This window comes from Arachis stenosperma, chromosome 1, assembly GCF_014773155.1.
Source record: "Arachis stenosperma cultivar V10309 chromosome 1, arast.V10309.gnm1.PFL2, whole genome shotgun sequence".
Taxonomy (NCBI): Eukaryota; Viridiplantae; Streptophyta; class Magnoliopsida; order Fabales; family Fabaceae; genus Arachis; species Arachis stenosperma.
In genome coordinates, this window is record NC_080377.1 from 118683105 (window position 1) to 118740161 (window position 57057).

General features: G+C 35.8%; 12 protein-coding genes across 16 annotated transcripts; 7 read left to right on the top strand and 5 right to left on the bottom strand.

Annotated features, from left to right (window-relative positions):
* Nucleotides 1-1927: 1927 nt before the first annotated feature.
* Nucleotides 1928-2860, bottom strand: LOC130932449 (protein FAR1-RELATED SEQUENCE 7-like). Its single transcript, XM_057861777.1, has 2 exons — nt 2509-2860; nt 1928-2328 (listed from the first exon to the last, which is right to left on the bottom strand). Exons 1-2 carry the CDS (start codon nt 2858-2860, stop codon nt 1928-1930), a joined length of 753 nt encoding a protein of 250 aa, XP_057717760.1.
* A 114-nt stretch (nt 2861-2974) lies between these two features.
* On the top strand, nt 2975-4556 carry LOC130932458 (uncharacterized). The gene is made up of 3 exons (XM_057861790.1): nt 2975-2981; nt 3945-4198; nt 4452-4556. The coding sequence occupies exons 1-3, from the start codon at nt 2975-2977 to the stop codon at nt 4554-4556; spliced, it is 366 nt and encodes a 121-aa protein (XP_057717773.1).
* A 2943-nt stretch (nt 4557-7499) lies between these two features.
* Nucleotides 7500-8358, top strand: LOC130937432 (glycine-rich protein DOT1-like). The gene has a single exon (XM_057867079.1). The coding sequence runs from the start codon at nt 7704-7706 to the stop codon at nt 8178-8180; it is 477 nt and encodes a 158-aa protein (XP_057723062.1). The 5' UTR covers nt 7500-7703; the 3' UTR covers nt 8181-8358.
* Nucleotides 8359-10638: 2280 nt separating this feature from the next.
* LOC130960423 (glycine-rich protein DOT1-like) lies at nt 10639-11411 on the top strand. The gene has a single exon (XM_057885816.1). It carries the CDS (start codon nt 10733-10735, stop codon nt 11138-11140), a length of 408 nt encoding a protein of 135 aa, XP_057741799.1. The 5' UTR covers nt 10639-10732; the 3' UTR covers nt 11141-11411.
* Nucleotides 11412-17192: 5781 nt separating this feature from the next.
* Nucleotides 17193-19146, bottom strand: LOC130932465 (protein MAIN-LIKE 1-like). The gene is made up of 5 exons (XM_057861801.1): nt 19075-19146; nt 18225-18493; nt 17853-18134; nt 17546-17633; nt 17193-17453 (listed from the first exon to the last, which is right to left on the bottom strand). The coding sequence occupies exons 1-5, from the start codon at nt 19144-19146 to the stop codon at nt 17193-17195; spliced, it is 972 nt and encodes a 323-aa protein (XP_057717784.1).
* Nucleotides 19147-26293: 7147 nt separating this feature from the next.
* On the top strand, nt 26294-28164 carry LOC130968175 (UDP-glucuronate 4-epimerase 1). The gene has a single exon (XM_057893298.1). The coding sequence runs from the start codon at nt 26507-26509 to the stop codon at nt 27803-27805; it is 1299 nt and encodes a 432-aa protein (XP_057749281.1). The 5' UTR covers nt 26294-26506; the 3' UTR covers nt 27806-28164.
* A 2503-nt stretch (nt 28165-30667) lies between these two features.
* Nucleotides 30668-34937, top strand: LOC130968178 (uncharacterized). 5 transcript variants are annotated; one of them, XR_009081543.1, is made up of 9 exons: nt 30668-30949; nt 31350-31474; nt 31610-31647; nt 31945-32055; nt 32147-32226; nt 32562-32598; nt 33233-33274; nt 33351-33698; nt 34693-34937. XR_009081543.1 is itself a non-coding variant. In XM_057893333.1 (8 exons), the coding sequence occupies exons 1-8, from the start codon at nt 30731-30733 to the stop codon at nt 33419-33421; spliced, it is 723 nt and encodes a 240-aa protein (XP_057749316.1). In that variant the 5' UTR covers nt 30668-30730; the 3' UTR covers nt 33422-33714. The 5 variants fall into 5 exon arrangements, 1 of the variants encoding a protein (XP_057749316.1); XR_009081553.1 differs by lacking the exon at nt 32147-32226 and adding an exon at nt 32259-32366; XR_009081544.1 differs by lacking the exon at nt 32147-32226 and adding an exon at nt 32259-32329.
* Nucleotides 34938-35030: 93 nt separating this feature from the next.
* LOC130968177 (protein FLX-like 4) lies at nt 35031-37382 on the bottom strand. Its single transcript, XM_057893314.1, has 4 exons — nt 37131-37382; nt 36112-36729; nt 35469-35608; nt 35031-35376 (listed from the first exon to the last, which is right to left on the bottom strand). Exons 2-4 carry the CDS (start codon nt 36600-36602, stop codon nt 35159-35161), a joined length of 849 nt encoding a protein of 282 aa, XP_057749297.1. The 5' UTR covers nt 36603-36729; nt 37131-37382; the 3' UTR covers nt 35031-35158.
* Nucleotides 37383-38039: 657 nt separating this feature from the next.
* On the top strand, nt 38040-43476 carry LOC130968701 (uncharacterized). The gene is made up of 15 exons (XM_057894114.1): nt 38040-38187; nt 38294-38327; nt 38460-38648; nt 38790-38926; nt 39000-39149; nt 39351-39452; nt 39877-40041; nt 40221-40331; nt 40962-41059; nt 41297-41420; nt 41568-41657; nt 41909-41953; nt 42199-42519; nt 42659-42884; nt 43126-43476. The coding sequence occupies exons 1-14, from the start codon at nt 38125-38127 to the stop codon at nt 42683-42685; spliced, it is 1656 nt and encodes a 551-aa protein (XP_057750097.1). The 5' UTR covers nt 38040-38124; the 3' UTR covers nt 42686-42884; nt 43126-43476.
* A 67-nt stretch (nt 43477-43543) lies between these two features.
* LOC130968712 (uncharacterized) lies at nt 43544-48580 on the bottom strand. The gene is made up of 15 exons (XM_057894126.1): nt 48255-48580; nt 47619-47900; nt 47425-47510; nt 47174-47268; nt 46931-47053; nt 46664-46733; nt 46318-46404; nt 46163-46228; nt 45961-46053; nt 45635-45691; nt 45411-45539; nt 45224-45314; nt 44822-44910; nt 44303-44496; nt 43544-44082 (listed from the first exon to the last, which is right to left on the bottom strand). The coding sequence occupies exons 2-15, from the start codon at nt 47836-47838 to the stop codon at nt 43977-43979; spliced, it is 1506 nt and encodes a 501-aa protein (XP_057750109.1). The 5' UTR covers nt 47839-47900; nt 48255-48580; the 3' UTR covers nt 43544-43976.
* A 1464-nt stretch (nt 48581-50044) lies between these two features.
* Nucleotides 50045-51733, top strand: LOC130973637 (uncharacterized). The gene is made up of 5 exons (XM_057898261.1): nt 50045-50224; nt 50493-50686; nt 50934-51018; nt 51108-51173; nt 51397-51733. Exons 1-5 carry the CDS (start codon nt 50069-50071, stop codon nt 51487-51489), a joined length of 594 nt encoding a protein of 197 aa, XP_057754244.1. The 5' UTR covers nt 50045-50068; the 3' UTR covers nt 51490-51733.
* Nucleotides 51734-52271: 538 nt separating this feature from the next.
* LOC130956882 (autophagy-related protein 18b) lies at nt 52272-56290 on the bottom strand. Its single transcript, XM_057883844.1, has 11 exons — nt 56048-56290; nt 55887-55960; nt 55727-55800; nt 55529-55638; nt 54891-54982; nt 54570-54682; nt 54166-54285; nt 53934-54079; nt 53482-53595; nt 53249-53314; nt 52272-52696 (listed from the first exon to the last, which is right to left on the bottom strand). Exons 1-11 carry the CDS (start codon nt 56110-56112, stop codon nt 52555-52557), a joined length of 1116 nt encoding a protein of 371 aa, XP_057739827.1. The 5' UTR covers nt 56113-56290; the 3' UTR covers nt 52272-52554.
* Nucleotides 56291-57057: the final 767 nt, after the last annotated feature.

Below are 57057 nucleotides of genomic sequence, written 5' to 3' on the forward strand. Positions count from 1 at the left end.
CAGTCACTTCTATTCCTGATGTGTTGGTCTTATTTTTTAATATCTCTTGAGTTTGAATGATTTCTTCAGTCTAAACATAAATCATAATTTTTAAATAATTATGATACAAAATTTAAAAAAAATAAATAAAGAAACTAGTTAGACAAGCTAGAGTCGAGTAAGACTTTTCTCAAAGTGTTGGCCTCACTTACTCTTAATTTCTCAGTTGCACTTATGGTATTGGATTAAAATAATTTAAATTCAAATTAAGACTTTAATTTTCCTTCTTGAATTATCTAATATAAATCATTAGATATGTGAAATGTTACTTTTTGTCGATTTTTTTTGTCATTTTCTCTAATTTTCGGTGTCTCTGTCAATTTAGATACAGACTTCTTGCTTCCACAACCCTTGAATTTTTTGTAATAGAATAATAAAAATAATATAAGCACTACGAGAATAATATGTTACAAATTTGAATTGAAATGACAATAAAGTTGATAGATGGTATAACATGGACAAGTTCTTACTTTAAAATTATTGTTATTCTGCGTGGGTGTATTTTCTACTAATTTTATATTCTGAGAGAGAGTCTATTTATTGGCATCACATTCTTCAACCTGCTAAAAAAATTTTTAAAAATTTCTAAAAATATAGCATTATTTAATAGTTATGCGAAAGACACTAAAATAATAGGTAAGCATAAAATAACTAATTAAGAAAGGCATTATATTAATACCATTGGTTCATCTTCAGCATTTGAGTATTCGGCAGGTGAGTCTCCCTTGAGGAGTAATGGACATGTCCTAATGAGATGCCTGCTTGACTTACAATGTGAATATCTTCGCCTCTTTTGGCCTTTTGGAACCTTTCTTGGAGCCTCTTTTGACTTCACAACAGCTGGATCACCTATTAGCACTGACATGGGAGAAAGCCTCGCTTGTGCATCACCTTTATTTTGCACATTCGAAATTAGCTTAAGTAACTCACCTGAGATTTTTCTATAGTCGGCTGAATTTTTTGAAGAAATATGACAAAGCTTCCAACAAATTGATGTCATTGCACCGCATCTAAGTGTAGGCACTATATCATCAGCGAAGTCTTGCTCGCCAATTGAGCATATAAAATCACTCTTTGCATCTCTTGTCCATCTTTTCAGGATAAGAGATGTAGGGACGCATTTTGCATTGCGATGCTTCAAGACCCCAAGGATGTGGGAGCACGGTAATCCACGAGTCTCAAATAGCCTGCACTCACACACAAACAGGTCCTTGTCTTTATTGTAAGATACTTTAAATTGTCATTGCTGATTAAAATACTCACTCGTGTTGTACTCAACAATGTCTCCACTATTTGGGTATTCAGTCACATTTAAGGCACCTGCTGCTTCTATCTCATCTTTCACAATTTTTCTAGTATAAAGTTCAGTAGCTTGTTTCTCAAAACTTTCCAAACATGTAGTCAATACAGGAAACTTATAAAAGATTTCAAAGTCAGCAGTAAGATGGTTGTTTCGGTAATGCCTTAGTACTTCACTAAATTTATGCATGAATTTAAAGAAACTGGTTTTACTGTCAACATAATTCTTCAATAATGAATGAATTCTCTCACACTGTGATGTAGTTCTTATGTGGCCAAAGAAGTGCTCCTTCAAATATGCGGTATCCCACTTCATTTTGTCATTATAAATGCCCTGGACCCATTCATTCTCGGCAAGTTCATATTTGGATATGATCTCGCTCCATCTCTCTTCAAATATTTGTACGGTAAACTGTCCATACAATAATACATTAAATTTATCCCAAAAATACTTATTTTTTATATTATGTACCGCATTACGATGGAGATGCCATGCACAAAGGCGGTGTGGTATGCCAGAAAATACTTCTAAGATAGCCTCTCTCATAGCACGGTCTCCGTCTGTCACAACACCTCCGAATAGTTTTTCTTACATGATTTTCAAAAATTTCTTCAGTGCCCATTTGAAAGTTTCGGAACTTTCATCTGAGAGCAGAGCGCATCCAAAGATAGTTGTTTGGCCATGGTGGATGGTCCTTGAAAATATGACTAAGGACTTGTTGTAAACATTTTTCTTGTAAGTGGTGTCAAAAGCGAGTACATCGCCAAAATATTCGTAATCAACAATGCTTTCTCCATCAGCCCACACCAAACTATCCAACCTACCATCCTTTAAGGTGAACTTTCCTAAAAATAATGGGTCACTGTCTGCCTTAGACAACAGATAGGCCAATGCAGCAAATGCATCACCGTCTTTCACTTTGCCACGCCTAGTCTTACTAATGTGGTTATGCAAGTCTTTGCTGGTAAAACCCACTTTATTGTATCCACCTTTTTGGGAAACAATGTAATCCATTATGTGGCAAGTTTTAACACCACATGCTCGCAAGCTATCTGCTTGTGTTTTATCGGCCTCATTAAGCCCATGATTCGCGGCAATAAGATGTCTGTACTTAGGTGGACACAGTGGATGATTGTGTTCACTCTCAAAGACACTGACTTTTCACTTACCCGCTCTATAGTGACTAATGAAACGAATCCTCGCCCTACAGTTGACACGAGTAATTGCCCTACGCTCCCTTTGCCGATTGTCCTTTTTAAGGTGCTTCCAATGTCTTTCTCCTGATTTATTGCAAAGCAATTGTCTTGTATTAATGTTGCCATTAGCATCCACCATCTTTAAGTCTTTTTGTGACACAAATCCATAGCACTGGACATATTTGGCATAAAATTCACAAACTTGAGATTCTGTATCAAACACCAGTCCCCATATATTTTCGATGGTCAAATCAGTTATCAACTTTTCAAAACCATCAATATTAATTATATCTGCCTCTACTTCATCTACAGTTACATCCACCATATCATTACTTTCATCGGAACTGCACTCATACTCAACACTTAAATCCTTCGATTGATCACCATCTTTATATGACTATTTGCCATCATTCTCCATGACTAAACTTAAAATTTTAACATGTTAGGTACTAAATAAATGCTAGGAGAATGAAATAGGTAAAATGAACTGGATTTTTTATGATTAAAATTATTGGTCAATCAAATTCTATGAAACCTAAGAGCTATTAATGCATAAGAATGCTATTTATATGACAACCAAGAGTTACGAAAGAAAGTTCTCAGACTTATTAACTTTCTATGGTCTTTCTTTTAAAAACAAGAATACAATAGATTCAAATAAATATGAAATGACTTATTATCTAAGAGCATAAAGAAGGAAAATTGAGTATGATCCACTATAATTTTCTTTTTATTCTTTTTGCACTTTTTCTAGTGATAAAATTCACTCAATGCACCTATTTTATTTTAACTACCCTATTCTAAGATCACAATTTTAGTCATATGCTTCTTTGGTAACTTACCCAGGGAAAAAGTGTTCTATTTGATAAGGTAAGGATAACAATAATGTTAGATATTAGATAAATCTATATGAGATAATAATAAGTGAAATTTTTGTTCATTATTTATAAAGATTATATAGAATGTGATGAAGGATCCATGACAATGATTTCATAGGATCTTCAAAGTAGTTGAGTAAAGTTGGGATTACAAGTTACATACATATATACAACTAATTAATAAGCAGGAGTTAATATAAGAACTGAGAAGACCAACCGAAGTTAAATGATTTAAGAACAATTATATATTTAGCCCACTCTTGCACGGCAATACTCTTCTATTCTGTTCCGTTCCTCAATAGTGACGCTCTGCAAAGCAAAGGTGAACAGAGCTCATCATTCCATTTTTTTACTCTACTCAGTTATTTCATCTCTGTAATTTCATAGATTTTGCATTTTAGTTTGTTGTTTATTTCACTTATCATAATAATGTTATTGTTCCTATGTTGTTATCACTGACCTGAATGTTCTGTGCTCCATCTATTTGTTGATATGTTCAAATGAATAACAGTTTGGTTACCCTGTGTGCAGGTTATCTGTTTGATATAGAAGGTGGAGAGAACATTCTAGATATCATTAACAATGATTATGATGATGATGATGATGTTGAAATGGTTGATGTTAAAGAAGGAGAGTTGGTGGAACCTGATTCCCGGAATTCTTTGGGACAAAGTGAAGCTGGAGGTACCAATGAACCAAATGAAGACTCTCATAATAAGGACCACATGCTTAGAGCTCAAAAGAAAAGGAATAAGAGAAAGAAGAAAGCTTCAGGGTCCAACAAGGTAATTAATATAAACAGGTTTATCATTTTCTCCAATGTGAAATTTAATATTATCTTCATGGACTCATTTTAACTTTATGACCCAGTACAATTCAGATTGTTTTATGATGTATTTAATCCCAACCTCAATACAGTCCCTGAAACTTAATCAAATTAATGTGTAGATAAGCTTGATTTATTTGTATCTCTATTAACAAATTTTGGTTGCCATCTTGTCCCATGATTGAATTTGTAATGAATTGTGTGCTTTTCAGATTTGTGATAGATGTGCGTCGCCGTTTGAAAGAGAAAAACAATATATGTTATACACTGTTGTAGGTTGCCTTGGGGTTTTTGCACTAAGCGATCTCGTTAGATAGGTAGGTTATGCATTTCATGTCGGTTTAGAAAGTAAGTTTCATTTGTTCATTTTTTTTTTGTCCATAAGAGTGCACCATGTGACTTGATAGTATTCAACTAGAAGTCTAGAAGATATATCTAATTAGAGGGTCTACCAACCCAATTGTTTTTCTGTCATCAAAAGCTAATCAACGATTTATTTCTAATAAAATTAGATGTGCATTAAGACACTATGCAGCATCTGAAAAATGAAACTATTGTGATCTAAATTAAGTTTTTTATTAAAAAAATTGCATTCACAGTTTCAGAAATATATACAGATAAAATAAGAATTCAATAATTTGTCAAAATTAACAACTAATATCAAATCACATAAATCAAACCAAATTACTTTAATTACAAAAATCACACCAATGCTATAATAATTCAAATCACATAAATCATAGGAAAGGAATTATCGGAAGAGAGAGGCTGACAACAGTGATGAAGAATGAGGAAGATGGCAAAGAAGACGGCGAAAAAGACGGAACCAGGAGGAAGGCAACGCTCTCTGAACCAGGAGGAAGGCGACGCTCTCTGGAACGCACAAGATAGCGATGTTCTATGACGCGATAATGACCTCGATTGCGAGACAAGAGAGGAGAGAGGGAGAGATCTTGCGTGCGACGCACAGTGAGACTGATGAGAGAGAGAGAGAGAGAGAGAGAGAGAGAGAGAGAGAGAGAGAGGATAGGGAGAGGAGAGAAGAAGATGAAGAATACTCAAACCTTGAGAGGCGTGAAGGAGAGGGTTTCTGAACCCAGATGAAAAACAATTTTGATTTTTTGTTTTTTTAGTATGTTTTTGTTTTGTTGTTTAAATTATTTGAAACTATCAAATTAGGATTAATTGAATTCTAAAATTTGATTAATTTAAAAGGACATTTTTGTCTAATCAAATAAAGGAAAGATGTTTAAGACTTTTTATAAAATTAAATAAAAAATATTTTTTTATTTTTATTTAATTAAAGGGGTGTATTAGTAAAAGTGGTGATATAATATATATTTAAAAAATTAAATGCTGATGTGAAAAATAAATTCCATGTGGCTATAATAAATTCTACGTAGCTTGTTATCATCGTACCGTAGCAAATACCTTATATTTTTTTATCATTCTATATTTTTTATTCCAAATTTTGTGTTAAAAAAAAGTAAATTAGACTTTTTATTATTTGTTTTATATTATATTCAAATTATCATCAAATAATATAAAACACTAACTAAATTTTGTGTATTTATTTTTTTGTCTTGTTCTTAATATCTTATCTTATTCTGTTTTTAAAATTAAATAAATTTAAAGTTAAATTTATTGATTGAAAAATTAAATTGAGTGAATTTATTATATCCTATTAATTCTAATATTAAAATTCAAAATAAGAAAATTAATGTTGTCTGCCGCCTTATGAACCTACTAATATTTTTTTAAATAGCAATACTACATAGCTAACAAATATTATTATTTTGAATCGATATTTGACTAGTAATAGTTGTATTCATATTTACACAAAAAATATATTTTTTATATCTATATTTATTAAAATTTGTACATATAATTTAATAGAATTTATACTTATATTTATTTAAATTTATATACATAAACTAATAAAATTTATATAATAAAAATAATTTGATATTTTTACTTACTAAATACTCGCCAAAATTACTAAAAATTGTTGATGCTAAAATATCTGTTTTATAGATGAAAAGAACTTTTAATTTTGGACGGAAAACATAAATAAAAGTAATTTTAAAATTCATTAATTATACGCGCATCATATTTGTTGTATTCAGAATCTCAACAAATATTTGTTTACATCTTCTTATAGAAATAACTGTAATGAAAATCTAGTTTATTTTAAATCTAATATATATAATTTAATATATTTTTAATATATATTTTATATACATAACTGACTAATTAAATAGGTGGTGGCTAATTTTTTTTACACAAAACATACTTGAGCCCATATATAAATGAAGATAAGTTGGATAATCATAGAAGTAGATAAATAATGATTATATTATTTTTCTACTGTATATTTTTATTGTATACATTTCACAAAAAGTAGAAGATGCACACAAAAATAATACATATAATATATTTCTAGTAAAAATTTGTGTAAAGAGGACTGTTGTATTAAGATGGAATTCAAAATGCCCAGTATAAAGATATGCATGTAAGTATAAGTTAAAATGCTATATATAAACCAAACTAAATGGAAGCCAGTTTCTTTATAAATCTAGTTAAAGGAGAAATTTGACTAATTAACCTCAAAAAATACATTTTCAGTTCATATATATTACCTGTGTGTTTTCAAATGTTCCATTCTTTCATACTCACTTACTCAGCAGTGTCGTCTGCTAGTAATATCTATCTCCCATTAACACACATTAGAAAAATCCACAATGCAATATGATCACCATATACAGAAGCAAAGCTATAAAGTGGAAATTTGGGCAGCACACTTTAATTTACTTTGTGATGAGTATCAACAAACTAAAGCCTCTATGCATGAGGCATGAGTGAGTTGTCAGCACAAGAGTCAGTGAACAAAAAAAAACTTTAAAATAGCACAATGCAATTAAGAACAAAAATAGTCAACAATAAACATCCCACTATGTGAGTGGCCATCATATGGGGCGGTGTTGGATGCACTTGTCCTCAATCCAGTGATGCTCCAGAGCGGTTCGGCTATGTCAACCACAAGTTTCTCTCCATCAAAATCCACACTACGCCACGCCTAAAACCATTCCTCCACTTTCCGATCCTACCCCTGCATCACTCCACACTACTTTATTTAGATCCCATTTGATAAATTCACCAATACATATATAAATATTAAATTATTGAAATACACAAATATATGCCAATAAAATGTATTCTGGTTTACTTTTATGTTTTCATTGAGACATTTTAAAAATTACAGCCAAATAAAAACACTCCAGAGAGCACTTTAGCAGCTATAAATACTCTAAAAACCTTTGACGTATATGCTTCATCAGGTCAGAGTTGCAAGAGTATTTTAGCCACATATATATATACATCAACTACCCTACATACCCTACCCTCCATACTTTGTTCTTCGTTGTTGTTCTGGCTAGCTAAACAATTATTGGCTTTGATCGAGGATGGGTTTCTCATCATCCGGGTCATGTATTCTACTTGGGCTGCTACTTCTGATGTCAGCAATGGTGTCAGAAAGTAGAGTGGCAAGGAAGGACTTGGGTCTAGACCTTGGTGGGATAGGACTTGGAGTTGGAGCTGGATTAGGCCTTGGCCTTGGAGGTGGTAGTGGCTCTGGAGCTGGAGCTGGAGCTGGATCAGGCTCTGCCTCTGGTTCTAGCTCTTCTTCAAGCTCATCATCTTCTTCTTCTAGCTCAGGTGGTGGTGGTGGAGGAGCGGGCTCTGAAGCAGGTTCTTACGCTGGCTCATATGCAGGATCCAGGGCTGGATCAGGAAGACGAGGAGGCGGCCGTGGCGGAGGCGGAGGTGGAGGAGGAGGAGGAGGAGGCGGCGGCGGCGGCGGTGGTGGTAGAGGTGGTGGGTCTGGCTCAGGCTATGGTGGAGGTTATGGAGGGGGTTATGGCGAGGGTGGTGGTGATTAATTATAAGAGTGATTATTGTGTAATAAATAAATAAATAAATATTGGTATGAACCCTAGATCTGTAGCTATATGAATAAACACGTAGTGTAAATGTGTAATTTGGTGAACTCTCTGTCGTGAAGAGAAATCGTTTGTGTTTCATTTCGTTAGTATTAATTAGTTTCTTGAGTCAAGCAAATATTATGATGCAGTGTAAAGTTGTTGTCATTAATTATATGTTGGTTATTAAATAAGTAACGTGTTTTCCAAAACTATTATTGATCGATAATAATCTAAGCATTAAGGGGTTCATTCTTCCAAGTATTACTACTTTACATTGGTCTTCGGATAACTAACCGTGATAGTAAAGTGTTAGTCCCTTTCGCTTTTTGTTCTGCTGCTGCATGGGCGTGAATATAGTAATAATACAAAGGCCCTAACCAAAAGCTAGCGTGCCTATATTCTTCACTTTGCTATCACAATCAAATTTATCTATTTCATTGCGTGCCTAGAAACAAGAAAGACTACAATCTTTCGTTTTCTCCTTCTAACTCAAGATCAGAATAAAGCCAAGGTCCATGCTGCATGCCTTAGTTCTATTATGGGGACGACTCACATATGGATTACCCAACTTATTTTTCTGAATACGTTATGCCTAATAGGGTAATACCATAATTCACCTTAAATTATTTTAATTCAAATAATTAAAATATGATAATACACTTTAATTCAAATAATTAAAATATGATAATACACCTTAAAAATCGGTTTATTGTATGTGTTATATATGAATTATTTCGGTTCAATTAATATATTTAACTCAAATAAATAGGATACGTATTACTTTATATTAGACATAATCCTCACAAAAAAAAACGTTTTTATCGTTTGTATGTGAGTCATCTCTTTTTATTATACTAAAATATACATTATATATTCTTATGGAAATTTACCCTATTATTAGAGTTTAATTAAGAAGTCAGTTTTTTTAGTTCATATTAATTAATTTTTATCTTAAATTTTTTAATTTTAAACATTAAAATTCTAATCTTAAATTCCAAATCCTCAAAATAAAAAATTAATATATATATATATATATATATATATTAAAAAAAAGTTGAATACTTATTTAATTGGTAAACTCAACAATGATTTCCATTATTTGAGTTATTAATTAGACTAAGAGAATGGTGAAACCAATCTGCCACAAAGCAAATCATCTGAGATAGTAGGTAAATCTCTAGAATGTTCCTCACATAACATGTATCATTGAATATTTATATTTTAAAAAAAAAAAACACATCGTTCATTATTCAGTTTTTCATTTTTCCTACCTGGAATTGTATTAAGTGCCAATCATCATATCCCACTATATACAATGTGCTTGTGATTGTTTAAGAAGGATAAGGCATTATAGTGGCAATCTTTACAATAAATTATTTATATCCAACTTCTGTGCTATATATATTGCCACTTTGAAAAAGGCATGCATTTTGGTCCATAACTTTGTGTTCGCTGAAGTTGGCTTCGATTCATATTTGGTATTCAGGAATTATTTACACATACCGCTCTTATCAAAATATGGATAGCTCTCTCTCCAATTTTTCAACATATATAGAAAAACAAAAACGAAAAAACAATAATTATTAAAAAAAAACTATGTATATCTATTTTGTTTAATATACTAAATTATATATATTTTTTGTAATTATATAAAATATGAAATTGATCTTATACATGTTTTATAATTTATACGACTAAATTCTTAAAATAGTCTTCTCAAATTTATTATTTTTGCTATATTGGTCCTTAGCTAAAATTCAACTTTAAGTATTATATTAGTCTCTGAATCTTTTTTAGCATTGAGTCCAAATGAACTGCTGAATTGATCTGACTTATCACTCTAGATAGAAGACTAAACAATGTTATTTTATTTTGATGCCTAAACAAAACAAAACAAAAAGTCTGAAAAAGAGTTTATATGATATACAAATAGTAAACTATTTTTTTCACTCATATGATATACAAATAGTAAACCATTTTTTTCACTCATTTTCTAAAATGATCTTGTTTTTAACTTGTTTAAGCACAAAAATAAACAAACATCATTTAACCTTATGTCTAGTGTGACAAATCAAAACTAGCTCACCATTTTATTCGTTCACTTAATATAGAAAATGGTCTAAAAACCACTATGAAAATTTAGTCTGTTTTATACTACTTTACACAATAATTGTATTTTCACAATAATAAAGAAACAGTTATGTATATAGACTAAAATATGTATGTACAAATAATAATACAACTATTTTTTCAACTTTGCAAGGCAGAAAGTAGCATGTGTCACAAGTCACACCCACCCCACTTCATATAATGTGTCACAATACGACGCATACGCCTCTTGCTTTCGGTCCTCACCAGCTACGCACATGTAACAATGTATGCCTATAATCTTCTATAAATAGCAACCATCTTAATATAACTCTACATTAAAACTTTTTAAGCCATATAGTTATAACAAGTAATATAGCTTATTAGGCATAATAATTAAGTACCATAGAGTGTTGTATAACATGGCTAATACGAAGGCTTTAGGTCTTGTTGCTTTGCTTCTTGCCGTTAATATTATAGCCTCCGAAAGCAGAGTGGAAAGAAAGGACCTAGGGTTGGACCTTGGTGGCATAGGAGTTGGGATTGGTGCAGGCATAGGAATTGGCCTTGGTGGTGGAGGTGGTGCAGGTTCGGGTGCCGGTGCAGGATCTGGTTCTGGCTCGGGATCTAGCTCGAGCTCAGGTTCTGCTTCTTCTTCAGGATCGGGCTCGGGATCTGGCTCCGGAGCTGGCTCTGAAGCTGGCTCCTATGCAGGATCCCGAGCTGGATCTAGGGCCGGGTCAGGTTCCTCCGGAGCAGGTTCGGAAGCAGGTTCATATGCAGGGTCCCATGCTGGCTCACGATCATATGGTGGTGGTAACGGAAAGTAAATATAATTAATCATGAACGATTTAACTATATACATGTTGTGATTTGCAAACAAATAATTAAAAATAATTAGGTGTTTCATGTAATAAACTTATGCATGTACCCAGCCATCATATCGTGTTTTTATTTCGTTGTAATGTTTGCGTGTGTATCATCAAGTGTTGTGGGAGTCATGGATCTTCCTAACTCCTTAATTAAGTATGTTTCGTTATTAAATGTATGTAAGATCATTGAAATATTCGATAATGCATGCTAGGATGAGGCTTCTTGATTGCTTGGTTAGTTATGCTAATCCTTTCCTGTAAAGATGTTAAAACGTTTTTTTTGTAAAGACACTTATATATCTTATTATTATTGGATATATTAATGAATAGATTATTTTTGAATTTCTTAACAAACTAGAATAAAACTAATTTTTATAACAATAAGTCAATAACAATAAACCCAATTGTTATCAGATCCGTTAAACTAACCAATTTTCATAATCCACAAGATCATGGATTTTCTTTTAAACAAAAATCTTGGATATATTTGATTTTTTTTATCAAAAAATTTAAACATGATTCAATTTAGATCGTGTAATTGGTCGAATCAAATCGGATATAATAATTATAGTGCGGACAATTAGATTTATTATTGTTGTTATAATAAACTGATTTGTTATAGTTTATTAAAAAATAAATTATTAATCAATTTAATAAAAATATCCAATAATATCATGACACATGTAAACGTCTTTAAAAAAAAATAAAAGACATTTTTAGTGTTTTTATCGAAGTATTCTCCTATACTAGTACTACCTTGTAAGCTTCAAGTTTATTATTTTCTATCATGACGTTAATATTTTTTATAAAAATACTATTTATACACTTAAATTAATTATTATATATTTTTGTATAAATATATATGTAGTTTAATTTATTTTTAATACTTATTTCAATATGTATTTTACTTGCTGGTTGATTTTGTGTACCCTAACATAATTGTATTTTTTATAACTACTACTTTCGCTTTCAGAAATATGCAGCTTTAGGTAACACTTAAAAGTTTGAGCTCACTTTTTAATATTGAATGAGTTCTAAAAATAAAATTTATTTGTCTTCAACTTGAATCTTGATCAATGAAATTTAATATCATAGAACCACAAAGTTCAAATTCAACTCAATTCACTCTCAATTTTAGCTTAAAAATGTAAAAGAGTTCTTACTACTTTTAAAGACCACTTACCGAAAATAATTATAAATTGGAAAAATATGAGGAGCCAATAAAATATTTGTACAATGTGTACAATGGAAGTTTAGAGAATATTAAAGATATAACCATTAGTGTTACTTTTTTCACCAGCTGAAACTTTTAGGATGAGTGGTATTATGACATGGTATTAGAGCTTTAGATCCGAAAGGTCAAGAATTCGATCCTTGATGAACCCGAAAATCAGTTTTAAGTTCTTAGAAAGATATTTATTATCCCTAATACTTGGATGGTTATTCTAGATAGTATGGGTTAAAAGAATACCAATTTAGTAGACTAGCTTCTTAGCAAAGAACTTCGTGAATTAAATAAAAGTAAATATTTTTGGTTGCTTAGTGAAACATTCACAAATACTGCGTTTCAACTGGTATTTTTCATTATCTTGCTTGCTTGAAATATTTTATTTTATTTCACAAAGGGCAAAAAACCAGTATAAGCCAATGCCATCTCAAATTGACGTATATAAGCCAAACTAAAAATCGTTTCAATAATGTGCAGGATCTTGTATATATATAATTCAAACCGATATGGTTCGAACTGCAAATGAGAGTAATTTGAACCGGGGCAGTTCGAATTACAACCTAAATTTTTTTCATAAATCGAACCAGGTCGGTTTGAACCTTGAGTGCACATAATTCGAACCAGGGAGGTTCGAATTATAGAGAGAGAGTGTGGCCTTAGTAATTCGAACCGAGCTGGTTCGAATTACACAAACCTTAGTTCGAACCGGGCCGGTTCGAATTAGTGGGAAAGAGACCTCTATATAACCGTTCTAAACGTGAGTTGGTCTCATTAGATGGAGTATAATGGCTAGTGAGGAGAGTTTTGTTGTTCTGGTTCACCACAGAGGATCCATTAAGAGGAAAACTCGTTCCGGAGTGAAGTTCACAAATAAGGATCCTCTCTGTGTTGTCGTGAATCCAACGACAAGGTATGATGACCTTGTTAGATCAGTGCTGATGAAACTTGGCCTGGAAGGTGTGAAGCGGGTTAAGAAGTTTTTCTATCGCATTCCAGTCACGATCCTGCACGATACAGTGAAGTATGATTGTCTCACGATTGGTAGTGATGAGGACCTGCAAGTTATGTTTCTTTGTCGGAGGCAGTTTTCGGAGGTGAGGACACCAGAATTGCTGGCAAAGCTGGTTGATGTAGTATCCAGCTCAGGGAGTTCGAACCAGAATACCACCGATGTAGCCACGGCAGCTGGTTCCAGTTTCAGGGCTGCCGTGGCTTCTTCCTCCGTCCCAGTGTACGAGCCAGCGGTCCAACTTGTCGCCTCCCCATCTTTTGCTGTTGATCTGAATGACGACGTAGGCGACGAGGTAGGATCCTTTGATATTCTGCCGAACGCCTTACAGGGCGTTCCACCGGTTGGCGTCGGAGACGAAGTCTTAGGTGATGCAGAGGAGGACGACGTCGAGCCGGATACGATTGAGGATGACAGCGGCGACGAGGTTGGAGCGAATGGGCCTGCATTGGCGGGCGGTGGTTCTAGCTCTGGCACACAGCAGTATCCGCCACATTTTTCCTCGTTGGACCTGGACGCCATGAGACATGAGGGGGTTTTAGGGCATGCTGTTGGATTCGGAGCTAGAGATGCGGAAGGGATTGCTGGTCTGACAGAGTTCCAGGTTGGTCAGCAATTCCAGGATAAAGATGAGGCCCTGTTAAGCGTGAAGACTTACAGCATCCGGCGAGGGCTACAGTACAAGGTGGTGGAGTCCGATCACCGCCGGTATGTGGGCAAGTGTTCCGAGTTTGGGAATGGGTGCACATGGTTGATTCGACTGAGTCTTCGGAAGCGCAAGGGCATTTGGGAGGTCAAATGGTACAATGGACCTCACACTTGCCTGGCCACATCCATCTCGAGTGACCACAGGAGTTTGGATTATCATGTGATTTCGGCGTTCATTATGCCAATGGTTAGGTCTGACGCATCCGTGAGCATAAAGGTGCTCCTGAACGCCACGGCAGCGCACTTTGGTTTTAGGCCGACTTACCGGAGGGTTTGGATGGCAAAGCAGAAGGCTATTGCCCTCATCTACGGTGACTGGGATGAGTCAAACAACGACATACCTAGGTGGGTGTTGGGTGTCCAGCTGACGATGCCTGGTAGTGTTGCGGTCCTTAAGACGAGCCCGGTTCGAGTTAGAGGACAGGTGGACGAGTCTCAAGCGTACTTCCACAGACTTTTCTGGACTTTCCCGTCGTGCATCGAGGCATTCTGTCATTGCAAGCCGCTAGTCAGCATTGACGGCACACATCTGTATGGGAAGTATGGGGAAACGTTGCTCATCGCGATTGCACAGGACGGGAACTCCAACATTCTACCTGTCGCATTCGCACTAGTAGAGGGTGAGAATGCGGAGTCCTGGACATTCTTTCTCTCGCACCTTCGACAGCACGTGACCCCGCAGCCCGGTCTGCTGGTTATATCGAACAGGCACAACGGCATCAAGGCTGCGCTTGAGGCCCCTGACGACGGTTGGTTACCGCCATCTGCGTACCGTGCATTCCGCATACGACACGTATCGGCTAATTTTGCCCTTACCTTCAAGGGCAAAGACGCTAGGAGGCTTCTAGTGAATGCGGCGTATGCGAAGACCGAGGTTGAATTTGATTACTGGTTTGATATTCTGCGATCTGAGGATCCGGCGATGTGTGAGTGGGCGAACCGGATTGATTACTCCTTGTGGACTCAGCATCGTGATGAGGGGCGGAGATTCGGTCACATGACGACGAACATCTCCGAGTGTGTGAACTCAATCCTCAAGGGGGTCAGAAATCTCCCTGTAGCATCCCTGGTGAAGGCAACATATGGTAGGCTTGCGGAACTCTTTGTTCGCAAGGGGAGAGAGGCTAAGGCCCAGATGGGAACCGAACAACAATTCAGTCAGCATTTGGTGAAGTGTATTGAGGCCAACTTGAAGACGGTCAGGTGCTTCACGGTGACGCTGTATGACCGGGATAACTCCGAGTTCACCGTAGCAGAGACCACTCCGACTGGTTCTTTCTCCTTGGGTACTTACAGAGTATCACTTGCCTCTCGGACATGTGACTGCAGGTACTTCCAGGCTCTTCATTTCCCGTGTCAGCACGCACTTGCATGCTGTGCCTACTCACGGGTCACCTGGACCTCTTACGTTCATAGCGTCTATCAGATTAGCTCGGTGTTCAGTGTGTATCGGATGGGATTCACACCTCCGATCCCGGAGGGCTTCTGGCCACCTTACGACGGGCCCACGGTGATTCCGGACCCTGACAAGAGGCGTCCGAGAGAGGGTCGTCCTAGATCTACTAGGATACGGACGAATATGGACGAGGCAGATCCCAATCGGCCAAAGAGGTGCGGCCTATGTCGCCAACCCGAACACACACGACGTAGTTGCCCACAGGTTGGAGGATCGTCTCAAATAGGGCGCCATCAGTGCACATGTTGTTAGTGTTAGTTTTATTTACATTTAAGTTTTCCTGTTAGATGCGATGTTTGAGCACGTATGTAACTAGTTGATCTTTATACATTGTACTTTGATTGTTGCGAGTAGTAATGAATATGTTTTCTTTCATAATGAGTACTGCTACATGTTCCGTAGATGCAAAATTTAATAAGTAAAAATAAACACTAAATTGTTTCATGATTGAATGATTCTAAATAGTCAATGTCCCACAACACAAATAACAAATAACATAGAAAAATAGACTATAACATAACAAGAAAAGTACATATCACTATCATACATGATTGAACGTTAGGGAACATAATACATGAAACGTGAATCATCTAAACAGATGCGAGCCAGTACCACAGCGACGGGCTACCCGTGCCCTCTGACCTCGGCGTATAAACGGCTCCTCATCCTCGATGTCATCCCCATCCTCCTGTGGGGCAGGCTGTGCAGGTGGCGCAACATGCAGGGGTGCCGCCGACGGCCCTGCGACAGACTCTGATGCAGCGGTGAAGGTGGATGGAGGGGTACCTCCGAGACAGAACTGGTGACCAGCGGATGAGGATGGATGCTCATTCAGATCAACATCTAACGGGGCCTGTGTGCCTGAGGTCTGACCACCACTGCGGGGAGTCACGTCCCCCTACATGATGACGGTGATCTCCTCTAGGAAGCGTGGACTCCCGAAGTCCCCAACAAGCGTGTCTGACCCAATAAAGTCTGACCACTGTGATTCCGAGATGCGCCAAGGTGTACCCCCCTGCTCAGGCTGGTCATCGGCTGGCACACCAACGAAGTAATGTCCAAGAGGGCCCGATCCAAGTCCAGCGTCACCTGTGTCAGCCCCGTCACCCATCCCTATACCATACCACTCACCTGCATGACCGCCATCGTGTGTGCTAGTACCAGCAGCTGCAGCAGCCCCTGAACCACCCCCGCCAACGTGCCCATGCTGATCGTCGCCGTCGTCCCCATGGTCAGCACGCCCCCTCGCCCTACCTCTCTGGACTCGTCGTCTGCCTCTAGCGGGACCGGCGTCATAATCATCGTGCACAGCATGATCAGGCCACCTCCACTCACGCTGGCTCCGCCGTGTCCCCACACCCATCCTCCTCTCAACCCTACGCCTGTCCGGCACGTCCTCAGGACGATCCATGTCAGGAACTCACCCCGGACCCCGCTGTGAGGCCTCAACTGGAATCGGAGCTGCTCTCGGATCCCCCAACTACGTCTCCGGAGACAAGAACCTTTTCCCATGCTGACTCCACCAATCAAGGAACGCATGGGATGGTCCGGGGTCGGCAACAACGTCGAACCTCAGCACACACTCCTGACGAGAGTCCCAGTGGAGATGTCACTTCTGCAAAGTAGACGGGAACCATCGATCGCCGCCTCTCCCGTCCTTCGACATCAGAAAGTCGATGTTCAGGGCGGGATGCGGAGGGGGCTGCACCCCTCCAAACTGCGGAAGAACACGATCTATCTGATGCCACTCTATGACAGCAAAGTAGATCAGCGCGGTCACAGAGCGCCACAACGCCATATGTCGAGGCTCCAAAACCTCTGGATGCACAACCTGAAGTACGTCGGGGCCACTGTACGGCATCCATATAAACTGCAAAAGGAACTCACCCTTGTCAGGGCAACTGTAGGACACAACTAGAAAAGTTTGATTATAAAAGGACACTTGTTAACTAGCATACTCACCTCCCTGTCCTGTAACCGGTCTATCCTGAGCCTCCACATCTGCACTCTAGGACCCTTCTCGCTCCCGGAAGGGTTGTAACCTGACCATCTGCACCATACACATGTGTTATATCTACTGAAATATGTGTTCAGATTATGCAATAAAATATTAATGAATACGCAGTTATGTATGTCAAATTGAAATAGAGAAGGCCTAGTATAGTACCTCGAGGCCAACGGCCAGCTCAACGTCTCATATCCTGCAGGCCTAAACCGAGGAAAGCGCTAAAAGATCCAAGACTGAAGTAGCTGAAGTAGGCCCGCTAACTTGACGACATGTCTGTTCGCCACTCGGCACATGCACCGGTACAACCAAGCCAGTGCTGCAGAACCCCAGCTGTAGGTACCCAGCTCCTCCAGCCTCGCTACGTACGGAAGCCATCTGATGTGAATCCGGTTCCCGGACTTGTCCGCAAACATCTGCGTGCCCAACAACATCATGATGTACGCATGGGCATATCGGCGCACAGTGTCATCATCTGCATCCTCAGGGCACTCACCGAAAGTCTCCTGAAACCAGCTGCAGTTCACTGCGTACTTCTGAACCTGACTGGGAGGAGGTATAACTCCGAGCAACTCTTAGAACCAGACCCAGGCTGGACGGCCACCCTCGATGTATATATAGAACTCTGACAAGCACCCGTTCACGTAACGGCCGTCCACTGGCAAACCCAGCTGGTATGCCACGTCCTGGAGTGTGATCGTGCACTCTCCGAACGGCATATGGAACGTGTGCGTCTCGGGACGCCATCGCTCCACGAATGCACTGACAAGGGCCTCGTCTAGCCGGAACCATCGGTTGTTCAGCCTTGCAAGATGGTATAGACCTGCCATCTGCAAGTACGGAACGTATCTGTCATCAAGTCGCATGCCCTGCTGCCGCCGCATGCTTCTAATGCATCGCTGGGGCTGCGCACAAAATGAACCGCATAGTTAGAACCAGCTTAAAAACCAACCACAACCGTAAGCAGCACGATAAATCATCAACAAACCATTCTGCTAAATAAAACCGCATAACATTACATGAAAGATAAGCAACTGGAAAACAAACCCATAGACCGCACAACTAAACCGCTAACATAAACCAGCTTAACGAGATCCACTAATAAGAAACAGCTTAACTAAACCGGTTTACATAAAAGAGCTAGCGTAAAACAACTACCATCAAACAAGTCAAACAAATCACCAATATAAAACCACTAACGAAAACCACCTACCCTAAACCACTAACATAAACCACCAACATAAACCACTAACAGAAACCACTAACTTAAACCACTAACATAAACCACTACCCTAAACCACAAACCTAAACCACTAGCATAAACCACTAACTCAAACCGCTAACTTAAACCACTAACATAAACCACCAGCATAATCCCCTCACATAAACCACCTACATAAACCACTAACATAAACCACCATCTAACCCACATGCAAAACCACTAAGGCACAAATACCGCTAGAATAAAAAATATTTCCGTACTAACCTCCTCGTTGATGACCCCGGCTATATGAGCGACTCCGTCCAAGCGATATAACCGTGCCGGATTGTCCCCCATTAGCAGAGTATTCCGTTCAGGTCTTTCTCGGAGAGAATCTGGATCGTTTTCTCTGAGATTTTGTGGGGTAGGGGGAGGAATAATAGTTCGAATGAGGGTGATTCGAACTCCTTATATAGCCGAATCACCCCTAATTCGAACCACCTTGGTTCGATTTATGAAGGAGCACGCCAAGGGTAATTCGAACCAACTTGGTTCGAATTACATGCGTTGCACACTTGGCTATAGTTCGAACTTGCCTAGTTCGAATTACATGGGGTTGGAGTTCGAACCACCTTGGTTCGAATTACATTCAAAGTTTCTCTCCCCTAATTCGAACCTCCCTGGTTCGATTTACTTGTGTTTGTAGTTCGAACCATCCTGCTTCAAATTACATAAAAATAGCGTCTGGCTTATTGCTGAAACGATTTTCAATTTAACGTATTTACGTTACAAACTTCTTGATGTGGCTTATTAGGATTTTTTACCCTTTCACAAAGGTAGGAGTTTTTATAATGGGCCAAAAATGCTTAACAATTGCAATAGTAACAGTACTACATGCCGCTGGGACAATTCCCATTGAAACTCAATGTGGGTCGGCCCACTTCAGCCCAAGTCGTGTTTCTTTCAAAACATTTTTACACTACTTTTCTTTTCTTTTTATATAAAAAAAAAACAGCAAAACTAATAATTTAATTTTAATGTACTGTAAATTATATTCAAAAAATTATTTTTTAAATGATTATTTAAAAAAATAAATATAATTGTAGGATTATATATAATATTTTACACTTTTAGTGTATTAAAATTAAACTCCAAAACTAATATGACTCGCTATTATTATAGCTAGTTTCTAATGATACATTTTCAGCAATCAGCACTTGTGTTTAAACTCAGAATCTTCTGGATTTGATTCGAAGCGAAATGTAATTAAATAAACGAGGGGAAAGAAAACATCATAAAGAAAAAACAGCTTATCATCCATCATATGCTGTCATCCATCATGAGGATAAAAATATAGTGATTTGCTGAATAATTAAGGAAGCTTTGTCTAATTCACAAGCAACAATATAAATACTAGTCACTGCTAATAATATATCCAAGGGAATAAACACAATTTGTTTTTGTCGAATATTATAATGTTACCCAACAAACGCTCCCATTGAATCGATCTTCTTATTATGAGTTTTAAGTTGCCCCACGGACATAATTAATTAGAGAAATCTTAATTTTTGTTTCAACTTGGATTTCATTTTTTAACTGTAAATTCAAGAGAGAGAGATGGAACATGTTCTTGATCCGCCAGCTAACATAGAACCATCAACATCACCGCCTTTTTTGGCATATGGCGGATGGAGGAGATAGTCAAGCATCAACTTAGTGTATGTAAATTAATTTTTAATTTTAGATATATGTATCCAATTATAGAGTAAACCAAGTTTATATATTTGTGTAATTTGGAATTGATGCAAAAGATTGTTTTGCTGATATGATATTAAATATTTTAGAGTATGTAATGTGATCATATATATATATACAACTCACCATTCTAAATTAAAGGAAGTTACGGCAGAGCTCTTGCTTGTGAATGAGGTAAGCTCCCAGAATGCTTGGTCCTAAATCTATAATCCTTATAAAACTATGTATTCATCCTTAAAAACACAGTTCTAATTTGATCTTTAATTTTTCTTTTGGTTTGGCCCATCAAAGACCTTAATTGGGTCAAAAACTTTCTTTTTTAAGATAATAGGTTATATTTCATTAATTATTGAAAAATAAAATGTAAAGATGTCCAAAAGCAGGATAGCATAATAAAAGGTGGGGATTTCCCAAAAATACTATATTGAAATTATTCATCCAACGGTGCGTGGTCGAAAAATGAAGAAAAATTTTAAAGAAGAAAGAATGATAAATCAAATTGAATAAAACTAAGTGTTTGCCTCATGGAGAAGACGACCTAAACTGGGAGTTCTTTGGATTTCACGGAGCAACTTGACAGAGCTTGCTAGAATGGCAGACGGCATTGAAGTAGAACTTTCAAAAATCAACTGGTTGCGAGATTTCTAACAGTTCCAGCAAATGATGGCAAGCGATTGAGGATTACGGTTAGCATTCTTCAACGGGTTAAGTATCTTTGTTGATGTAGTCCACCATGTCCAAAAGTCGTTAGGACTCTGAGGGGGAAGTCAATCACGAAGATAACTTTGAGACCATACATCTTTAATTCTAGAGCAATCCATCAAATAATGAGTGACTGTTTCAGTAACTGTTTCTGTTGCTTCATGACAGCATGGGCATATTGGTGATATAGATGGGATGCAGCAATGAATCTGAGCAAGCACCGGAAGCCGGCCATGGAGAACTTTCCAGATAAATAGTTTAATTTTGTGAGGCAAGTTCAACTTCCATAGATCAATTCACGGCTTTTTCTACTGCATATAATTAGGGCAAAGCTCCAGAGGCGTATGGTAAAATAAATAGCCAATTCTGTAACCTGAAATTGTATCATATTGCTTGGATTTGTTCAAATCATATTACAATTTGTCCCTACTCTACTGAATTTTAACTGACAAAATCCTATTTGCAATGTCTTTGGGAAATAATTATTGAATGAGATTCTGATTCCAATTCCTATTTTCAGTAATTAGATCTTTAACTCTTTAACTCTTGGAACCAACTCAGAAATAGTCTGTCTATTTGGCATGTCATAAATCATTAAAGGATACGGAGGAGGCAGCTAAGGATCCTCAAAGGTTCGGATATTCTCTCCAGTACCCGCAATCCAATTAAGACATTTTTCAACAATCCTTCGCCTTCCAGTATGCTCCTTCATCCCCAAGAATGTAAGACTCCAACTTCTACCGTTATAGCATTACCATTGCTAAAGTATTTACCTCTTAGGATTTTGGATAATAGGGAAGTATGTTGCGTTACGAGTCGCCAAAACTGTTTGTCTAAAAGCACTAGATTTTGGATTCTGAGATCTTTAAATCCAAGGCCTCCTTCTCTTTGTGGGCGAGTCATAGTGTCCCAGCTAATCCAAGCCATCCGCCTTTCAGAACTTTTTTGTCCCCACCAGAACTGAGAAAGTAGAGAGTGAATTTCCAAAATTAAACCATCAGGCAACTTGAAGCAAGACAGTGTATAAATAGGAATAGCTTATCCCACTGCCTTAAGCAATACATGTCTACCACCTGACGATAGAAGATTGCGCTTCCACCCTTGGATTCTTTTCCGAACCTTCTCTTTGATCATACTAAAAGAAGCCTTTTTCGATTTAGAGACTACAGAAGGCAAACCAAGGTATTTGTCCTGAGCCCCAATATGATTAATATTCATAGAGTTAGCCAGTAGTATACGAGTAGTGGAGGAAGTGTTGTGGGTAAAGAATACAGCAGATTTATTAAGATTTACCCTTTGACCACTGATGCTTTCATAAGAATTTAATAAATATAGGATGTTTAAACATGCTTCAGGATTAGCCTTACAAAATAAGATGGAATCATCAGCAAAGAGGAGGTGGTTGACCTTGGGACATCGCCTATATATCTGATGACCCTGAATTAGTCTGTTTTGTTCTACCTTGTGTAGCAAGAAGGAGAGACTTTCTGCACACAAAAAAAAGAAAAAAATAGGGAGATAGAGGATCTCCTTGTCGAATACCTCTATTTGGTTTGATGAAACCATAAGGTTGTCCTTCCACAGTAATAGAATAAGAAACAGTTGTCACTAATTCTCAAATCTACATGATCCACCGAGAGTCAAAACTAAACTTCTCCAATATAAACCAAAGAAAGTGCCATTCCACCCTGTCATATGCCTTACTCATATATAATTTTAGCGTCATTTTATTTTCGAGTCCCCTTTTTTGTTCTTCAAGTAATACATACACTCGTGAGCAATTAGGATATTATTATAGATTAATTTGCCTTTAATAAAAGCACTCTGCGTATGGCTAATTAATCTATTCATCATACCTTGAAGTCTATGTACAAATACTTTAGAGATAATCTTGTAAAAGATTGAGGATAGGTTTATTGGTCTTACTTGAGTCATATCTTTAGCATCAGAAATCTTAGGAATAAGACAGATATGAGTGTAGTTAAAACTCTTCAAAATTCTGCCCTCTGAAAAGAAGCTCTTAACTGCTCGAAACACATCACCACTGAGTATGTTCCAAAAGCTTTGAAAAAATTTTGCTGTCATACCATAATCTCCTGGAGCACTTTGATGATGAATGTTAAATGTTGCACGTTTCACTTCCTCCATAGTCACTGGTTTTTGAAGCCTACGATTCATATGAGATGTAACCTTAGGTTCAAAATCAGTAAACAGAGGTTCGGAGTTCTCATGACAAGTGGAGGAAAAGATGTTCTTAAAATAAGATTTAACAACAGAAGCAATACCAGCATTTGAAGTAGCCACTTCACCATCATTGCCAGTTAGTTGCCAAATTTTATTCCTTCGGGTTCGATTTCTAAATTTCTGATGGAAGAAAGTTGTATTCTGATAGTCGGATTTGAGCCATTTAACTCTAGACTTATCTTTCCAATAAGATTCCTCATTTCGCAATGCTTTTTCAAGTTTGTCCTCTATTTCTGAAATGATGTCGCCTTCGTGAATTCCTGCTAAACGAAGTTCCTCTAATTTAGACTATAGTAAATCAATCTTCACTTTCGAATTAGATCTGTGTTCTTGCTGCCATCTGACAATCTTATGCCGACAACGCTTTATTTTTTGAGTTAGGATATACATGGCTGAACTATCAATTTGTTCGTGCCAAACCTATCTAACAATCTGCCTTATTTCATCATTGGAACACCATCTTTCTTGGAATTTGAATCGTCATTTAGATCTCTCAGTTCTCGGATTAGAGTCTAAGAGAAGAAGGGAGTGATCCCACCCTAATTTTGACAGTCTAAGAATCGTTGCATTGGGATAGAGTTGCTGCCAATCAACTCCTACTAGGAATCGGTCCAGTCTTTCTTGTATCAACTCATCACCACTCTGTCTATTCGACCAAGTGAATGATCTTCCGACCATACCAATATCAATCAGGAAATTATCATCAATAAAATTGTTAAAGGTTTCAATAGAAGAAGAAGATTTAGCACCCCCACCTGCTTTCTCCAATTGATTAGAAAAGGCATTAAAATCACCTATTAACACAACCTTACCATCGAACTGTTGGGTGACTGAAGTTAATTCAGCAAATTGAGCCATTCTATGTTAATCATTTGAATTGAGATAAACATCTACAACACCACAGAGATCATTAGAACCAACTGTCAGAACTGATGCCGCAATGAAAAATCTACCATGCTGTAAAATCTGAACAGTGTAACCATTTCTCTATGTCATTATCAAACTCCCTGACAATCCATCTGGATCCACAATAAACTATTTTTTGAAACCACAAGATCTTAGTTTTCCTTCAACTTGTTAAGATTGATTTTTTGTTTCACAGATAAAACCAACTGCGGGAGAATAAAATTTACAAATTCCTTTAAGATTGTGGATTGTCAGGAGTAATTGATCAGAAACTTGAATGAGAAAGTTTAGATAATTTTGATTTGACTTTCTAATAAGAAATTAAACAAAAAAAGTAAATTACCTAATATACTTGTTCACTGTTTATTAACTTTAGTTTTTGAAAACAAACAATACTTAATATGAATTTTTTTTATAGAACTGTTTATTAACCTTAGCTTGAGCTTCTTCACATGGACTAAATTCTAAAAAAATTAAAAGAAAAAATAATTCCTATAAGTTTATTTATGTATTTATTTATTCAATTTGTCTATTGCTCTGCAGATTCCTAGTAAGGTCATCACTTCTCTCCTGCACATGCTTTGGCATGAGTCAAGCCATGGATTATTGTGTATAATAATCATTATAGTAATAATCATATTAAATCACTAGTTAGACAGACTTCCTACTCAATTTAAGGTCAGCATATATATATATATATATATATATATATATATATATATATATATATATATATATAGAATAAAATTTACATAAAATTGTCTTCTTCTTTTCTTTTTACGTTTATTTTCTTTTTATTTCTAAACTCTAAATCCTCTCCATAATAAAATGAAAAATTAAACTTAAAACAAACAAACTTTCAACTGAACTTAGACTTTATGCAAAAAAGAAACGATAATAAACTAAAATTAACTATCTTGTTTCCTTAACCGCGTTTAGACTGAATTTGAAGAGTGAATATAGCATTTCTTCTTATATAGCAAGTAGCTAAACGAGGGTTTCCTAGTATTTAGGTCAAGGAAATATAGTTGCCACTATTAGTTATTCACAATACTAAAATTACTTGTTCCAGTTAATACACGGTTTTTCTCATCTCCTTCCCACCCGAAAAGAGGGGCAAAAGGCAGTGGTTTAGTCGTTACTAGTAGTAGTACATAGATGTGTCATGTGTACTACTTAAAAATCCTGGTATTAATGCAGTCATGCAGAGATGAGTTTGTTTAATATAAAAATATAATTATTTGAAAAAGAAAAAGTTACCGGGAAATGTCATTTATACAACATATCCGGTGAACTCAGCAGTCACACCAGAAATTAAAAAAGGGATCAAATTCGCATTATTTAGTATTTATTTGGTCGTCGTTATTTTGATAATTTTTTTAATAATTTTTTTTATTTTTTAATATGTTTTATAAATTTTTAATAATAAAAATAAAAATAATAAAAAAATAAAAAATATCTTTTTTAAAAAACTGTAATTTATATCTTCTTTTAAAAGATATTTAAAAAAAATATTTTTCATATAATAAATAAACAAAAATATATTTTTATATTATTATATTCCAACATATTTGATAAATAATTTTTTTTTATATTACTTAAACATAAAATTATTTTTATTTTTTTATAATATCTTAAAAAAAAGATAATTCAAACAAATCTTTTTTTAAAAATTTATCGAAACATATCCTTTTATAATAATAATAATAATAATAATAATAATAATAATAATGTGTGCAAGTCCATAATGGTTCAGTGAATGGTTGTGTTGTGTGTGGCTCGTCCACCCACCCTTTCCATTGTTTAACGCGTTCACGCGTATACTTGTCGCTTGTATGTGGGTGGCCACTATATATAACCACCTCCTTCCCGATTGGTCCTAAATCTTAATAGCAGGTGCAAAGAAAAGAAAAGAAAAGAAAAATTTGCATCCCACCCATTTTTTTCTTCCTCTCTTTCTATCTATCACTTGTCCCCTTTCCGTCCCTCATCCATCACCATTCACCAACCAACCACTTTCTCAAAACACCAAACAAGCGAAAAGCATTTTCATTCCCCTCATTTTTTCTCAACAAGAAACAAAAGAAAGAAAGAAAGAAAGAAAGAGAGAATGCCGTCATTGGAGGAGGAGCTGTTCCCGTCGACCCCAGGGAAGTTCAAGGGGGATAGAGCGCACAACATGAACCGCCAGGTCTACCGTTGCTTTGCCTCCACAAGCACCATGTTTCTCTGGGCTTTGTTCCTCATCGCCCTCACCGCATCCTACCTCAGCTTCCAGGGCTTCGTCGACTCCGGCAGCCGCTACCTCTCCGCCTCCTGGGGCGGCATCAACTGGGAGAAGCAGCTCCGCTCCTCCGCCCAGATCCAACGCCACGGCGGCTTCTCCGTCCTCGTCACCGGCGCCGCCGGCTTCGTAGGCTCTCACGTCTCCATAGCCCTCAAGCGCCGAGGCGACGGCGTCGTTGGCCTCGACAACTTCAACGACTATTACGACCCTTCCTTGAAACGCGCACGCAAGTCCCTCCTCGAAACACATGGCGTCTTCATCGTCGAAGGTGACGTCAACGACGCCAAGCTCCTCGCCAAGCTCTTCGATGTCGTCGCTTTCAGCCACGTCATGCACCTCGCCGCCCAAGCCGGCGTCAGGTACGCCATGGTGAACCCTCATTCCTACGTCCACAGCAACATCGCCGGCCTCGTCACGCTCCTCGAGGCTTGCAAGAACGCTGACCCTCAGCCCGCCATCGTTTGGGCCTCGTCAAGCTCCGTCTACGGGCTCAACGACAAGGTCCCATTCTCCGAAGCTGATCGGACCGACCAGCCCGCCAGCCTCTACGCCGCGACAAAGAAAGCCGGCGAGGAGATCACGCACAGTTACAATCACATATACGGGCTTTCCATCACGGGCTTGAGGTTTTTCACTGTCTATGGGCCCTGGGGGAGGCCCGACATGGCTTACTTCTCTTTCACCAGGAATATTCTCCAGGGGAAGTCAATTACGGTTTATCGGGGCAAAAATCGGGTCGATTTGGCCCGTGATTTTACCTACATTGATGATATAGTGAAGGGATGTCTCGGGTCACTGGATACCGCGGGCAAGAGTACCGGGTCGGGTGGGAAGAAGCGAGGGCCCGCTCCTTATCGGATCTTTAATTTGGGTAACACTTCGCCCGTGACCGTTCCAACTTTGGTGAGTATATTGGAGCGTCACTTGAAGGTTAAGGCCAAGAGGAATATTGTGGATATGCCTGGAAACGGCGACGTTCCGTTCACTCACGCCAATATTAGTTCGGCCCGGAGGGAATTCGGGTACAAACCCACCACCGATTTGCAAACCGGGTTGAAGAAGTTCGTTAAGTGGTACCTCTCTTACTACGGCTACAATCACGGCAAGCCTGTAAATTATTAAATTTTTTGTTTCCTTTTTATTTGGGAACGGCTATTTTTCTTCCTTTTTAGTCTGCTAGATTTTTTTTTTTTTGGAAAAATTACACACATGGGAAGAAAAGAAACGAAAGGACCTGGTCAAGAACGAATGAAGGGAAAGGAAACTAGAAAGAGAAAGAATTTCTTGAAAAAGGAAAAAAAAAAAAAAAAAGAAAGAAGAGCAGAACACATTCTTTGCTTGAGAGGCCAGCTAAAACAGCTGTTCCTTAGCTGATTTCTTTTCCCTTTATTTTTTTGTATTAATTGTTGTTTTTCCTTTTTTTTTTCTTTTACATTTTCTTTTCTCCTTTTGTAAAGAAAGAAAGTTTAAGTTTGTTTTTATCTTACCCGATTTATTTATTTTTTGAAATTTATCGTTCTCCTTCCGTAGTTGATTAGTAGCTTAATATTATAGTTGAATACGATACAAATAGTTGCACCGTAATTTTCGTTTGTTCATCAATCACGCGGCATTGTGGATGATCTGATCTTACTCCATTGAGCACATGCAATTTTTTTTTCTGTATTGTATAAGTTTACGTATATTTTATTTTCTTTTGACAAAAGGGACAGCATGATAAAGATGGTTAGATTTGAGGTGAGGGAAAATGATAAAAGGGTGGAGACAGCTAGGATGATGGTGACAAGTAGTGGTGTTTAGATGGGATCCGCATAAGTAGTGGAAGCTAGAGAACGATAGTAGTAGCCGTTGGATTTTGGGGATTTGGCTAGTAGATTTCTTCACTCTCCAGCTGTAAAGTGCTGCCCAGTAGACTAATGCACTGCACTGTGGGTTCAGCTAAAAATACACAAACTCATGTATACCTGTTCAACTTGCCGACAGTACTATTGGAGATACTATAAAATAGGTAGGGATAATGGCGTATTTAGATCTATGTTGAAATTTCATACATATGTTTGGGCTTTTTTGGTGGGTCCTTTGGCATTCTTGGTGTTCTGTGATGTGAAGTGAATGTGACCCTTCTTTTTTCCTTCTATAATGATTTATTTAGTATAATAATTGGAACTATGGAATCCAATAGCGTGTGTACAGGTTATGAATGTGCTTTTTTAAATAGGATCCCCAAAGGGTGGAGGGGTTAGTGATTTATTAGCGCATTAATCATGGTAGCTTAGTGTTGCGGATGTTATTATGCATTGGCTAAAATCGGCATGGCTCAAGCAATCAATAGAGAGAGCTATAAGAGAGATTTTAATTCAGCTGTTTAGATGAATATTTGTACACTATATATATGATTTGATGGGAATACACTTTGTATATACGATTATTAGTATTATTAATTAAATATTATCTAAAATATTAAGGATAAAATTAAAAACATACAGGAATAATTTTAATATTAGAAATAAAATCGAATAAATTAAAAACATTAAAGATATAATTGAATAAAATTAAGAGAAATGTTAGGACCGGCAAGTTTTATGATTTGTAGCTATCAATTAGTCATTATTATATTTTTAATGGTGTAAAATTACATCTAATGGTATAGGATTACTTACTCTTTTCTTGGTGGTTAAATACTGGCTAAATTTTAATAAAAATGCTGGCTTCTTAGATTTTCTCTAAAATTAAATATCAAGAATATTTTTGAAAAAAATTATAAAATATTAAATACAAAAAAATAAATTTCATTTTTAAATTTTTAAAGATATTTGTATATTTTTGAATATTTAATAAAATTTTATATATTAATACGTATGTATTTTTTATTTATTAAAAGTTATTTTTGAAAAATTAAAATTTTATCAATCTTGATTGATATTCCATCCACCGACATGATTTATGGTATGGGCCGAATTAACATGTCAGGTTGTGTTTTGTGTTAAGAATTCTTAGTCTCTAGGTCACTTTCATGTTACTTGCAAAACAAAATTTTGAGGAGTTGAAATTAAAGAACGGGGTTTTATTAGAGATATTTAGAGCATTAATATGTTTTAATTTTGTGGTAGTGATAGTTGTGATGGGCGTCTCTGAGTACAATATTCTATAAGGACGCATTTCATGAGCGGGGGAGGTAAACTAAAATTCTCAACTAAAAAGATCTTGGTTTGAGTTTTTAGAAAGACAGTGGAGTATCTCCTTCTTTTAATGGTTTTTGAGAATTTTTAAACTGACTCGCAAAAATTAAGAAGATTAATCACTTTTTATGTATTTACCTGTTATATAGGATTGAAAAGGTCAGAGTATAGAGCCAATGTTAAACCTTGTTGAACTTTGTGTAAGATCGCTGCTTGGAATTCCTTCATTTAGGCCTTGGATTAATGAGTTAATAAATTGAAATTATGCTATTATTTGGATTTTTTTTTGTAGAATAAGAAAATAAATATTTAATTAGGATTAAATTTAACAAAAATATTATCAATACACAAAAAATCAGTTATTAAATTAATCATATTATATTTGTATATGAATATAATATATATGCGTTATTTAACTATCTTCGATATATATTTTATAATTTAAATTTTATACAAATTTTATACAAATAATTGATTTAATATTCAATTTATATATATATATATATATAAATTAAAATATTAAAATTTATGTATATTAAATTATAAATTCAATAATAATTGAAATTAGGTTTTTTTAATTTATTGATTTTTTTTTATTTATTAATTTTTATTTTATTTTTATCTTTCATAAATTAATATTTTATATATATTTAATTTTATATTCATAATTTACAATTTTAATATAACAACAGTCAATAAAATTTTATTTTATTTTATTTTAATTTTTTACAATTTTATTATTTTTGCACACTTTTTACGTGCTGTCTCCGGTTTATTAAAAGTTGTGGCCAAATACCTAATCATTTTGAGTTCAGACAGTTCCAAGAGAGACTAACTGAATCCAAACGAATTTCCCTCTGCATTTTGCATGATTTCTCTTTCTACTACGAAGCTGAAATTCAAACCCCTTACAGCTTTCGCACTCACTTTCGCTAGGGTTTATCGCATGGCCGCTGCACCTCCATCCTCCCCTCCGTCAAATGCCGCCGCCACTATTCCTCCTCTACCTCCTTCTTCGGCGGTTCGCGACGGACCTCCTTCCGCTTCTTCTGCAATCGATTTCCTCTCCATATGTCACCGCCTCAAGGTACTTATTTCCGCTGCCCTAGTTTGTAAGATGTGGTTCCTAGTTTATTTGAAACGAGGCATGATTTATTCGGAATTCGGGCAAAAGCTGAATCTTAAGACCAGATTATCTTAATTTTATTTAAGCTAACTAGAGATACTATGTATGTACAGGAGGACAGGAGTACATCAATCTAACGAACTAATATCTCTAATTAGCTTAAATAAATCACATTAGGTGTAATAGATTATGCTGTTCCATTGTGTTTGTATATCTGGAAGATAGCCTTAGGTTCAAATTCCGAATGTCATATAATATGCGAGTCAAATGGAGATTTCAATTACAGTTGTGATATTTTGCTCAATTGCTTTTGATTTGGAGTTCATTCATTTGTTTGGATTCTGTGTCTGATCTGAAATAGACAACAAAAAGGACGGGATGGGTTCGAAGAAATGTTGAGAATCCAGAATCTATTGCTGATCATATGCATCGAATGGGTTTGATGGCTCTCATTGCATCAGATGCCCCCGGTGTAGACAGAAACAAGTTAATACACCTTTCATTCCCTTGGTTACATATTATATATGTTTCTGGCTTTATGGTCGTTATTGTGCAGCTGATGATTTAATTACATAACAAGAGGGTAGGTTTTCAGCAACTTGTTTTTCTGTTAATTTTCAGGTGCGTGAAAATGGCCATTGTTCATGACATTGCAGAAGGTATGCTGATTTGCAGTTTGCCTTGTGCTGGTTGTTTTTGTCTAAAAATAATAAGGAATCTTTTTGGCTTTCACATGCTTCATCTTGTGGCTAAGAAATGCCGAGTTTAGCTGAAAAGTAATATATTTAAGGTAAAATCAATTGAAACATTGCTGAGAACAGGGGTCAACAAGGGCAAGTTAAAGATGAAAATAAGTATATAACTATCTAAGTGGTTCTTCTTCTTATGCTTTATTCTGAGACCTTTAGTAAGTTCTTTTTAGTAAGAATTTCTTACTTTGGTACTTTGTTTAATAGCTATTGTTGGGGATATATGCCCTGAGGATGGAATTTCAAAGGAAGAAAAGAGTCGGCGGGAACAAGATGCACTGGACTGTATGTGTAATGTTCTTGGAGGAGGATCTAGAGGTACACATTTTCATTCTGTTATTGAGCTTGATAATGAGCAGTTAAAGAAAACTTACATCCCTTGATTTTTAATTCAATTGTCACACTGAAGCAAAGGAAGTAGCTGATTTGTGGATGGAGTATGAAGCAAATTCTTCTCCAGAAGCAAAATTTGTTAAGGACCTTGACAAGGTTTGTGGCTCTTTCTGCTATTCTTCTTTCAGGGAGTCACACCCACCTATTGGGTCAATGCTTGCTTGTGGTTGTTATTATGGTCTTTGATTCACTACAATCGGTACCCGTTGGCTGATTTTGATTACTAACCTCCCCAAGTATGAACTATCCTTTGGGCTTTTAAAGATGTTTTCTATTCCATTGCAACTTTTATGAGTGGGTTGTATGAGTTGTATTTGTGTCATTGCAGATTTAAACAAGATAAGAAGTAGCAAATTATCATCAATATTCTGTCAGGCAGCAATGGTGATTATTCTTTAACCTTTTCCTTCTATGGTTCTTGTTCAATGCAGGTGGAGATGATACTTCAAGCTTTGGAATATGAAAATGGTGAGATAATTCATTAATTCTATTTTTCTCAATAGTTTTAGGCCTTGTTGAATCCTTTGAATTTTATCCTGATGTTAAAACTTTAATTCTGCATGATGTTGAATTTTGGGCATGTTAAATGTTTCACACCATGATCCTCCACGATTGAATGGTTTTCATAATTAAGACAATTTTGTTGGACTGGATGAGGTTGTAAGCTTTGTAATCTTCGGCGACTTGACAAATGAGCCTTAACATTATAGTTAGCTAGGAGTACTTACTATTGAAGAACTTGTTACCATAGGGTGCCATTAGTGATTAACTCAGTACCATAATAAGGATTATGGTAGATTTGAATTTAATTATTTTCCTGTTTCAGCTCACATATTAGAACATTTCTATGAATAGTAATGTACAAGTCTCAGAGCGACAGATCCATGCAGGATACATCCTACTAAATATTATAAAATTTGGTCAATAGAATGTCTCTGATTGTTTTACTCTCCATTTTAGGAGGCATGCATATTTAAAAGTATCATACTAATACATTGAAATGAGTGGGTATTGTGATGTTTTTGGACTAACTAGCATGTAATAAGCCATATGGTTAAAAATCTTTCAGTTTTGAACTTTGTTCTCTCATGGCTTTTTACAGAGCAGGGGAAGGATTTGGATGAATTTTTCCAGTCAACTGCTGGTATGACTTTCCTCCTCATCCGCTGTTTCCTATTCATACTTATTAGTGTTCCCTGATTGTGGTGAATATTTTACAGGGAAGTTCCAAACTGAAACAGGCAAAGCTTGGGCGTCCGAGATCGTGTCAAGAAGAAGGAAGAATAACTAAATGCTCGGATCAATCTGATTGAGTGTGTAGTAATAGCAGCATCGCTTTTACCAAGAAAAAGAAAAGGATTCAATGGTAGCTGTGCAATGAGACCAGCGTATGCTATTTCCCATCCATGTCCCGGATAGCGGGCAAGCTAAGCCATTATCCTGCCCATGGCGCACAGTACTCATAACCTACCAAACGCTGTATGTGAACTTGTGAAGCCCCCAATGTTTAGAGTTATCAACTTTATTGAAACAGAGAAATTATCATTACACGTCCAGCTGAATTAATGGTATGATTTTGGTTGATCTGCGAATTCTTACCCTTTTTTTCCCTTCATATTATTAGCATAGTTTAATTAGGGAACAAAATTTTTCTAGGTAACTAATCTATATAGTTAAAGTGAATAAAAAAAAGGTATAGACTTTATGGGCCAACATGAAGCCCAATTATAAGAAACTCATGATCTAGATTCTAGAGTACCAACCAAAAAAAATAAAATAAAATAAAATAAATGAGTACCACTATATGTAGTTCAGTTTCTTTTTTAACAAATTAAATATTTATATTTCTAAAATTTTTAAATTGATGAATATTGTGTTCGGGGTTTAGAAATTAATTTGAACACTCTTTGTCCATGCCACTTTATAAATCACATGCAACATACCTATATAAATCCAATGGTAAATAGACTTTCAATTTCTTACTTTAGCAAGCTTTTCAATTTGAAAAATATTTTCTCTATAATTTAGAATGTCTTATTAATGAAAGCTTGATGAAACAATAATGAAAAAGAAATCAAGGATGAAGGTGATTTTGGTTTGTAATTTGAAAAAGAAAAGATTAATTCTTAAATTTTAGGATTAAAATAATTCCCATGTACAACTTAAAAGGAATAATGAACCTGATTTTGTCAAGATTGTTTACCATGTATTTTTCTTTATTTATCCTTTTTTTTTATAGGTTAGTGATAATATTGGAGGATTGAACTTAGCAGTGATTCAAATCTAAAAGAAGTGAAATGATTTAACAACGAAAGCAATTGTATGTAAATTTTAACCGATGGAAAAAAAAAATTCATGCTTTAAGGTTTAACATTCCTTAAAGGAGTACACTATATTAAATTTAGTTAATAACTGCTTGTTGAAAATAATACTTTAGAAATCGATAAAAGCATGCACATGGTTAATAATAAACTACCATAAATCCATGTATCTTTCAACAAATTTTCATAAGATCATTCAAAAATATTTTTCTGTTACTTATCCCAATTCAATTTTTGATAGGTGAATGATTATCTCCAAGGATTGAAGTTAAGAGCAATGATATTTTAAACGGGAGTGGATCATCTCCAGTGAAAAAAATTAGATGGTATCCAGTGTTTAATCTAACCATTCATTACTTTTTCTCTCTTATTTATTTCTGGTCCCATTTATAGAATCAAAAGTAGAAAATCACAGTGTATCTTGTCAAGTGTTAAAAACACTGGAGAGAATCCATTTCCCATTTTAAACCCAGTGTGGTTGTTTATGAACATACAAAACAACCAAAAACAATAACAGCAGTAACATACAAGCAAGATGATTCATTACATAGGCCACTCTTGCAAACACATTCTACAATGTTTGAGAAAAATATTTTTACCTTCTTCAAAATCTATACAATTTAAGTCCCTGCTCGAATTTACGGAGGAGATGGCGTGATCCATAATGAATTTTGCATAAAAGAACGTTACAAACAATTAACTAAACTTCATCTCCGAGCAACTGAGGGATCATAGGATCCTGTCCATACAGCACCACCCCCGCCACAACCAGCACTACTGCCCGCTGCTATGCCATTGCTATCTCCATATGGTACAACGTTTTCTCCTACTTGAGCAAACGCCATCTGACCATGACCTCTCCCATAAGCATCAAGAAAGGGACCAGTACTGTCTACAGGCGTAGCGGCTCCAAACTGGTTTGGAGCTGTTTAAATGGTAAGAGTGCATCAGATAAAATATTTGTATAGAAAGGCCACATAAAAGTAAAGCACTGACATACAAAAGCCAAAGAGTTACCTTTTACTCTTTTCTCAACGTTCAAAATCTCAGCTCGTAACATTTCAACTTCTTTGGCCATTGATATTAGATTGTTCTCCTTGGCTTTCATTTCCTCCACTAGCTCTATGTTTTTGTTCTTTTCATACTCGAATGTGGCACTATTAACACATTTACAGAATCAACAATAAGAGAAAAGATAAATAACGAAGAACAACGAGAAAGTATGCAACATGACGGGAAAGAATTATTTCAAATATTAAGCATGTATTATTTGATAGATATTATAAAACCACTTTTCAAACATTTAACGTTTTATATGATTCTTGAATCCAATGGCAATAACACATGTAGTATATCTTATCAATAAGAGAATCAACCAGTATATCACTCTCAATACACACTTTTAACATTGATATTATTGCTTAACTTTTCAACTCTTCACGTATTTGAGTGGGAAGAGACAAAAAAAAAAATGCCCCCACCCACTAAGTGTGGTCAATTACATCGACCAAATGACATCCAAGTATTCTGTCAAAAACTAAGTTTTAGGAAAGCCTTTTCAATCACATTGTTACAATGAATTGAGTAATCAAGCATCAATTCCGATCTACATGCATATGAAAACAGGCATGCAACAGAGTCAACAAACTTCAAGACTCACCGTAATCTTTGGTGCTCTTGCACTAAACTGTCCAGTTCAGCCTGCAAATCTGGAGTACTCTGAACATCACTACAAGCCTTCTTCAGTTCCTCAGTGGCTCGTTGAATTCGGGCACTCAATTCCTGCCTGGAAGTTGCCAAGCTCTGTGCATTAATATGGGCCTGCTGCAGTTCCTTCTTTATGCTGTCACCTGCTCTAATATCTACCTCCATTTTAGCAATCTTATCCAGTAAAACTCTGATCTGTATGTCACTTTCCGTCTGGATGCTTCTAATGTGTGACTTCACCTTTTGCACATCCTGAGTAGCAGCCACAAGTGCCTCCCTTAAGGCCACATGAGTATTTGCCAATTTCCGGTTATCCCCAATGAGTCGCTCTATTTCTACTTCCTGAGCTGCAATTTTATTCTCCAACAATTGAGGAGAAGGCAGGGACTCCAAAGAACGACCGGCAGCAGAACTCAAACCAGGAAATGTACCGTGCCCCATCATCCCCAAAACCTAAATCGCACGCCCCTCTAACACGCAGGCGGATTTTTTCCCCTAGCAGCCATTCATCAGACACATCACAAACTTCTTGTTGAGCAAGTAAACATCAATACAAAAACCTCCAAGATACCTACAATCAAATGCACGGCTCCAATTAACACAGATGCAAAAAGTCATGATCCTTATTAACAACAAAACTGTCAAAGTCAGAAATGAATTCCACAAATGAGAACTTCCGAAAATGTTAGAGCAAGCATTACATCAAAAGGTATAATGGATATCGCTCAACAAGTGGCAAAGTGCAAGTGATAGAGTATGTTATTGAGGCTAAGCATTTAGAAGTTAAAAATCACATGTTTCAAATAGTTTGCATCATACTGAAAGGTTCATGGTGAGGTAGGAGTATGACCTCGATTAATAGAAGAAACATATCAGAATTAAATAAAGTGGAGCTTAATTTCACATAATAATAATAATAAATAATAATTAGCAACCAAAATTGAATGCGAAAATCAAAGACAAAAACCGAACCGATGATAGGAGGAACTTAGGGGGCGGAAGAGACAAGTCTGTATGAAGCCATATAAAACAATTGGCGGAACAGTAACGGCAAACGGGGAATCTTCTCAGGTCTCGTTCATTCACACGGCAAACGGCGACGGCGACCGACCACCACAACAAGCGAAAAAAAAAAAAGTCTGCCCAATTTACAGAATTTCATACAATAGGGTTTTCGTTTTGCAAAGACCAATGTAGTATTGTTATTAATTAAATGCTCTTCAACTTTTCCCTTTTTCGTATGCAAATACTCTTTTCTTTCTCTATTTAACCAATTAAAGTGGATAAAATCTTGATTAAAATAATTGAGAAAAAGCTACCTTTGTATTAATTTTTTTTACTCTAAAGATTACCTTTTATGTATATTATATTAAAAATGAATATTTCAATTTAGTTTTTCAAGGCAAGTAAAGAGCAAATATTTCCTAAACTCTTTAGGGAATTTAATAAATTAATATCTAATACAAGATATTGTATATAGAAATTAGGTTTTTTTTTTAATAAAAATAGAGTTAAAATATTCCTAGAAATATTATGTTTTAAAACATTAAAATATATATTTTAGTGTTATTCGTTTTAAAAAAATATAAAAATACAAATAAATTATAATTCAAAAGGTATAATTTTTCTATATGTAAAACTTCGAATATCCTTTCTCTCATATAAAGAAAGGGAACATAAAAATATTTAGTTTCGCTGCACGTTTTCCCTTTTTTCTTTCATATTATTCGTATAGTTTAATTCAATACAGGGAACAAAATTTTATAGTTAACTAATCTATATGGTTAAAGTGAATAGGGAAAAAAAAAAAGAAAGTGATTATCACAGAGGGTACCGAGTACGTTTATAGTTTATACTTGATAGGATTCACATTGCCGCCGTTGAAACTTGGGAGGGCGCGTAAAAGGAAGGGCACTTCTCTCTCTTCTACGGACATTGGCGGTTTTCTACTCACTCACCTCCCCCAATGGCCTCTCTTCGCTTTCGTCTCCGAAATCTCCTTCTATTCCCTTCCTCTATACACCACCACGTACTAATCTCTCTCTCTCTCTCTCTCTCTACCATTATTACTATTTATTTCTCATACTAACACTCTAACACTACTCTTTTTTTTCTATTTCCTTCTTTCATCCTAGACTACGCTGCTTTCATCTTCTCTACACCACCAAGGTCCTCTTCTTTACTCTCATTCTTGTTTTTCCATTTCACTTCATTTCCATATTGTTCTATGTTTCTTCTCTGCCAAAACTCGCGTTTCATCAAAACACCGAGCTGAGATCGAGCCTTACGTATATGCTATAGGGATTTGCGGAAGCTCTCGAAGCTATGGCGTTGTTGATTCGCCCAAACAGTGTCATTCGGACTCGAAACACGATGAGTTGCTTCCCGATGTGGAGATTGCAGCGCTCCGCCGCGAATTCGAATCTGCCAAACAGAGCTTTCAAAGGATTCCCGATGCCCTCAAAGAAATGCCCAAAATGAATCCTAAAGGTCAGTTCATTGCTTGCTTCCACGTGTGGTTTGGTTGTGAATATTGATCTTTTGTTTCTGTCTTTATATTATCTTATATCTTTATACTCTGTGTAATGGCTCATATTGAGTTGAACTGTTATTTTGTTTGAATTGGATTAGGCATATACGTGAATAAGAGCTTGAGATTGGACAAATTGCAAGTTTATGGTTTTGACTACGATTACACATTGGCACATTACTCATCTGCCTTGCAGACTTTGATATATGACTTGGCCAAGGAGTACATGGTGAATGAGGTTAGCTCCAACCCAATTCACTTGTGCTATTTGTTTTTCTGTTGGTTTTTAATCATGTGGTTACTTCTTTCAGCTTAGGTATCCTGAGATTTGCATGGAATTCAAGTATGATCCAAGTTTCCCCATTCGAGGCTTATACTATGATAAGTCTAAAGGGTGCCTAATGAAGCTGGATTTCTTCGGGTCAATTGAGCCAGATGGATGTTATTTTGGTCGACGCAGGGTATTTGCTGCTCATTCTTATGTTTTGTTAGGCACATGTATGCATCGTATTAGCTGCTTTTGCTATTTAATTACTTAAAACCTTCTCATGAATTGCTGTTGCTAGTTTTCTTTGACATATCTTGTCCATTATAGCCAAAGTAAAATATTACCAGCAAAATATTTTCTTTACATAGATTTCTTTCCTTCCAATAATTTACAGCTAAGCCGAAGGGAAATTCGTGATGTATATGGAACACGACATATTGGTCGCGATCAAGCTCGATCACTTGTTGGTTTGATGGATTTCTTCTGCTTCAGTGAGGTTAGTTCCCTCTCATTCTGTCCTCCAGTAATTATTATGAAGTATATGACTAGAGGAGCTTTAGTATAGTCAGGTATTGGACCTTTGACCTAGTGAATGGCTGAATGGTTCTTGTAATTCTCATGTGTCATAGATGATTATCATTTCTCTGAATATGCATATTTCAACAGTATATAGGCAAATATTTACTTAGAGGAGGAATATGCTCAATTTTTAATGGAACTTCTCTTAACGTGAATTGCAGTTGTAAGGGCCAACTCAATAGGACTATAGTAGTTGATCCACCCAAATCTCTAAATTCAGTTGAAAGAACTCCATTACTGATTCTCTCTGCCTTTCCTGCAGCAGTCTGCTGTCTAATGCAGACACTTCCCACCATCAAACCTTAGGTTGAGATCTGATTGTTTATAATGTCACTTTGTAGGCATGCCTCCTTGCAGATATAGTGCAATACTTTGTTGATGCCAAGCTAGAATTTGATGCTTCCTACATATATGAAGACGTGATTCGGGCAATTGATCATGTCCACCGGAGTGGCCGGGTTCACAGAGGAATTCTCTCTGATCCACATAGATACTTGGTTAAAAATGTATGTTCAAGCCGTTTTTCACATTTATGTTAACTAACGTCCAAGAATGTTTCCAATAACCACCCTAAGTGGTCTACAATACGATTTTGTGGTCTAGTATTTTTTCTTCTTATTTATTTATTTTTCCCCATGTTGTTTAGATTTTGTAACTGTTATTCATTTGTGTGTGAGTAACTCAGGGGACGATGTTGAGTTTTCTTAAGATGCTAAGGGAGAAGGGCAAGAAGCTTTTCTTGTTGACTAATTCTCCTTATTACTTTGTGGATGGAGGAATGCGTTTTATGTTACAGGTATTTTCTTAGGAAGTCATAGTCTACATCAGATAATGAAAGAGTCTAAAGTGAAGATGCAACCACACATAGTTTCATTTTACACCTTATTTCTGATGCAACAGCTATTTCATTATAGTTGGTTGTGAAGATAAATATGTTACTTCAGTAAATTCTAGAGAACAGGGAAGCTATGCTCTTCTTTATTTACTGAGCCTATAATAATGCACATATGCTTTAGATGGATCTTGTATTCTTATATTTTTCTCATATTTGCTGTTATTTCTTTCAACTCTTCATCAGGGGAAAAAGATTGAGTAAGCGTCTATGTTTATAGTTGGTTTTGATGACCATGTACAGAAGTTCTCTACTTGTCCCAAACGTAGCCATTGACTACGGCCTGGTTTATCTATATGACTTAGATCCAATTATTCTTTTCAATGAGAAGATATTCATTGAAATGCTTGAAAATAAATTTATAAGTGGGAGGGACTTTACTATGTTGGAGACTTGGAGTGATCTGTAGGGCACATGTTGCTCAGATGGTTATCGGTCTCTCTTTGTTTAATAAATTTTTTATTTGCAGTTCCTTAGTTGTGTGTATTCACTTCTTGTATTTGTCCATAATTTTTTTTTTTGAACGTTGATTAGGATTCTATGGATTGTAGAGACTCCTGGATGGAACTGTTTGATGTTGTGATTGCTAAGGCTAATAAACCACAGTTTTATACATCTGATCATCCATTCCGGTCTGTATCCATTTGAGTATAATTTTTGTCCTTTGCTGTACTGTTCTTGGTTTTTATTTTATAACTTAAAGCTTCTTTATTGAGGAGAAATGTATTTGGTTCTTCAAGTATTTTTCTCATCCCATCATGAAGATCATTTTCTTTCTTCAGTTTCTTTTCACATCTCTTTGACACTTGAAGTCATATATTCTTGAATTCTTTCTACAGCTCCTGATTGTTGTTGGCAATTCTGTGCAGTTGTTATGACATGGAGAAGGACAAATTAACTTTTACCAAAGTTGAGAAATTTCTTCCAAACAAAATATATTATCATGGATGCCTCAAATCCTTTCTCCAAATAACCAAGTGGAAGGGCCCAGAGGTATAATTCATTTGATGTTTGATATGCCGTGCTGTGTAGTAATTTTTATTTACTAGCCTTTTTGTTCACAATCAGATTTTATAGAATAAATATGAAGATTTTTTTACATTTAGCTTCTAGAAAGCCAAAATTCATATTTTACCATAGGTGATATATTTTGGAGATCATCTATTTAGCGATCTGAGAGGTCCCTCAAAGGCAGGTTGGCGCACAGCTGCTATCATCCATGAACTGGAGGTATATCTGCTATGTAATTCATTTTTCATGTAGATATTTTAATATCCTGTCATTATTTTCAGAACCCCTGCAAGTTACAGTTACCAAAAAGTTTAGTATAATTAAGTTTGACAATTACCATTTTTGTATAGTGACTCTATTCCTGAAGAATATTTTTTGAGTTTATATATTTCTTCTTGAGGTATTGATGCATGGCATAGTAAACATAAGAAGAATGGACATTTATATGGGGTGTTTCATTAATAATGCAGAATGAAATACGAATACAGAATGGAGATAATTACCGTTGGGAACAGGTATTTTTCAGACTTGGTTACTATTGAGTATTGACTTTATTTCTTGTGTTTCATTCTTTTTAGGATATATGACCAAGAAAAGGTAGAAATGAATAGTCTTGTCTCTTATGGTTATGACAGAAAGGTCCATAATTCGAAACATGGATATGATTCAGAAGAGAGTGCTATATAAGTTGACAATGTGAGTTTAATTGCTTTTCTTCATCTAAATCTTGAATCTCCCAACATTTTATGCTTCTATGCAGGCCAAGTTTCATATAATACAAGAATTACTAGGTAAATTGCATGCAACTGCGGCTAATAGTATGAGAACCTCGTCTTGCAATTTACTTCTGGAAGAACTTAATGGGGAAAGGCAAAAAGCACGCAATATGATGAAGACGATGTTTAATAAGTCTTTTGGAGCAACATTCCTGACTAGTACAGGTCAGGAATCTGCTTTTGCTTATAACATTCATCAGTATGCAGATGTTTATACCAGTAAGCCGGAGAATTTTCTTCTCCATTCAACTGAAGCTTGGCTTCATGTTCCATATGATGTCAAGATTATGCCTCATCACGTGAAGGTAATCCAATTTTTCTCCCTAAACTTCATTATTTCACTGGACAATTAACATCATCATGCTCTTTTTTACATGAAGAATATTCTTGCTTCCTCATACATTTTCTTACAATAACTCGTTGCTTGTCCTTTCCTCTACTCAGATTCCATCAAGTTTGTTTAATACCTGATGAACTAGTCCTCAGAATCATTCAAACTGAGTGGCATTCCGTGGTTCTACTATTGCCGGTGTAATGGCGGCGGCAATTGAACTAGGTGTTCCATTATGGAGGTGCAAACAGGAGATACTTGTTGCAGCAGTCACTTCCATTCAGTTTAATTCTTTTGTTCTTGATTTCCCCAATATCTGGGCGTTTCTAACAAACTCGGGTATGCTGTTTTTAATGGAAAATAAATCAGTAAAATTGCTCCGTTTATAGAAAAGCGTTTTATTTCTAAAGGCTGTCAGGGTTTCATCTTAGCATGAAAAAAAAAAAAACAACTAATGATAAGGTTCCTGCATTAGTTGTTTATGATTGATGAAAATTCATATCAGCACTTCATTGTTTAGATGGATTGGATGTTCCATCATTAACATGTCATTCATTTTTTCTATGATCGCAACTCGTAGATGGCAACTGCTGTCGATCCACAGGAACTTGCAATCAATAATCATTAACCAGAAGTGCTACCAAGTCCTAGTACGAGGTCAAACATGACGATTTCACTGGTGGATTATAGCATGGGTTAACTTATGAGGGGTCTTTTGTCGTCTAGTAACTAAATCCTTGCATATTCTGACATGGTTAGGGCTTTGGGTCGGCTAATGTTTATTTATATACTCACTGAGTCTGAAATGTTGCTGCAAATTGCAACATATATTAGTCGTCAAAAATGCGGATATGTTCAACTCTTAATCTGGCAAATCTCTTGTAAATTTTCATAAATAAAAACTTAACATCTAAGAAAAAAGGTTATGAAGTTGTATCCTCATTACAGGAACTAGGAAACATGCGAAAACAATTCGTGCAACAAATGCATTCCTTATTACAGGAACTAGGAAAAATGCTTCGGGACTCAAAATAGTTAAGGCAAAAATGATCATCGGTCTTCTAACAAGGCTACAGCCTTCGGCTCCGCAATGAGTGTCGAGAATAATAAACAGTACGACATAATAAAAATCGATGGCTGAATTAACTGGTAGAGAACTGTTGAATTGTATAAGGAATTATTTGAAATTTTATAATGAACCATTCAATTGCACATTTATTTTTTGAGCAATGCTTGTAACTCTTATGCTAACTAAAACACCCCTGGCTGTGCAGGTACTAAACTAAACGGCCTGCTGATGGGTGCTTCCTTTTTTTAAAAAAATTTTGTTGTGTCGGAACCAATACTCATCATTTTATCCCGTTTGCACTCAACATATGATACAACAATTTTAAAGGAACTGAACTTCCGGAGGTTTTGAATCCTCTTTCATCAAGCTTCAACGGCATCCTGATCCATTCTTCCTTGGTCGACTTTCTTTTCAGCCAACATGGCAGCATGCTGTTCCAAGTATTCCCTGCTGTTAATCTCTGTCAATCTGCATCAAATTTATGTCATTATCAGGCATTGAAACAAATACAGTGGTAGTTCTTGGTGGGAGTTTTATTTTTGATGTTCCATTTCCTTCCTTCTTTTTATTTTCTTGGCTGTTCCTGATGTCAAAAGTGTTTTAGATGAGAGCTTTCAACTAGCACTACTTGAGACAGGAATAGTAGATCATATTGCTTGCTTGAGTTTCTTTCAGAGTTGTATCATACCTACTAATAGTACGGTCTTTGGCAAATCCGAGTTCATTGTCTACACAAAGGTCGGAGACATCACTTTTCTGTGATCTTGAAGCGGTCCTGGGTGCCATTTGTTTAGCCTCTGATATTGTTACTATTTTTTCAAAAAGCTCTTGAGGGCTTCCTTCAGCTGTACACAATAGCCTCGCTTTGTTCTCATATGTAACCTGTAAATCCCAACAAAACAAAGCATAATTCTTGTTCTACTCTGCCATGCAAGAGAATGAATTATAGAAGTTAATACAAATGCATATGATTAGCTACCACCCCATGACTCAACAAGGTGGCATAAGCTTCAAATTCTTAAAAATTCTTCAACATTTTAAGAACGAACCAGGAATTTGTACATCAGAGGAAACAGGGCAAGTGGCTGCTATATAGCTAGCTGTTATGACTCTTGTATTGAGCAGAACATACAATTAAATGCAAAACGTTGATAAAATTTAACAATCACTCACAAAAGGCAAAGTTTTAACATGAAACAACACTTACATCAATTAATGTGACAAATCTATGTGCAGCAGATTTATTTTGAAGCCCGAAAATTGGGATGCCTTCCAGTGCTAATGTGTGAAAGTTCTCTGTGTAAACAAAACAAGACATTCTGTATAAGATTGATTGATGGGTTTAATATATGGTGGCAATTCTGCAAAAGTATGAAGGATAAGAAGTATTCAAAGTGGTAAGAAAAACTCTCACAATGGAAGAAAATGAATGTATTTCCCAAAAAAAGAAAAGAAATTTTTATTCGATTTCTACCAAATTCAAAACTGAAATCATTTTTTTCAACCATATTTGGAATTCCTAATAAACAACAGAACCAAATCCAAGGTCTTTTGGTGGGACATGAAAGATATATGCATGAGAAAATCCACTTGAGCAGATATTGCTTACTGAATAATCCCAAATAGTCTGCAGCAGCAAGAGGCCTGTCACAAAGTTCCTCAAAAGTAAAATAGGCACATCCATTAGCTCCCAATGGAACCTGATGAAAAAGTTAAAACAGAGTAAGATTGATAATAGTAGTAAGCATGTTCTGTGTATATGTGTGTATCTCTGCAGTATAGAATTTAGCACATACTTTCAGTTTCCTTCCCATCACTACTTCCACTTCTTTGGGAGTAGCTGTTCCTTCTCCGACTAACTGCTGAAACTTTTGCTTAAGAAAGGCAGATGAATCTGTGCCAATGAAGTAGAATCCTTCTTCACCCTGCAGTCAAATAGACAAAAAATCAAATTAAAATAAATCTAATGACTTGAGATCAATACCAGATAAATCTACATAAAAGAGTTTGGGACTCATACTGAAGTCATTTTGCGGTAGTCAATTGATGAACCGATCTCATGTATTACACATCTTTCCTGCATCAGTATATGTATATTAGAAAAAAATTACTGATGCTCAGATGTGCACTTAATTCTTTACTTCTGGAAAAACAGACAGTCATTCCTCAATTTAACTGTTGCTCCAACCACAATTGAATTTGGTTCATGCTAGCATTGACGTGGTTTAAATTCTAAAACATTGATTTCATTGAGTCTAATGTTTCAGGCTAATATGCAACATGGTGAAAGCTTAAGAGAAGCCAATATGACATTTATCTCAACTGAGGAAACATTTAGAAGCACACCTTCAATGTCGCAATGAATGGCAAAAAGAGATCCCTCTGCAATCCTCCCTCATATAGATTATCTGGTGCACGATTCGAAGTGGCTACTAGAATCTATAATTGTATCCAAGCATGTCAGAAATTTGAAATTTTGAGAAAATATATAGGCAACAACTGCATAAATGATATTATAGAGAGGCAGTTACATGGTAATATTACTTACAATGCCTTTGCTAAACAAATGTTTAAACAAGCGATTTAGTATCAATGCATCAGCAACATCTGTTACCTTTTCAGAAAAACAAACAATCTCAAGTCATTGAAGCACAATATGCAGATCAGTTGCCATGGAAATAAATATTAGATTGACAAATTTACCATAAATTCATCAAGACATAACAAAATGGCTTCCTCAGAAATTTCCCCTGCAACAACCTCAAGTGGATCTGATAAACCCTTATGCTTCTACAAGGATAAACAATAAGAAATATAAGAAAAGCTACCTTCATGCATATAAAGATAACATCATTCCAGTAACAGACAACAGAATCAATGAATGCTCAAAGAATCGATCTCTTCTGTGCCTCTTTAAGATTCTTACCCAAAAATCATACATAATATTGGCACTTCCCTTACAGAAAGTAAAGATTTCTCATCGACAAGAACCGCACAAGAAATATAATTCAGTTATAGCTTCCACAATTAGCAGGCACAGTAAACTTACTTGTAATAGGCCATGTACTTTTAACATGAAGTCATGAAAATGGATCCTCTTTTTCCTCCAATTAGAGGGCCTGAAGAATTCTTAAAAAACAGTCAAGAGATCAGATGACAAGGTTGATCCTCATAAAAGCACACATCAATAAAATCTTCTTAAAATGCTTTAATCTTCCTATAGTTAGACTTGAAGAATATGAGATTTCAATGTAGCTTTTTTTAAAGAATAAAAAAAAAAAGGAGCCAATGGAGAAGGAATTAATGTCAAACTCACAATTGATCAAAGAAAAGGTCCATCAGCATAGTTTTACCAGTACCCACTCCTCCATACAGATACAGACCCTTTACTGGTGAATGAGAAGGATGTGACAGCAAACGAGACCACAACCAGCCACTCCTGCAGACATAATCATTCTTTAGAACTCAGAACATGATGCGAAGGTAGGGAGTAAAAACTGCAAATTTGAACAGACATGGTAAACAAACAAATAAATACTAGTAAAATAGAAAAGTATACCTTACAGGTTTTTCCACATTGCGATCCAATTGGCATTCATCCGCAGACTGAACAAGCTCGTCATAAAGTCTCTGAAGTTCCGTCAAGGTTACTACCTGCCCAAAGATCTAAACTCATTAAACATGCTTTAAACAAAGGATAACAAGATTATGTGAGAAAACCACTAATAAAATTCTATCTAATAGCATTTAACCATTAAACAAAATTTCCTAAGGAAATTTAGGAATTAAGATGATGAGCTATATTTATACCTGGCATCTATCACCATCTACTAGCTCGCCGCTACAGATTCTTCGTTCATACTCCACAAGAGGCCCTGCTCTATTTGTTTCTGCAGCTGAAAACAACAACTTCCAATACAAATCAATAAAAGCATAGAGGATTTTCAAGCTCTAACCAATACAGCACAGAGAAAAAAAATCAAGATCAAAAAGGAAAGGCGAACCTCCATTGGTGAGTTTTGCAGCGTGAACTGAGATAGCTCTTGTGGATGCGGTGAATGAATGTTTCTTGAACAAGTTGGTTTGAGCAGGATTAAGAACTCTGTGACATGAGCTATGAATATGAGAGGTCTTTTGCAATTGATGTGGTGTTTCTGCAACTACATCACCGATCCAAATTACCGCCGGTCGCAACCGGCGAAGAGAACGAGCCAAGCTTGTCATCTTCTTCAACCACTCTCAACTCCAATTGAGAACAGCAACCCTCAGAAAGAAGCAAAGAATTCCTGAAAATTACACATTTTAACTAATTACAAATTAGTGATCATTTTATCTCGAATCATAACGATTTCCCATACGCATAGAAGCGAAAGTTTTCATCTTCTTTGAGAGAGGGGGAAAATAAAAGAAAAAGAAGCTTGATTTATAATTTGACTGTCACTAAAAGATTACATATGAATAAAATAAAAGTCGAATTGGAAGAATATTCAGCAGAGTACAAAACTGATTTGGATCAAATAATTGTAAACGCATGCATGAATCATAAAAGTAATTCGGATTTTAGCAATGAATAAACGGCATTTCCAACATGACGCGAAATGAAGCGTAAAAAAAATAGGAATAAGAAGAAGCGAGCGTGCCTGAAGGAAGAAGAAGAAGAAGTAGAGTGCGAAACACGCGAAAAGAGAGAAAGAGAAAGGGGATATGAATATTGATATTGATAGTGAGACTGATACGAGAGGCTCCTTCCCTCGATGGCTGTGATCTGAGCCTTATCAACCTGCTTTGTTTTTCTTCGTTATTATTATTTTAGTGTTTGACTCAAAAATTCAGAGAAGAGATGGTGTTGCTGATTTGGGTATTTGCTACTTGCTACCTCACAGGGTTGCAGCAAAACATGCTTCAATTCTCAACCAACTCAGGTTATGGAGCATGGACCCTCTTTTCTTTAAGCTCCGGTCTTTGTCGTTCCTTTTTTTTGGTTCTATCTATCTATCCACTCCAAGGAATATATTTCCCTCGTTTTATTTATTTATTTATTTATGTTTGTATAATTTTTCTTTTCATGTCTTATTCTTTATCATGTAATTGTTTTTAGGAAAAGACTAGGGCAAGCAATTTTGTGTTTTTTAGTCAGTACTTAATTATTAAAATAAAAGTGAGTAATCTTCTATTATTAGATATAATTTTACATCATTAAAAATATTATTAATGACCAATTAATAGTTACAAAATACCAAAATTACTTACCTAGCATTCCTCTTGTTTTTATTCTGCGCTGGCCCCACTAATCCATGATCCCATTCCACTTTTGTGTTGGGTCTGGGTATATATATCAATGTGTGCATTTTTACTAACCATAGTGTTTTACCATACATTGAAGATTGTTGATGGAATTCATTGTCTAAGCTTTTAAATGCTTATATTCCGTTACTTTTAATTTTGTTTACTTAATGGTATTTCTAAATAATACAACTTGTTTGCCATCTCTTTCTAAAATATACTTTATTCGTACAATAATAGAGCCCATCACTTTTATTTAAAAAGAAATAGTTATAAATTCATGGAGGTATCTCTTCCACGTGGGCCAATGAACTGGTATTTGGCATCAAGAAATTAAGGAAATTAATATTTTTATTTTTTACCTTGACTTTACATATATTGAAAAATATTGCTCGAGTAAAGTTGTTATTTCGAAAGGATTAGAAATCGGGAATTCAATTAATCACAGCAAACATTGAAGACACGTTTTTATATCTTTCAAGTTTCATTTATTTATTTAAAGTGAAAAGTGTGTAGCAGAATGAATTTTGCTTTACCTATGAAGAGTACAAGAGCAGTACTAGAATTATTCAATTTGTTTACGAATATCCAAGTTTTAAGCTCGTGATTTTATTCCCCCACAAACCTGCATTTCATGCGGTGAACAGTAATCTTCACTGATTAATTAATAAAAGTTGTAAACTCCAATCGCTTGTACTTTGTAGTAGGTAATAGGGTTTGGAATCCAAGAATCCAAGATAATATTCCTACAACTTGTACACGTAATCAAAACTAAACAAATGCACGAATCCTCCATGGTGCAAGGATTTAGATTTTTCTGTTTGCACTATTATGCTTGGAACCTTTCAATCGCTTTCGTTAATGTAATGTTACGTGGATCCAAATTTAATCTAATCCAATCTAATCCCCACCACCACCCTTGTCCCTTACTGGAAGCGCCAAAAAACACTGTTTTTTGGTCAGGAACAAAAAACGTGCTTCACTTGAACTCATTCTCACACACGAAATATCTTCTTAACTTTTTAAGTACTGTAAGCCTATTGGGCTACTAACTTTCAATTTTTTAGCCCAGTTTAACAGAAATGGGCCTAAACTAGGCCCAATACTGAAGCTTCGTCGCTCTACCAACCAAACAGTACAAGCTTTGACAAAAAAAAAGGAGCTTAAGCAGATGCAGAAGTGCACCACACACATCACCTTGGTAGCGGAAACTGATTCGAAAGAGATCGGAGAGAAGAGAGAAATGGCGAATCAAGGCGCTAAGAAACGCAAGGAAGAGAACGCTCGTCACATGGCTAGGCTTCGCCAAGTCATCATAGCCTGCAACGTACGCTATCTTGTTCTTTAACACTCTCTTCAATTCTGATTTTGGATTTTCTATGCTAGGGTTCCTTTCTCGGTCGATTTTGTTTCTTTCTTTGCATGCCTCTGCAGAACTTGGCTTTTTTGTTTGTATAGATTTTAATTGTATAGAATCTAATGGCTAATTGATGAAATTTAGAGTAAGGGGTTTAGATTAGTGATATGAACTCAAATGAGTTATTTTTCCTTAGTATGTTGATTATTGATGGGGTAATTAATCAATTAATTAACAGGTAATCTATGTATTAGTGAGGATGTTGTTCTTCCATTCCACATTCACCTGGACGCACTGGATTGGACTAATTGTGACATCTCTGGCATATTTTATACCATATAAACAACTTGCTAAGATGGCGACGCCAAGTTATGATGACGATGGTGAACTTTTAGATGGTGGTTTTGATATGACTACTGGTGGAGTTTGTGGGTATGTCTTTGTCTTTGGTATCATGCTCTGAAATATTAATTTGTTTGGGATTGGCACTGGTAAAAACCTTGTCAATTTGTTGTTCTCATCGTTATGTGAAAGTTATCACTTGTCACACCCTCCCCTTCTTTGGATTTCCATTCAATGGGCCACATTTTCATAATGGTGGTTGCCTTTTCTGAACATTTTATGCTATCTCTAAGTTTATGTATGGTATCTATTCTTAACTGTAGCTCATCTTTTGCAGCTATTTACATGATGTTATCTACATAACATGCTTTGTGCAAGTTATGTCTATCATCTCTGGAAAATTTTGGTACACATATCTTGTGGTAAGATCCATTTTCAGGCATTGATAAGAGGATACAGCATACTTAAGATTGGAGTCAGTGACAGTTGCTCATCTCTTGACACTATGCAGATACCAGCTTTTGGAGCATACCAATCTTTTGGCTTCATTAAAGGGTTTTTGCCAGGACGTTCAGAGGTATTTTCACGTTCTTAATTTGTTTTGGATCCAAACTTCTTTGTTCCTTCCGAGTATTCTTCTAGTCTAGAATAATGCAACTATCGTTGCAAAAACCAGGATTCCCCGCTTAGTTTTGAGTAGGTGGAAGTGGAGCCATTCTTCTATTTTGGTTCATTTTTCACTTTTAGACCACGAAAAGGACCAGTCTCATTTCTATATTGTATTGCATTTTGTGAATCAGGAACCATATGAAGATGAAAAGACCCGCAAGAAGAGGGAAAAGATGGAGAAGAAAGCATCCAGGCCTAAGTTCGTCAAGACAAGAACTAGATAGGTTTTTGTATTGTTTGAGTGTACACCTAGTTAGGTAACAACAGAAATATTCAAAACTGATGCGATCGCTCTGTAATTTCCAGTTATTATGAGAACTAGTTGTATTTTAGTCGAGTTTTACACTTTTACTTTCGTGTAAAATAAAACAATCTCTAATTTGTAAGTGCTCCTTTTTTTTTTCCTTCTAAACGCGATTGTTGGGACGCGATTGTTGGGTCATCAATACACTGTACACCTTTTTAAGAGAAAGTATAGGGAGCTAATAGCCTAAGCATACAATGTGTACAATAGAGGTTTAGGAAGTATTAGAGATATGACCAATAGTGTTACATTGTCTCGTCAGGTTACGCTTTTGGGATGAGTGGGTTCATGACATGGTATTAGAGTTTTAGATCCGAAAGGTCAAGCGTTCGATTCTTGGTGAATTCCAAAATCAACTTAAGCTTTTAGGATGAGTGATTTTATGACATGAGATGTTTATTATCCCTAGTATCTGGATGATTATTCTAGATAATATGGATAATGTTCATTTTATTTAGACCAAAAATTTAGTCCATTGTACACATTGTACGCTTAGGCCATTGACTCTCTAACACTACCTTTTGTTTAATCATCACTTGAAATCTTATGACTGACTGAATTGAATTCCAATTCCTTTCACATGATTTAACAAAAAAGATTCAAATCTTTACATTAGAGCTTTAGACCAAAGGCTAACAACATTAATCACGGGATGTAACCAAACAACTATACTTAGATTGAATGGAGGCACTGACGCCATATTTCGCTAATTGAGGCCAGTAAAATTCTTTATTATAAATAATTCTATACTGCATAAATACAACATATCATCAGCTGCGACCGAGTTGTATCTCAGAAAAATGAGAATATACATTTTTGGGGAGGAAAAATAGAACAAATTTACAATGTTAATTCCTCCATATATGTTATATCACGGTCATGTCAACAAATGTAGACTGTTTCCTTGGATAGAAAAAGAGCGGCAAGGGTAGTTCAAGTTATTTTTCTAACTGTATGATGCTAACATGCATCCACTATTTGCCACTCATGAAATGACAGTCTTGTCTAGAGTCACTGTCAAAAGATTGAATTCACGTCCCAGAGACCAAGTTAGATCATTGTGGGCATCAACGCTTAAGTTGTATTCCTTGAACTGACCGTTATAAGTTATTACAGACATAATGGCCCTGGAAAATTGGAGATGTCAATAGTTCAGCAAGCATATAGGTACCATGAATTAATTGAAACTTGGGAAAGGCAGAAATTGTTAACAATTGGATTCCACATTTAGTTCAATGAACAATTAGTTTGAAGTGACTATACTATATAGCTACTTAAATAGTTCTAAGCCTTGATTTTCATCTAACTGACCATAGTTTGTCTTATTATATATAAGGAATTTGTTAAGAACTACCTACAGAATCTCAGACCATTATAGTATTAGTCCTACATGACCAAAAAAAGACTATTAAGTCCTATCAAAAGTTGTACAAAAAGCATTACAATAAACCTCGTGCAACGGAACAGCAGCTTATAGATTTGAGAGGTTTATCAAGCTAAGAATTATAAGCAATCAGATTAAAAACTACAAGACATTTGCAGGATCTCTGTTTAAGATGAAGGTCAAAACTCAGTCTTAGAGCACATGTCAAAAGCAAACAATAAATACCAGGGGAGACAGGGACATCAAATAAAAAAGATATTGCCAGGTCGACCTGAACAACTAACAAGGCACTCACCTACAAGCTAAAAGTTCAGATGTTGAGGAGTCAGTGACATTATCAACCTTGCGAATTACCGCATAACTGTATGAGAAACAGCAGATTTCACAGAGCTGAAATGTTAGAATGTTTGAAAATTTGAAGCTCTTCGGGAAATTAAGGATAATATGAAATATTGCCAATGTTAATATAGGCCAATTTAAAGTTTTATTGAGTAATGAACCTAGTTGCTTAGCCTCAAAATACTTCACCTTTTGATCCCAGCAGGAACAACATTATGAAGTACATGATGAAAAGCAGGATCGAGCACATCGCTTACAGCATCAGGAATAATTGATCCAAGAATACTACTCGATCTCTTGAGTCTGCAAAAATATACAGAAACTTAAGTGTAATACAGAGAAGGTTGGACACATCTGATCATCGCCAAGAAAATCTCAGATGATTGTTTGGGAATATCAAGAGTTCAAAGACATTATGCTGAAGCTTTCAGTGTTTGGCTTCTCTTATTCTTTTGGCGTGTCCACATTAGTATGACCAAGCGTTCAATTTAAAAAAAGCTTAGCCTAATCTTTAGTGTTTTGAAGCAACCCAAGCCTTGGTGATATGTTGGCTTGTTAACATTAATAATATGTATTACAATAGAAAGTAACAACTAACAACAAGTGAAGAATAATTGTATATTTTAAACTATAATTCTCACCTTGGTTGTGAAGCATGTGCAAGAGTAAAAACATGAACAGAACCAGAAGAACTCGAGGCTGCAAGAATATCCGGAAGCTGCTTTGACGGCCCAAATGACAAAGAATAAATAGTCGATGGATAAGACCCCCTTCGAAAGCTATATGACTGCTAAGAGATATTAGATTCTACACATTAAGTAACCAAATTCATATTGGAAGTGGTTTCAAATAGCACAAAATTTTATTGTTCACCTTTGTTGCATCTGAAACCAAATGAACTCTGATTATGGTTCCTTGCTCGGAAGCTGTGGCTATATACATTCCATTTGACGAAAGAACCATTGCAACCAGTGGTGAACGATGAGCCTCAATCTGTATTTTAGGTTCAACAATAATGCACATCACAATAAGTAAAATATATAAACATGCATATCAATTTATATCTAGTACTAACTACTATGAAAAAAATACAAACAAAAAAAAAAGAGGCAGTTATGCCCTTGAAAGGAAAACAGCATGGCCATGTGTTAAGAAAATTAAGATCATTTACTGGGATGAACTTAAAAATCAAACCCACTGACAAATATTATAGTAACAAAGCCATTTTGTTTTATTATTATACAGCACAATTAAGAAAGCCAAGTTTATGCCATAACCTCACAGTGTAAGTGACGATCCATGACATTATACAACAATGCAGATCCTTTGGTGGTGCTAGCAGGAAGAGCCAAATAGCAAGCATCCAAAGAAGTGGAAAATGCGCATATCCCTGTGAAGAAAGTTTTTCCAGAAAAGTTTATGGATAATACAGGATATTAAAATGCGCAGGTCCTACGTTGTCATTTTCAGTGCTGACAATGATATATATGCAAGAACACAATTTATGAAAATCATACATGCAACCACTGCAAAAGTAGTGCTTAGCACAAACTCTCCTGATTGAATGGAATCTCATCAAGTATTAATTCCAGCCTCACCTTTAATGTTTGGCACTGTGTCAATAGTCTCCAAGATTGTGAGGCTATTTAATTCATATATATAAGCTTTGTCTTGTAAAATGACAACGAGTCTGCGTTGGAAAGAAACAGAGAGATGGGATTATTCTTAGCGACGAATGAATTATGCTGATTGGGTCATCTAGATTCCAGTCTGAAAGTATAATCAATCAGGAAATAATTGTGGGCTAGAATGAATAGTACTCTTACCATTCCAATTATCTAGTATAGTAAATTAAAATAATTGAAAAAAGTGGAATCATTTTATTGATTATTGGATTTGTAGTTCATACATATACACAACCCAAAGAGTAGGAGTGCAACTATTAAGTATACACAAGAAACAAAAGCAGTGTGATGGTGAATATCGAGGAAACAACACGATGCTGTAATCAAATATTCATAAAAAGAGATCAGAGTTCAAGCAACAACTTCAGTAGTACTCAACTTCATTGAAAACCATCGCAACGATCTTTGATGAGCACTTGATGCCCAAGAATTCTCCCATAACATTTTAGCAAGAGTAAATCATGAATTCATACACAAAACAAAACAAAATAAAGCAAAACAAAACAATACAGAATAAAATAGGAAAAAGGTAGGAAAGTAGAGACTTTTACCTTTGTCTATTCATGCGAACAGCAAGTATTGAAGTTAGAAAGTTCAATTCCCTAAGAGCAGCAGAAGTGGTTGTATTAAATAAACAGAGACGGCGTGGGGACAGAGATGGCTGCATCACTCGGACCAATGCAGACAATCAGATCACAGAGAAAGCTAAATTAAAACCCTCACACAAAACAACGAAGAAAAGCAACTACCTTATCACCAGCTCCAACAATAGCAAGAAGACTTGAGCTGAACAACATCTCAACAATAACAAAACCTCCAACAACTACGAGATCGAAAAATAATCATAAATATTTAAGAAGATAGCAGGGCATGTAAAAATTGAAATATTCATGGAGTTTGGAGCTATACATCTTTGGTAGCAGAGCCTTCCTGAATTGGTATCAAATATTCTGAATCCATCTCTGGTGCCAATTGCGAAGCAACTGCAGCAAAGAATGTTGAAATTAGCGAGAGGGAGAGTTGAGTTGAGAACGAAAGGGATTGAATTGGAAGAAAGAAAGAGTACGTACGTGTGGTCCTGGTTGAAAGAAGCGCAGAGGATAGGGCACGAAGATGAAGATGACTGGTTCGCCATTCGAATTCGGATTTGGAAGCTCCCTTCCTCAATGATTGGGAATACGATTACGATTACGATTCTGATTACGATTTTTTGGACTCTGCAATTCTAAGCTCCTTACGATTCTCATATCTTTCCTTCTGTGACTGCAATGGCGTCCACTTCCACCACACCACCTTTCAAAAAACTAAAATATTCTTAGTTTATTTTATTTTAAATGAATGAAATCACCTCTTTAATTTTAAAACTAATCTTTTGGTATTAATTTTAAAAGGACTAAAATATCTTTTAGGTTTAAGGATGTTTAATTGGATTAGAAATTAAAATTTGAATTTGATTATGAAAAGGCTAAAATTTTTCACATAGTTTATTTGAAGAGAGTAGAAGACTAATTTACCATTATTTTTAAAAATACAAAAATACTCTTGTTATTTATATTTAAAGTTTTAAAATATCTTTTAATCATTAGTTTTAAAATGACTAAATTATTTTTATAGGATTAATTAAGATTAGAGTAAAGTAATAATTATATCCCTGAAATAAAAAAAAAAGTATTAATTTGATCTTTTAAGATAACAAACTATAAATACGTTATGTTCTTCTATCAATTTACAATGCTTATGTGGCACGGGACATGCGTACTACTTTACATAATGAAATATATGGACAACTCTATTTCGTTTCACACTATCTATTGATAGAAAAATATAGATGTCCACCATTTGTTATTGTGGAGGACTTAATTGATACTTTTTTTTCTTCAAAGATTAATTAGTCCGAAATCAAAATCTTTGAAAATATAATGGTCACTTTACTCTTAACATTATTTGATGGTAAAAACTCAAGTGCAGTCAATTTTAGATAAAGTTGATCATTAAGAACTGTTAGATAAAAATTTAGTCAAATCATTCAAATTATTTAGTGACTCTTAACTATTAATTTCACATAAAGTTAACTGCACCT

What these genes read in the sequence shown, in the direction of transcription:
- LOC130932449 (XM_057861777.1), bottom strand. Translation starts at nt 2,860, where the DNA reads ATGGTGGATGTAACTGTAGATGAAGTAGAGGCAGATATAATTAATATT. An exon ending in CATTAGTCACTATAGAGCGG is followed by an intron (nt 2,329 to 2,508) that starts GTAAGTGAAAAG and finishes TTTCCCAAAAAG; the next exon opens with GTGGATACAATAAAGTGGGT.
- LOC130932458 (XM_057861790.1), top strand. An exon ending in AAGCTTCAGGGTCCAACAAG is followed by an intron (nt 4,199 to 4,451) that starts GTAATTAATATA and finishes TGTGCTTTTCAG; the next exon opens with ATTTGTGATAGATGTGCGTC.
- LOC130937432 (XM_057867079.1), top strand. Translation starts at nt 7,704, where the DNA reads ATGGGTTTCTCATCATCCGGGTCATGTATTCTACTTGGGCTGCTACTT.
- LOC130960423 (XM_057885816.1), top strand. Translation starts at nt 10,733, where the DNA reads ATGGCTAATACGAAGGCTTTAGGTCTTGTTGCTTTGCTTCTTGCCGTT.
- LOC130932465 (XM_057861801.1), bottom strand. Translation starts at nt 19,146, where the DNA reads ATGGGGGACAATCCGGCACGGTTATATCGCTTGGACGGAGTCGCTCAT. An exon ending in CCGGGGTCATCAACGAGGAG is followed by an intron (nt 18,494 to 19,074) that starts GTTAGTACGGAA and finishes TTTTGTGCGCAG; the next exon opens with CCCCAGCGATGCATTAGAAG. An exon ending in GACGGCCGTTACGTGAACGG is followed by an intron (nt 18,135 to 18,224) that starts GTGCTTGTCAGA and finishes ACCTCCTCCCAG; the next exon opens with TCAGGTTCAGAAGTACGCAG.
- LOC130968175 (XM_057893298.1), top strand. Translation starts at nt 26,507, where the DNA reads ATGCCGTCATTGGAGGAGGAGCTGTTCCCGTCGACCCCAGGGAAGTTC.
- LOC130968178 (XM_057893333.1), top strand. Translation starts at nt 30,731, where the DNA reads ATGATTTCTCTTTCTACTACGAAGCTGAAATTCAAACCCCTTACAGCT. An exon ending in CCATATGTCACCGCCTCAAG is followed by an intron (nt 30,950 to 31,349) that starts GTACTTATTTCC and finishes GATCTGAAATAG; the next exon opens with ACAACAAAAAGGACGGGATG. An exon ending in AGCTTTGGAATATGAAAATG is followed by an intron (nt 32,599 to 33,232) that starts GTGAGATAATTC and finishes GGCTTTTTACAG; the next exon opens with AGCAGGGGAAGGATTTGGAT.
- LOC130968177 (XM_057893314.1), bottom strand. Translation starts at nt 36,602, where the DNA reads ATGATGGGGCACGGTACATTTCCTGGTTTGAGTTCTGCTGCCGGTCGT. An exon ending in CAAGAGCACCAAAGATTACG is followed by an intron (nt 35,609 to 36,111) that starts GTGAGTCTTGAA and finishes ATGTGTTAATAG; the next exon opens with TGCCACATTCGAGTATGAAA. An exon ending in CGTTGAGAAAAGAGTAAAAG is followed by an intron (nt 35,377 to 35,468) that starts GTAACTCTTTGG and finishes CCATTTAAACAG; the next exon opens with CTCCAAACCAGTTTGGAGCC.
- LOC130968701 (XM_057894114.1), top strand. Translation starts at nt 38,125, where the DNA reads ATGGCCTCTCTTCGCTTTCGTCTCCGAAATCTCCTTCTATTCCCTTCC. An exon ending in ATTTCTTCTGCTTCAGTGAG is followed by an intron (nt 39,453 to 39,876) that starts GTTAGTTCCCTC and finishes GTCACTTTGTAG; the next exon opens with GCATGCCTCCTTGCAGATAT. An exon ending in CCAAGTGGAAGGGCCCAGAG is followed by an intron (nt 41,421 to 41,567) that starts GTATAATTCATT and finishes ATTTTACCATAG; the next exon opens with GTGATATATTTTGGAGATCA.
- LOC130968712 (XM_057894126.1), bottom strand. Translation starts at nt 47,838, where the DNA reads ATGACAAGCTTGGCTCGTTCTCTTCGCCGGTTGCGACCGGCGGTAATT. An exon ending in TGATGGGAAGGAAACTGAAA is followed by an intron (nt 45,315 to 45,410) that starts GTATGTGCTAAA and finishes CTTTTTCATCAG; the next exon opens with GTTCCATTGGGAGCTAATGG. An exon ending in AAAGACCGTACTATTAGTAG is followed by an intron (nt 44,083 to 44,302) that starts GTATGATACAAC and finishes AATTTGATGCAG; the next exon opens with ATTGACAGAGATTAACAGCA.
- LOC130973637 (XM_057898261.1), top strand. Translation starts at nt 50,069, where the DNA reads ATGCAGAAGTGCACCACACACATCACCTTGGTAGCGGAAACTGATTCG. An exon ending in AAGTCATCATAGCCTGCAAC is followed by an intron (nt 50,225 to 50,492) that starts GTACGCTATCTT and finishes ATTAATTAACAG; the next exon opens with GTAATCTATGTATTAGTGAG. An exon ending in ACTACTGGTGGAGTTTGTGG is followed by an intron (nt 50,687 to 50,933) that starts GTATGTCTTTGT and finishes CATCTTTTGCAG; the next exon opens with CTATTTACATGATGTTATCT.
- LOC130956882 (XM_057883844.1), bottom strand. Translation starts at nt 56,112, where the DNA reads ATGGCGAACCAGTCATCTTCATCTTCGTGCCCTATCCTCTGCGCTTCT. An exon ending in TCTTTCAACCAGGACCACAC is followed by an intron (nt 55,961 to 56,047) that starts GTACGTACTCTT and finishes TCTTTGCTGCAG; the next exon opens with TTGCTTCGCAATTGGCACCA. An exon ending in TTGTTGGAGCTGGTGATAAG is followed by an intron (nt 55,639 to 55,726) that starts GTAGTTGCTTTT and finishes CGAGTGATGCAG; the next exon opens with CCATCTCTGTCCCCACGCCG.